Source organism: Pinus tabuliformis, chromosome X (genome assembly GCF_031772625.1).
Source record: "Pinus tabuliformis cultivar Carrire ecotype Pingquan chromosome X, CPIR1, whole genome shotgun sequence".
Lineage (NCBI taxonomy): Eukaryota > Viridiplantae > Streptophyta > Pinopsida > Pinales > Pinaceae > Pinus > Pinus tabuliformis.
Window position 1 is genome coordinate 357,243,570 of NC_142308.1, and position 72,089 is coordinate 357,315,658.

Genomic DNA, 72,089 nt, shown 5'->3' on the forward strand with positions numbered 1-72,089 from the left:
TTGTATTTGTTTTACCTGCAAATCTTCAAGAATTTTCCTGAGCCACACAATTTCTTTCGTTGCTTCAGCTGCTGCCACATATTCTGCTTCTGTTGTGGAATCTGCTGGTACTGATTGTTTGCGTGATCTCCAGGAGACAGCTCCTGATCCAAGACTCATAGCATATCCTGAAGTAGATACCCCAGTTTCTTTGTCTCCATCGAAGTCTGAATCAGAGTATCCAATCAAGTTGAAGTCGTCCACCTATGTATACTTGATTCCAAGGTCTTGAGTTCCCTTCAAGTACCTTAGAACTCTTTTTGCACCAGACCAATGTCCCTCACAAGGCTTTTGCATAAACCTGGAGAGGATTCCAACAGCAAATGAAATGTCTGGTCTGGTAGTAGTGAGGTAGATGAGACTTCCTACAAGCTGTCTATTCTTTGTTGCATCCTCAAATTCCTTTCCTTCAATAGATGTGAGCTTCAAGTTTTGCTCCATTGGAGTACAAAGGGGATTGCACTCTGTCATGCCAAATCTGTTTAACAAATCTCCAATGTATTTCTTTTGAGAAAGAAATATGGACTTTGGATGTTGGGTTACTTCAATGCCAAGATAGTAATGAACATAGCCCAAATCAGTCATTTCAAAAAAAAATCCTAATTCTTTCTTTATGGATGCAATATAGCTTTCATTGTTCCCTGTCATTAAAAGATCATCTACATATACCACAAGATATACAACTGCTTTGCCAACTTTCTTGACAAATAAAGTTGCATCATCAAGATCAAAATGTTTGAAGTTGAGTTTTAGAAGATGCTCAGTTAGTTTTTCATACCAGGCTCGTGGTGCTTGTTTGAGGCCATACAAGGACTTCACAAGTTTGCATACTTTGTGTTCATGTCCTTTCACAGAAAATCCTTCAGGCTGGGACATAAAAACATTCTCTTTTAGATCTCCATTCAAGAATGCATTTTTTACATCCATTTGATGGACTTTCCAACCGTTCTGAGAAGCTAGTGCAAAGAGTGTCCGGATGGTGGCCCATTTTGCTGTGGGAGCAAAAGTTTCCTCATAATCGACCCATTCCTTCTGTGCATAACCTTTTGCCACAAGCCTAGCTTTGTGCTTGTCAAGTGAGCCATCAGCTTTGTACTTGTTCTTGTAGACCCACTTGCAGCCAATGGGTTTGGTTCCAAATGGAGGATCAACCAGCTTCCAAGTGCCATTCTTTATGAGGGCATCATACTCCTTCTGCATCGCTTCTTTCCATTCATCATGAGAAGCAGCTTCTTTGAAGGAAGTTGGTTCAAAATATGTAGACAAGTTCAATTCACAATCATAAGTAACATCCATATCAACAGGTGAATTAGAGTTATCTACATCACCTCCATCTTGTCGGTTTGTATTTCTGGTTCGTGTTTTTCCAATTTCATCAGGATGAACACTTTCAAGTGTCTTTGTCAGCCACTTTGGGGGACCTTTCTGAGATGGTCCAGGCTGCTCTGTTGAATTTTCTGCAAAGTATACTGCTCCATCAACATTGTCAGTGAACTCTTCAAAAAAATCTTTCCTATGAGTCATATGACAGGTTGCTCCTGAATCAAGCAACCAGTCATTTTTCGAAGAAGCAAGTGAAGCATTAAACAAATCTTCATTTACTCCAATGTTACATTGTGCCTCAATATAGTGAGCGGATTCAGGTGCTTTACCTTTGTCTGTGTCATCAGTTTTACCTTTCTGCTGATTTCTTCTCTGCTCAATCTTGTCCCATGGTAGCTTGCATGTAGAAGCATCATGTGATCCATTTCGTTTGCAGCGAATGCAATGCAGATCTGTCTTTTCTGCTTGAGGATGTCTGCCCCCCCTGCCTCTGAAGTATCTTCCTCTTCCTCTTCGTCCACCTCTTCCTCTTGTAGAATATTGAGCAGGATGCTTTTCTTTATGAGCAAGGCAAACAGTCTCTTCAGAAAATTCAGGGACTGTTTTCTTTCCAAAGGCTTTCTCTCTTTCAGCAAACTTTTTCACAAGAGAGTCAAAGGTTATATCTTTAAGATTTCCATTTGCTTGTAAAGACTCAAGATAATTGGAGTAGGTAGGATAGAGTGCTTTGAGAAAGGCAATAAGAGAGATATCCAGCTCAACCTTAGTGGATTTAATATCATGCATTATAGACTTTATTTCAGATGCAAGAGCAAGAGGATCATTATTTTTCAGTTCAAGAGTGAAGAGTTTAATCATGAACTGAACAACTTCAAGTGCAGAATGTGTATCATAGAGTTCTTTCAGCTTTTGTAAAGCTTCAAAGGCAGTGGAATAGGATGAAATATGACGACTTACTTCTTCATTTACAGATGTTGCGATCAATGCATAGGCTTTGTTGTTCTTGTTTTCCCAAATGGCAAGTTCTTTATCTGATGTAGGCTGCACAGGGTCTTTGTCTTCTTCTCTGACACACACTCCTTTCCACAACTCATTGTAGATGAGGGTGTGTTTTACCATTCGAGACCATTCTGAATAGTTCTCCTTGCCAGTGAGAACTATTCCTACCATAGAAATGATTGAATGCATTCTGTAAAAAAAATATCTCTGCTAAAAAAATTATGTTGATAAAAGACTTCTAGGTTAGTGGAGGTAAAACCAAAATGTACAGTTGTTATTTGTCGGTGAAATGATATCGTGATATGAATCACAAACCAGAAATATCATCATTCTGCCTTATAAAATCTCAAGTAATCCTCTCTCTTGTCCCTAAATATCATAATGCTGACTTATGAAAAAATCGAACTTCATTTACTGCTGCAATAAGATCACTTTGACTTCAAACATTCCAAATAATAAAAATCTAGAACTTCATTCCCATTTGTTGTTGCAATAATATCACTTTGACTTACAAAAATCTCAAACCATAATCGGAAACCATAATTTGAGGCTCCTTATTACTACACCGGATAGAGGTGCAGCGGTTAGAGCGTGCAACAATAGGAGCAGTTCTTACAATAAAACTGAGCGAATAATAAAACTGAGGTCTCTTCTTAAAAACTGAGCGATACCACAGTTCTTACAATAAAAACACAGCGATACCACAGTTCTTACAATAAAAAACAATACCACAGTTCTTACAATAAAACGCAGTCATCTTCAATATCTCCCATTACTCGCCATGGTTCAGGTGTTTCTGCAATGCACCGTGTGGGCAGTACAGGGAATACTTCAAATTCGTCCCGTCCTCGAAGAGAAAAGCGGTTAACTTATGTGTTAAATGATGCAAATGATTCCAGACAGCAGAGACGACAGAATCCGATTTTTATAGGAGAGCAACGTACTCAAGGTGTATTCGGATGGGCATATAAATCTCTTCGCACCCTTATCAAGAATAGAGCGAAAAATTGATACCATCCGAGAGCAAGCTAAAGGACTTAGGGAATCGATTAACGACCCGGAAGCGCTAGAAGAGAAGCGTGAGGTATTAACTGTGATATCGATGGAGACACAATTTATATGCGTATGGGAGAGCGCATGGAGGACTGATGAAGGGTGCGACTGTAATCCGCTACCAATGGAAAATCCAGGCCAGCGCTTGGATAGAAGGAATCACTGCACAAGTTCGTGCTACACGGCATCTATGCCCTCAATATTCAATATCAAAAACGCATCAACGCTCAGGGGTATTGAATATCAAGAACGCACATTCAGCAGCGCAGAGGCACGCAGTCTCAAGTGTAACTGAAACGCACATTCAACAGGGCAGAGGGCGCAGTGTCAGGACAGAGGGCTCAGTCTCAAGATAGAGGCAGGAGTTACAACTATTTCTGGGACCTGTGCTCTGATACCATGTCAGGCCAGGGTAACTCCAGGATGAGCGGGAGAAAAAACTGATAATTTTATTCATTAGCTAACTCATTTTTATATACATAAATACAACGGATCAGTTCATCGTCTAGATGACTATCCAGTTCACCCATCCGTTTCGGATTAGGTGTCAACATGAACCATCGACTAGGGTTCCATTAGCGGCATTGTCTATCCTACTAAGATGACATGAGTTTCAAAGTGATGAGACCAACTGCCAGTCCCAAGTTGCAGTTTTTTAGGGTTTATTTTAACAAAAAAATGAAATATATATGAATGAATAAATGAGGTTAGAGCTAAGACTCAAAGCACCAACTGCGATATGCAATTCATGTTGTGGATAAACTTGCACCTAAAATTTGGTTGATGAATATTATCGTGAATCTGCAAGATCTGTGAATTTCACTGTGGATCATTGTCAAACTAGAAAACAAACCTTGAGTGAGGACCCACTCAGATGTTCAAGTGATGCTAAGGAACTTCTTTCAAATCTCTAGTCTATTTTTTCCCAATAGAGACCCACCCACTATGGAACATGACTATTTTCTCAAGGGCTCCCACCAGGTCCAAAGGAACCAGGAATCTACCTAGCACTTTCCCAAGTTCATACTTCAGTTCGAACCGTGGTGACCCGTGTAAACCATAATTTCTAGCAGCATATTCAAAACCTCGAGGAAATAATTCTTTGAAAGCTTCACCAACTTGGAATGGTCCAGATGAAATCTTTCCACCAAGTTATGGACAATCAAGGGAAAGAGTGTTGACAAAAATGAGAGAACCACCTCTATCCGGATTGGGAATTTATCGAATTTATGCATGTGAAAACAAGGAAATATTGAAGAATGAATGCCTACTTTGGTGGGTTTGGATCCCATGGGGATTCTCAATGTTAAACCTCCCACCAAAACCTTCACAGATGGGCAGAGTTTCATTTGTACCAGAAAAATAATCTCATTGCGTCATCTGATTGAATCTTGTTGAAACACAATCTCGAGGCTTCACGGAAACGACTCTCGTAGATATCTATGATTATTTTTCACCACATATATACATGTTGGAATAGTTTTCGAGGACAACTTATCTAAGTGATCAGAGATTTGGTTGTCACACAGGCTGGAGGAAAACGACCATCTCAACAGTAACTTTGTATGCCAACACCACCAAATGTAAATTTGGACTTGGATTTCCTATCAATTTTTCCCATCGGAGCATCACATCATCACCTCGCACATTAATATATTGTTGTCCACACTTCTCCACTAAATATCATTTATCACACACGAATTGTCTCGGCCATCCTTTGTTCCTCACCTATGTACCAAAGTATGTGCTAGGGTCTCTGGTTCATTCAATTAAATTCAAAATTTAGACTTTGTTTAAATGGAATCCCTAAATATTATATGCTTGATCTATCCATCGGGATGAGTTTATGGTTCTACGTGTGGGTATGCATAATTGACATGTACATCCACATCAATTTGAATCTGTAACATCCACAATTTGACTACCAGGATGGGGCATCTGCCATGCAAGTTTTAAAGACCCTACAACCGGTGCATACCACTCACAATGGGATAAGGGAGAAGAAGTAACAAAATATTTCAAAGTTTCGAGCCCTCTTAGATATGATACAGACAAAGTGAGTTACTGTGAAAAGAAACACAATGGCTAGGAGTTCTCAATTGCAATATTTTTGCAAATTTTATGATTTGGAAAGGGATGGGTCTAAACTGACTACAATGGTTGGGAGAGGGGCCTGGTTGGTGCAGACATCGTGAGGCTGAGAGAACATGCAATCGAGATAATTTTGGCATCCACAATCTTATTCCCTTTAGCTTCCTCCATCGTAGTAAATAGCTGGCACGTTTTTACTAATTGCTTGTTCAACTTCCCATTGGATATTCATCACTCAAGTGGCCATATGTATGACACCTTGAACATTTGAATGGAAGACCATCGTAAGTTTGATTTCTAGTCAAATCTTCACATTGGATTGGCTTGTCCTATTCAATGAAACCACACCATATAAAATATTTCTTTACGTGGACAAGTGGAAGTAGACTTGTACATTTGGAGGAGCATGACATCGTCGAAAGACTGGCTATGTGGAAACCTACAATGGAAAGTTGGAGATGGGAGAAAAATCCACATTGGATTAGATGCCATTAAGGGATTTTATGTGAACCACTACCTTTCTCCACAAATCATTCAATATATGAACGAAAGCGGTATATGTTTCCTAACATATTTACAGATCACTAAGTTTCAAGGAACCATTGAACACATATGTCCCCACTCATGGGACTTGGGTCTATTGGCTAGTTTGGAGCTAGCATGGGAAACATACAGATATAATGTAGTTTCTTCAGGTATCTCAGTCACCAACAGGGCTGACTCTCTTACTTGGGGTGGCAAGAATGTCTATGGAAAGATAGCAGTCTGAGAATTTTATCGATACATCTTTGGGTCTCCTATGAGATCTCCCTTTGAGGTTTGGACTATTTCTATGTGGAAGTGGGAGACCCCTCTAAAGTACAAATTCTTCTCTTAGCTGACTCTACTCAATCGAATTATTACATGGGATAATTTGATGAAAAGAGATTTTCTTGGCCCTGATATATGTCAATTATGTGGAAATGTTGTTGAGGATTGGCTCCACTTATTTCTTGGATGCTCTTTTGCAAAAGAAGTTTGGAGGCACATTGTTGAGTTATTGGGGATAATAGTGGATTCTAATTGGCAATCTATTTAGACATGCCTCTGTTATTGGTCTAGTAGGCACAGATCCTTTAGGATAGTCCTACTATATGTGATTTGGGGAATTTGTATCTCTCGAAATGTTGTTATTTTCAAGGAAAGAGTCCCTCTTATTGCTTCCACATGTCCTAACATTATTGGGAATTTTTCAGAGATTGGTCCAAGAATGCCTCGACTCTCTAGGCAAGCTGCCTTCTACAAAGATCTAGGATATTCTTTCCCAATGTTTTTTTTTTTATGGGGAGGGGAAAGGTGGCAGGTGTGAGTGTGGGGCCCTCATCAAGCTAAGTCCTGAAATGGAATATCATTTTTACTGGCATGGGGGGGAGTATACAAACTTCAGGGCTGAAATTGTGGCTCTTTGGGGACTCCTAAAATGTGTGAAATTGCTAGAGATTAGATCTATCAAGATCGTTGGGGATTCAAAATCTATCATTGAGTGTGTGTTGGGACAAAATTCCCTCCAGAACACCCCCCTCTCCCTACACCATTCGATGGCACAAATCAAGTAGATCATTCATTATTTCGATGACCTCGTTTGTTCATGTACATAGGGAACAAAATGGGATGGTTGATGCCATGTCTAAACATGGACTGCTCCTATGTTTTGGCATGATGGCATAAACGTGTATTTCTCCTCTGTTTTGGCATGATGGCATTTGAACTGTTGATGGATGGATCTATATGTGCTTGAAGGTCCTTTGAATTTTGATCTGGGGTATATTTTGACCCTTGTGTACTTTTCTTTCTGTAGATGTTGTGATTTTTTCTTCTTTTTTGGTTTTATGGTTGAATCTGAAAATTTTGATTGCAGGGTATTGAGAATTTTATTAGATGTTTATTGTAAGGTTCATCACTGCATGCAAAATTTAAAAGACTGGTATTTTTCCATTTGTTGTATCAAACACTTTTATTAATAAAGATGTTATGGTTTTTTTTTTTTTGTTGAAGAGAAAAAAGGGGGTTAAAAATGATAAGGAGTGGATTTGTGAGGATTGTTTACCAGACTCCTCCTCAATTGTTTCTTCCTTTAATGGTTATCAATAATTTTTAGCTGAATCCTTTGGATATTGATAGTGTGTTTTTTTAATGGCTACCATTATGATATTTATTTAAACTTGATACTGAATTGCATCACATTGGACTCATTCCCCAACACAACAAGATTTTCTCAACTAAACATAATCTTGTGACATAAATATAATGTTACTAGAAATATACTATTTCCATGGGAGTGCAACTCCTGCGACACTTAATTCTTAATCCAATTCATTTCAAATATCTTAAACCCCAATATGTTGGTGATTTTTATTACATAAATGACTATATTAAAAGGTTAGTTGTTTTCCCTCAATTGTAACATATATATAGGTTTTTGGTACCATAAAAACCAAATGACCCTTGTAAATAGGCTTGCTTCCATCCCATCACCTAGTAATTTCTGCGTGCTGTGATTTGTTGATTTTCGTCCATTCTAAAAGAAGTTGAAGTTGATTGATGAATTTTTTAGCAAGAAAAGTGAAAACCAACAAACCACCTACGGTTCATTATTTCTAGGAGACCACAGCTTCGCTACAAATATCCACTAAATCAATATTCCCACATGAATGCTCAAGCGCAATATACATTATGTTATTTGAATTTTGAACGTGTATCCGATTTCCAATAGAAGCATGGCGTGATTCAGAATAAATATTTTGAGGAATTTTGCTTTCAATCAATAATATAGAAATCCAATTTTTCTTTATACTTTTCAATTTCCTAGTTGCAAGTGGGGACTCCTGAAAATATTATCATGTCGGAAATTATACCGTCACACACATGACTATACATGTACTAGGGGTATAGGTTTTTCAATGAGAAACACATTGAGTGGACGTGAAACACCCTTCCCGACTAAGTTCAATCTAAGTATGCGTTCAGTAGCTTCCTCAAAAAGTGGTGACAGACACAGAGTTGGGGTCAAAAAATATTATGAATAGATCATAGGGGTATTGAAAAGCTTCTTGGATTATTCGATTTGACAAGATGGCACAGGACGTAACTGTACCAACCATTTTTGGGCTCCTAGTTTTTCTAGTGATATTATATGGGTGTGAATTGTGGGCTAGCAGCATCCCTGTCTCAAAATGGAAGCAAATTGAGAAAATCTAAAAACATTTGATCATGAGAAAGTTTAAAATAAAAAGCTTGGTTTCTTACGAGATAATGTAGAGTGAAACAAGGGAAACTTCCATTGAAGAAATTGCTTATATGGTGAGTCTCATAAGGTATCTTCAAAGAATTGAGAAAATGGGAGAAGGTAGATAGCCTAAAGTTATCCTCAATGAATGAATGAGTGAAAGAAAGAAATCATGGATGACCCGGTAGCCACCCCAGGACTCACTCCCCCCAAAAATTGCGCAAAGGCTGCAGACCTTGCTGGCTCCGCTAGATGAGAAAATTACGCAGACAGGCTAGACAAACACCCAGTGCTCGTCCCTGTCTCCATTAGAAAATTGAGCATTTTTTCTAGCCACTCCTCCCAACAGTCGACTGACTACTCACCAAGAAAATTGCACAGTTTTCATGAGCAAGCCCTCTGCTACCTAGTAATTCACTCAGCTCAGATCCTACGCAGAGGTGATCAGCAAGCCAGCCTCCCAGCATCAACGCAATTTTTCCCGCCAACAGCTTACGACAGCGGACTGATAGTTCCCCTAAGAAATTGCACAGTTTTTGTTGCCAAGCTCCAACCGCTGACTACCAGATCCCTCTAGTAATTGCGTAGTTTTTGCTGCCAGTGACGCAGTAGCTGACTGTAGTTTCCTCCAGAAATTGCGCAGTTTTTGCTGCCAGTGTCCCAGCAGCCAGCTGCCAGTTCCCTCTAGGAATTGTGCAGTTTCATCTGCCAAGTTCCCACTGCCTACTTGTTCCGAAAATTGCGCAGATTTGGCCTGCCCAGCCTTCCTGCAACCTAGAATGTTCCTCTCAAAAACTGCACAGTTTTGTCCTCCAGCTTAGCCAAACCCTGCAGACAGTCAATGTTGATTCGGATTGCCCATCTTCATCATCTAGTGACTCTTGCATTGCTTTCATCAGTAGTGCCCGGAGCCTTCATCCTACTTCGCAACCTTGTTATCTCTCCTGGTCACCTGCATCTGAAATGATCATGTATCATGGTAGACTACGAGGTTTTTGGATTTGATGTCATCTCGTCATGAGTGACTACAGGTATAGGTACACAAACAAACATGGCGCGACAATGAATGGGATGAATGAAGGGAGTGCATGCAAAAGGACAAGTTTACCAATGGACGAACAAACGATTCATGCGAAGAGATGTGCTCTCGAATGGATGATCATGCAAAGATGTGTTCGCGGACGGAAAAACGAGCAAACATGTAAGATGTGCTCACGAACGGACGAACGAACGAATGAACATGCACCTTTTGCAAACAAACAAACCTGTCAAGCCTTCTAACATACAGGCAAGGAGCAACGTGCAAAATCAATATCAAGCAAACCAACGACCATCGAAGACTTTGCGCACTTTTCCATGCGGAGGTGAAGCTATGGCACACCATAAGGACATCCATCACCCAGAAACACTGCAGCTCGACATGCACACCAGCAACATCATGAATGTACCAACATTGTCATGTTGAGTCATGTCATGAGCCATGTCGTCCACATCTCTACTATGGGCCGTACTGTCAATCAATGTAATGTAACGTGGAAGTCCAAGAGACCCATTTGTTATACAAAGAGTCATGTAAAGTCAAAAATTCATGGAAGTCAAATAGTCATGAGGGTAGTCAAACAACCACAAGGGTCAGTTTCACCCTTCGCTATAAATACCCCCTCTCATTTGTACATGCGGAGGACTTTGCACCTCAACTCCTCCCACATAGCTTGAGAATCTGTAATCTTTTCTTTGGGGAGTAAATAGTGGCTCCAACACCCCGCACATGGGGTTAGTGATGTATGGTGCAATGATGTGTCTTGGAACTTTTGCTTAATACAGAAGCTTGCAAACAGACGAGCACGTTTTCACACATGTTTTGTAACTGTTTTAAGACTAATCTTGAACACTTGTAATGCATGTTGCTTTAACCTGTGTTTAACACTTGAACTCATTCACTTGTTGTAATACAAATATGTTAATGAAAATGTGTTGTATATGTTGTTAACATTGTCTCGCCCGTGTTGAATACCCTCCCGGACATCACACAGACCTTTCACATAAACTTGCTATAATGACCATCACACTCACACGGACTCATCCGCTGTGTGTTGTACATGTTATTTTTCCTTGTGTGTTGTGACTTTCGCATCCATGTGGACTGCTCCTACAGAAGTTGTGCATATCCTGTTGTGTTGTTTGTTCCTAACAGAGCTGGGACTTCCTCCCATCTGACTTGCAACTCACTCTCACCCTCTCCCATCTACGGTGAAAGAACCATTGACACAAGTAGCACTAGCAATCACCAGGCACACGAACCTCGCTACTCAAAGACAAAGCAGACCACTCTCACGGCTGACAAGCAAGCGCTGAGGCAAGCATTTAAGATAATGGAAACCGGGCCATCATACCGGATGGGACTCCTACACAAAACAGTGTGAGGTTTAGTTGGGACTTCATACCGGGGAGATCCCCTGGTGTTGGCAGGTCCAGCACCGTCAACAATAATTTATCTTCCGTTCTAGGGATGAATCACGATACCGAATTACCTGGTTGGTTCGGACCAACGGACACCACTTGACCATTTTCCATATGTTGGAATGCCTCATGCCCTATACTGAACCCACGACCTCCATGAGACTAAAAATCCTTATGATGGGAGAATCTCTTGCTGCAACTGGCAATAAGATGCTCAGTATCATGGCAATGAAGACATCGATAAGCCACACCCCAGTAGTCGATGTGCAGCTTGAATGAATGACTACACTGAATCTTAAGTTCAACAATCAGCCCTATGCCCATATCAACCTTTATCAAAACCTAAGCCATGCGCTTGTTGAGCTGCATGAAGCATCCTTCGTCCCAGTAACAAAAATTCCTTATGCGGTTACCTATGTCCCTGATAGTAGACATGCTCCATAAATCGAGCCAGAACCTTGACAATTTTTCCCACACCAAATTCCTCCTGGGGACCTCGTTGAGGGGGTCAAACCCCACCTTCCATTTTTGTAGTGTGAGAATTCCCCTCCCCTTAACCCATGGCACCTTGATAATGTTGCCCACATCCTCATGGCTCATGAAGTGAAAAACTATCCACCCGTTGAATAAAATGCTCACCTTCGGCTTGTATTTGAGTGCCAGCATTGACCTTTCCTCCACCCATTTCTTAACTACTTACCATGGTCTTGTGACACAACCTCTATACACTATCTCAAAAAGAGCCTACTCCCAACACTAAAGGTGGCTCACCTTGTATCGCATTTATCGAAATCTTCACAGGCTTATGTTTCTACCCCCATATGCCAGTTTTTATTGTGAAATAGAGTATATATAGGACCAAATAAACTTTTTAATCATAAAAGTATTTTTTTTTCATGATATGGAAATAATTTTTTTAAATGATATATAATATATGCATAATCGACATCAATTGTACATAGAGACATTTTATCATGAAATTTTTTTTTATTATTAATGCATATTTAAGTATATGTCAATATTAATTAGTATTAAAATATCTTCAAATAGTTTATTTAAATCTCAGGTTGAAATATTTTTTAAAAGTATAAGAATTAAACATCAAACTTATAAATAACATAGATCTTCAAATAGTGTATTTAAATATTTCAGCGTATTCATTTTTATTATAGCGGACATTATTTTCTATTTAAAACATCATTTTTATTGCAAAGAGGACAGACTTACCGACAAACTTACACATCCCCTCATACTCAGCTATAAAATGAGCCGACTCAAAAATGCACTTGAAAAAAACTAGTATTTACACCAATTGCTAGTATTTAAACGGTGGGTTGTTTGGGTTAACGCGAAAAGATTTCCCTCCATTTGAATACAAAACGGGGTGAGGTGCAAAGACCGCGTATTTGAAATCAAAAGCAATCAATTGATCACCAGGAATGCCTAACACGGAGAGGAGCAACAGCAACAGCAATCTTGCGGCCTCCGCACAGCGGGTTGCGCAACAGACAGCGACATGCTATGAATTTAATGAACGCGTGTCAAAAACAGACGTTACGTTTGAGGAGTGGGCTTCTTTTCTGGGTGACTTATACCGTAAATTCAAAAGATTTGTTGACATTCGATCTCATCCCACCCTATTTAGCGAAGTGAACGATCTGATATTTTGGGCGGCGGTGATTTATGGCCCCAACCGCCTGAAGCCTGTTCTGAGTGAGTTGGGTATTTTTTTGAACATCTACCTAGATGAAAATGGTGCACATAGTATCATGCAATTGAACACACAGACCTCCGAAGGACCATTGCCTGAGAGTGACCCCGTATTCAATTTCTTTCCGTATCGTCATGGTAGCTTGGAAGACATTACACAACGAGTGGGATTGATGCCATCCATTCCACTGGAGGTTGCGTCGACAATGGACGATAGTATCTGCTCTATCTGCCACAACGAGTTTGCACAAGAAGGCGAAGGCGCCCCTTCCTCCGATTCTTCAGTACCGCTAGCGTTGAATTTGCCATGCAGCCATGCTTTCCATTCGGTGTGCATAACCACGTGGCTGGTTCTCAATCCCACTTGTCCTCTTTGTCGCCAGAGACCATTTTGGGACCTGTAGCTTTTTCTATTTTGTTCATCCCAATGATGCTTGTTTGAAGATATGCATTTCCATTGGCCACTTATTTTTTTAACCATTTTCTTTTCTTGAAAATTTCTCTTTAGAGCTCTTTCTCTTGATGACTCAACTTGTGTATTTTTCAATTTTCTTCGAGATTTCAAATCCACCTGTAACCACACTAAGTTTAAATGAAGAAAGGTATTTACCCTAATGTGAGTGAGAGACATATTAGCAATTTTTTGTTAGTCAATGGGGTAGCTTTGGACTCTTAACTAATGAAAGAGGGTGATAAATGTCAAGTCTTTGCACCGACCACCTCCCTTAGGAATTTAAGGGAAGGTGTCTAACTATAGGTGTTTTACGCTATTTATGGTTTTGTCTTTGGTTTCTCTGGGCCATTTTGTTTTTATGAAAATCATGAAGTTGAGATTGTTATTCTAGGTTCACTTCACTTATCTACCTTTTTCAGGATGATTATAGGACGATAGAGACTTGGGGGTTCACTCAAACCTTGGGGTCACTTGATTTTTAAATGTGTGTAGTGCATAGAGTGGGTGTGAGATTTGATGTTAGTTTGTCATTGATTTAGAGAGAGGGCTTTTGTGACAATTTTCATATAGATACTTAGGAATTTCGTAGTTATTTATCTTTGATTTAGGATTTGCTCTTGATTCTATGATGTGGGGATACCCACTAGGGAAGTGCCTCTCATCCTATCAAGGTAAAATTTAGAGGCTAAAGAAGTTTCCAAGGGCTACTTTGAGCATAGTCTATTATTAAGCATCTACCTTAAAAATATAAAAGGATAATAATTATAGTTCACCTTAATGGGGAAACCTTTGTTTACAATGAACCTTAGACTGGGTCCACTTGGTATGTACATAGGAGACAAAGGGTAAAATTATAATGAAATGGAACAATGAAGGGTTCTAATTAACATGACAATATAAGAAAAAATCATAATATCTCAACATGTATATATTAATAAGGGGTTTTAGGGTTAACATGTGGTTTTTAGGGTTAACATGTGGTTTTTAGGGTTAACATGTGGGTTAACATGTTATCATTAACTCTTGACCAATTGTATGTGTTTTTTTATGAATAACTAACCTTCCCATGTCGCATCTTCTAATGGTAGGTTCTTCCACTTGCTGAGGTTCTTAGTAATTTTTTAATTTCTTAGATACTTAATTCGTCTTTTTATGATTGTTTCTAGTTCTAGTATGTTTCCCTTCTTCATTAATCTTTGGTAAAACAGTTTAGACTTCGATATTTCACTAATTACCTGCTTTAGGAAGGAAACATGGGAAAAAATGTACATGTGAAAATGGAGGAATCTCCAATTTGTAAGCCATACTTCCAATCCTCTATAACACCTAATAGGGGGCTTAATACCTAAGTGCTAATTTATTCTACTTGGTTTATTTCTTGAGGGACATCTATTTATATTGTTGTAGTATCACAAATACCCAATTCCCCACTTCAATATCTCTTTCATTGCAATGTTGATATGATTGTTTCATGCTATTGTGTTATAACAAAATCATCCTTCAATAGTTTAAGAACCTCCTATTGGCTCTCTATATGGTCCTCTACTACTTGATATCTATAACATTCCATAAATGGTTAAATTTTTCATGATGTATGGAAAGATGTGTTATAACACTATTCTACCAAGGACAAGCACTTGACACCTTGTGTTTGTTCATCATATGCAAAGAAATAAAAATAGCCTTGTAAACATTTATTATGAATATTACTTTTCCCATTAGATTGAGGATGGTAAGATGAGCCATCAAGAGATTGAGTACCCAAACAAGAAAACAATTTATTCCAAAACTTTTTAGAAAAAATTCAAACGTTGCCACTTACAATAATATTCCATATCCCATGTATGTTTTAGATTGTTTCTTGAATGCTTTTTCCATTGTACATTCTTTAACAGGATGAGAAAGAGAGAAAAAATTGGCATACATTATTACTCGATCTACCACTATCATAATTACATTCTTTCATTCAAGTTTGCATAAACCTATAATGGCATTTATTTAAACTTCTTCCCAATTATTTCTTGGTATGGCTAATGGTTGTAGGATCCCTAGGCTCATGATTCTGTCTAAATTATTTTGATCACATACTAGACATTAAACCATTTTTGGACCTTTAGCTTTTCTATTTTGTCCATAGATAAAGGCTTTCCAACGCCACTTATCCCCTCTGTGGATGAACAACATTTTCAAAATGCAAGCCTTTCTATTGGTCGGCAAATAATTTATAGATTAATTTTCTTTTTCATTTATTAACCATTTAAACGTTGTGAATTAACTTGAGTGGAAATTAAAACTAATATTTTTATATAAAGAGAGAAACGTTAGCGGTATTTTAATTGCATGTCAGACATCATTTAATATTCTGAAATCATTAATACCCACATGGTTCAATTGTGTGATATTATGTGCACCATTTTAATTGATTTTTTAAAATTTAATTTCTAATAAAAAATAATTATTTTATTTTAATTTAACTTTTAGTAAAAAATACTTCAAAGATGTGCATTTATAAATTAATATAGAAAAATTAAATAGTGATAAAATTTGGAACTTATGTGAATCTTTTTAGTTATAAAGTTGTTGAGGTTTTATTTCTCTACTTCAAGAGAAATACAATTATGTATGAATATGGATAGCAATATTAATAATTAATAGCCACTCTTAAAGGAATAAGGTTATGTAAGAATGTAGATAATAATATTTTGGTTGGAGAATAAGCATATTGAACTATTGTTCAAACTTATTATTTGGGTATTTTTCATATTTTTTTTTGCAAATTCAAGGCTTGTTGAACTTTATTATTTAATCAAAGCCTATGCTTTGGGATTTTTCCTAGCATGGATTTGATACCTTTTAAAAAAAAATCCCAAATCTATTTTTTGTGTTCATATTTTCATTTCTTTAGCTTCGAACCCACCCATAATGTTTTTATACATATACCTCGGTGCTTAAGAAGTTGGTGCATATACACTTTTGAGTATGCCCACACACTACGAATGTGTTCATGCTCTTAATAGTGTGCACATGTTAGCATTGCATGCATGATTTTAAGCAAAACACCCACATAAACTAGGAACATGCTTTTGTTGCTAAGGGCGAACTCATTTTTTCATGTATTGATTAACAACAAATTGTGATTTTTTTTTATAGACAACAGTGAATTATTGTTTTTAACACGACAGATTTAGGATCTTGTAACCACCATGGCGACGCTAGTTTTCAAAGAAGATTGCATTGGTTCTAGGTAGGTTTACTCAGTTATCTAAATCAAGCACTCTTTAAAGTCGAAGGCGCCTCTTCCTTTGATTCTTCAGTACCAGCACCACTACCGTTGAAGTTTCCATGCAACCATGCTTTCCATTCGGCATGTATAACCCCGTGGTTGGCTCTCAATCCCACTTGTCCTCTATATCGTCACAGACCATTTTTGGATCCATAGATTTTCTATTTTTTCGGTAGATAGAGGCTTGCCAATGACACTTATCCCCTATGTCGACAAACAACATTTTCAGAACGAAAGCCTTTCTACTGGTCGGCAGATAATTTGTAGATTAATTTTCTTTTTTCATTCATTAACAATTTAAACTCAATTGATTTCCATAGCGTGGATACAATTCCTTTTAGCATCAAGCCCACCCATAATTTATAGATTAATTTTCTTTTTTCATTCATTAACCATTTAAACTCAATTGACTTCCCTTCCCTAGCATGGATATAATTATTTTTAGCATCAAGCCCACCCAAATTGTGTTACATATTATATTCATACTAAATTCAACTTTCATCAAGCCTATTTTAAGTGTCTACATTTTCGTTGCTTTAGCTCCAAACCCACCTATAAATTTTTATTACATATATTTTGGTTCTTAAGAAGAAGTTGGTGCGCACACTAGGAATGTGTTCATGATATTAATATTGTACACATGTTATCATTGCATGCATGTTTTAAAGAGAAATGCATACATATTATGGATCAACTATGGATCACTTTCATCTCTATGATCTTCATAAACATTTGTAAATATTCCAACAACCCCGACATGTTTAGGTTTATTTCATGGAAAATTACTATTCACTACAGTGAACATTTTCTTGCTAGTCACCTTTGAATCCCCTTGACTAGTCCAATGGAAAAAATCTCCTATTACATTCTCCCACTTGAACTTAACGTGGATAATCACACCTTTCTCCCTAAACTCGGGTGCATCCATTTTGCCACATTTGCATACAACTTAGACAACAATCCAACTATGTACTCCATAATAATTAGACAACAATTTCCTAGGGAAACCCCTTAAGAGAAAAACCCCACATTTAAAATCTAACTTATTACATTTTTGAGAAATTAACAAGGTTATAATATGCCTTACCAACTATGCTATTATTATGTGTAATGTGTGGAAATTTCATTCTTCCTCATCCTACATCATGATACATCAGGCACTCCAAATTACATCAACTATCAAAGCCTTTACAGGCCAATATAAAGCTTCATCCTATGGAGTATATCAAGATTCAAACCATAAAATGTTCTTCATCATATATAATACCACGGGCTACCCGTTATCTTGTGTTCATAAACTACTAAAACCCACTCATTAAGATTAATATTTTCATTCAAATGGCCTCTTTTTATCCTCATAAATCATTAGAACTTAGTCTAAGTAAGAAACTTTACACATACCGAGATTAGCATGCACCCCATATAGGAAAAGTTCAAAGGTGTGCATTTTCGCGTCGAGAGGCCCGCATTCTACAACCGAGTATGAGGGGATGTGTAAGTATTTCAAATCTACAATAAAATAAAAATAAATAAAAAATTAATGTTATCCCAAAACAAAAATAAAAATAACCATATACATTAAAAAAAGCTATAATATAATTTAAAATATTTTAATATTTCCTTTAATCAAATATTTTTAAAATAAATTTTTAAAAGGAAAAATCATATCCTATGGTTATATCAAAATCTTTAAAGACATAAATTTAAAAATATTATTTTGGTTCCTCTGAACCATTTTGTTTTTATGAAAATCATGAAGCTGAGATTGTTATCCTAGGTTCACTTCACTTATCTACATTTTTCAGGATAATTATAGGATGATAGAGACTTGGGGGTTCACTCAAACCTTGGGGTCACTCGATTTTTAAATGTGTGTAGTGCATAGAGTGGGTGTGAGATTTGATGTTAGTTTGTCATTGATTTAGAGAGAGGGCTTTTGTGACAATTTTCATATATGTACTTAGAAATTTCGTATTTATTTATCTTTGATTTAGGATTTGCTCTTGATTTTATGATGTGGGGATACCCACTAGGGAAGTGCCTCTCATCCTATCAAGGTAAAACTTAGAGGCTAAAGAAGTTTCCAAGGCCTACTTTGAGCATAGGCTATTATTAAGCATCTACCTTAAAAATATAAAAGGATAATAATTATAGTTCACCTTAATGGGGAAACCTTTGTTTAAAATGAACCTGAGACTAGGTCTACTTGGTATGTATATAGGAGACAAAGGGTAAAATTATAATGAAATGGGACAATGAAGGGTTCTAATTAACATGACAATATAAGAAAAAATAATAATATCTCAACATGTATATATTAATAAGGGGTTTTAGGGTTAATATGGGGCTTGTCCAGTGTTTAACATGCCCCTCCCCTTCATAAATGTTATCATCAACTCTTGACCAATTGTATGTGTTTTTTTATGAATAACTAACCTTCCCATGTCGCATCTTCTAATGGTAGGTTCTTCCACTTGTTGAGGTTCTTAGTAATTTTTTAATTTCTTAGATACTTAATCCGTCTTTCTATGATTGTTTCTAGTTCTAGTATGATTTTCCCTTCTTCATTAATCTTTGGTAAAACAGATTAGACTTTGATCTTTGATTAATTACCTGCTTTAGGAAGGAAACATGGGAAAAATATGTACATGTGAAAATGGAGGAAACTCCAATTTGTAAGCCATACTTCCAATCCTCTATAACATCTAATAGGGGGCTTAATACCTAAGTGCTAATTTATTCTACTTGTTTTATTTCTTGAGGGACATCTATTTATATTTTTGTAGTATCACAAATACCCAATTCCCCACTTCAAATTCCCTTTCATTGCAATGTTGATATGATTGTTTCATGCTATTTTGTGTTATAACAAAATCATCCTTCAATAGTTTAAGAACCTCCTGTTGGCTCTCCATATGGTCTTCCACTACTTGAGCCTTTATAGTCCCTTTTAAGGGCAATGTGATCAATGGAAGATGATATCTATAACATTCCATAAATGGTTAAATTTTTCATGATGTATGGCAAGATGTGTTATAACATTATTCTACCAAGGACAAGCACTTGACACCTTGTGTTTGTTCATCATATGCAAAGAAATAAAAATAGCCTTCTAAACATTTATTATGAATATTACTTTTCCCATTAGATTGAGGATGGTAAGATGAGCCATCAAGAGATTGAGCACTCAAACAAGAAAACAATTTATTCCAAAATTTTGTAGACAAAATTCAAACGTTGCCACTGACAATAATATTCCATATCCCATGTATGTTTTAGATTGTTTCCTGAATTCTTTTACCATTGTACATTCTTTAAGAGGATGAGAAAGAGAGAAAAAATTGGCATACATTATTACTCGATCTACCACAATCATATTTACATTCTTTCATTCAAGTTTGCATAAACCTATAATGGCATTTATTTAAACTTCTACCCAATTATTTATTGGTATGGCTAATGGTTGTAGGATCCCTAGGATCATGATTGTCTCTAACTTATTTTGATCGCATACTAGACATTCAACCATTTTTGGACCTTTAGCTTTTCTATTTTGTCCATAGATAAAGGCTTGCCAATGCCACTTATCCCCTTTGTGGATGAACAACATTTTCAAAATGCAAGCCTTTGTATTGGTCGGCGAATAATTTATAGATTAATTTTCTTTTTCATTTATTAACCATTTAAACATTGTGAATTAACTTGAGGGGAAATTAAAACTAATATTTTTATATAAGGAGAGAAACGTTAGTGGTATTTTAAGTGCATGTCAAACATCATTTAAATTCTAAAATCATTAATACCCACATGATTCAATTGTGTGATATTATTTGCACCATTTTAATTGATTTTTTTAAATTTAATTTCTAATAAAAAAATTAATTTATTTTAATTTAACTTTTAGTAAAAAATATTTCAAAGATGTGCATTTATAAATTAACATAGAAAAATTAAATAGTGATAAAATTTGGAACTTATGTAATTTGTTTTAGTTATAAAGTTGTTGAGGTTTTATTTCTCTACTTTAAGAGAAATACGATTATGTATGAATATGGATAGCAATATTAATAATTAATAACCACTCTTAAATTAATAAGGTTATGTAAGAATGTAGATAATAAGCATATAGAACTATTTTTCAAACTTATTATTTGGGTATTTTTCATATTTTTTTCACAAATTCAAGGCTTGTTGAACTTTATTATTTAATCAAGGCCTATGCTTTAGGCTTTTTCCTAGCATGGATCTGATTCCTTTTAGAAAAAAAAAATCCCAAATCTTTTTTTCGTGTTCACATTTTCATTTCTTTAGCTTCGAACCCACCCATAATGTTTTAATACATATACCTTGGTGCTTAAGAAGTTGGTGCATATACACTTTTGAGTATGCCCACGCACTAGGAATGTGTTCATAATAGTGTGCACATGTTAGCATTGCATGCATGTTTTTAAGTAAAACACCCACATAGACTAAGAACATGTTTTTGTTGCTAAGGGTGAACTCATTTTTTCATGTATTGATTAACAACAAATTGTGATTTTTTTTATAGGCAACAGTGAATTATTGTTGTTAACACGACAAATTTAGGATCTTTTAACCACCATGGCGATGCTAGTATTCAACGAAGATCGCATTGGTTCTAGGTACCTTTATTCAGTTATCTAAATCAAGAAATCTTCAAAGGCGAAGGCGCCTTTTAAGTGTCTACATTTTCATTGCTTTAGCTCCAAACCCACCTATAAATTTTTATTACATATATTTTGGTTCTCAAGAAGAAGTTGGTGCGCACACATATTATGGATCAACTATGTATCACTTTCATCTCTATGATCTTCATAAACATTTGTAAATATTCCAACAAGCCCCACATGTTTAGGTCTTTTTCATGGAAAATTGATGTTCACTATAGCGAACATTTTCTTGCTAGTCACCTTTGAATCCCCTTGACTAGTCCAACGGAAAATATCTCCTATTACATTCTCCCACTTGAACTTAACGTGGATAATCACACCTTTCTCCCTAAACTCTGGTGCATCCATTTTGCCACATTTGCATACAACTTAGACAACAATCCAACTATGTACTCCATAATAATTAGAAAACAATTTCCTAGGGAAACCCCTTAAGAGAAAAACCCCACATTTAAATTCTAACTTATTACATTCTTGAGAAATTAACAAGGTTATAATATGCCTTACCAACTATGCTATTATTATGTGTAATGTGTGGAAAGTTCATTCTTCATTGTCCTACATCATGATACATCATGCACTCCAAATTACATCAACTATCAAAGCCTTTACAGGCCAATATAGAGCATCATTCAATGGAGTATATAAGATTCAAACCATAAAATGGTCTTCATCATATATAATACCACGGGCTACCCATTATCTTGTGTTCATAAACCACTAAAACCCACTCATTAAGATTAATAGTTTCATTCAAATGGCCTCTTTTAATCCTCATAAATCATTACAACTTAGTATAAGTAAGAAGCTTCACACATACCGAGATTACCATGCACCCCATATAGGAAAAGTTCAAAGGGGTGCATTTTTGTGCCGAATAGCGCATTCTACAAGAGAGTATGAGGGGATGTGTAAGTATTTCAAATATACAATAAAATAATAATAAAAAAATTAAAAAATTAATGTTATCCCAAAACAAAAATAAAAATAACCATATACATTAAAAAAAGCTATAATATAATTTAAAATATTTTAATATTTCCTGTAATCATATATTTTTAAAATAAATTTTTAAAAGGAAAAATCATATCCTATTGTTATATCAAAATCTTTAAAGACAAATTTAATATTATTTTGATGTAGTTTTATTATTAATTTTGTTATCATGGTATGTAAAAAGCATCATTAAATTTAATGCTAATATTAAAATATTGTTGTTGTTAGCTTTGGATTAATAATTTGAGGATTTGATCCCTCTAGCCACATGTTAATCCAGAGTTAAATAGATCTAGGTTGTTCTAAAGGAAATATTAGTTCATATAATCACCATAATTGAAAAAAAAACCAACATGATCCATATTGTTCTCAATATACATATTTTGTACTCTATCATACTCTTGACAATCTTACCATAAGTAATAACCTTTGGACAATATTCAAGATTCATATGTTCAATGTTATTCTACTAATATTTGTTTAATTTTCGTTGACAAATTGTATTCCATAATATTTATGTCTGTATTCTTTCTTCATTATCTATTTATTTAATATGTATTCATACACAAATAAGATGATATTAGAACTTAAAACTCTAAAAATATTTTACTTTTAAGAATATTTTAAAATACTCCATCAAAATTAAATTATTATCATCCACCTAATATACACGCTTATAATTAAATTAGAATTCTTAAAACTTATTAATTATAAATAATTATTAAAACCTCTAACTACTCATACATATATATAAAATCAATAATACTTTACATATATATAAAATCAATAATACTTTTGTTTAACATTTTCTCTAAGTTTTTTATTTTTTAACTTTTTATTTTGCACAATATATCTGGGGAATCATTGTTCTCTTTGTTGCATGAATACCTTAATTATAAAAATTTGTAAAATTTATACATTATTTTATTTACGATAGATTTAAGTTTTTAATTTATTTTAAGTAAAGTAAAAGTAATTTATTTTTAGTATATTGTAAATTTAACTAAATTTCATCTATTATTATTATTTTATGATTTTTCATTTAATTAATTTTAATTTGAATTTTTTTACATTTGTTTTATTTAAATAATACTAGAAAACACGGTTTTAATGAGTAATATATATTTCAAATATAAGTATATATTATCATGATTTTTATATAAAAATATGGCATTGAAGAAAAGTATTTACCCTAATGTGAGTGAGAGATATATTAGCAACTTTTTGTTAGCCAATGGGGTAGCTTTGGACTCTTAACTAATGACAGAGGGTGATAAATGTCGAGTCTTTGCACCAACCACCTCCCTTAGGAACTTATCGAAAGGTGTCTAACTATTGGTGTTTTACGCTATTTATGGTTTTGCCTTTGGTTCCTCTAGACCATTTTGTTTTTATGAAAATCATGAAGTTGAGATTGTTATCCTAGGTTTACTTCACTTATCTACTTTTTTAAGGATGATTATAGGACGATAGAGACTTGGCGGTTCACTCAAACCTTGGGGTCACTCGATTTTTAAATGTGTGTAGTGCATAGAGTGGGTGTGAGATTTGATGTTAGTTTGTCATTGATTTAGAGAGAGGGCTTTTGTGACAATTTTCATATAGATACTTAGGAATTTCGTAGTTATTCATCTTTGGTTTAGGATTTCCTCTTGATTCTATGATGTGGGGATACCCACTAGGGAAGTGCCTCTCATCCTATCAAGGTAAAACTTAGAGGCTAAAGAAGTTTCCAAGGCCTACTCTGAGCATAGTCTATTATTAAGCATCTACCTTAAAAAAGATAAAATTATGAACGTGAGACTAGGTCTTCTTGGTATATATATAGGAGACAAAGGGTAAAATTATAATGAAATGGGACAATGAAGGGTTCTAATTCACATGACAATATAAGAAAAAATAATAATATCTCAACATGTATATATTAATAAGGAGTTTTAGGGTTAACATGGGGCGTGTCTAGTCTTTAACATGCCCCTCCCCTTCATAAATGTTATCATCAACTCTTTACCAATTGCATGTGTTTTTTTATGAATAACTAACATTCCCATGTCACCTCTTCTAATGGTAGGTTCTTAGTAATTTTTTAATTCTTAGATACTTAATCCGTCTTTATATGATTGTTTCTACTTTCCCCCTCTTCATTAATATTTGGTAAAACAGTTTAGACTTTGATCTTTCACTGATTACTTGCTTTAGGAAGGAAACATGGGAAAAAAAATGTACATGTGAAAATGGAGGAAAGTCCAATTTGTAAGCCATACTTCCAATCCTCTATAACGCCTAAAAGGGGCCTTAATACCTAAGTGCTAATTTATTCTACTAGTTTTATTTCTTGAGGGACATCTATTTATATTGTTGTATTGTTGTAGTATCACAAATATCCAATTCCCTACTTCAAATTCCCTTTCATTGCACTGTTGATATGATTGTTTCATTCTATTTTGTGTTATTACAAAAACATCCTTCAATGGTTTAAGAACCTCTTGTTGGCTCTCCATATGATCTTCCACTACTTGAGCCTTTATAGTCCCTTTTAAGGGTGATGTGATCAGTGGAAGATGACATCTATAACATTCCATAAATGGTTAAATTTTTCATGAGTACGGAAATAGGTGTTATAACACTATTCTACCAAGGACAAGCACTTGACACCTTGTGTTTGTTCGTCACATGCAAAGAAATAAACATAGCCTTCTAAACATTTATTATGAATATTACTTTTCCCATTAAATTGAGGATGGTAAGATGAGCCATCAAGAAATTGAGTACCCAAATGAGAATACAATTTATTTCAAAATTTTGTAGAAAAAATTCAAACAATGTCACTTACAATAATATTCCATATCCCATGTATTTTTTAGATTGTTTCCTGAATGCTTTTACCATTGTACTTCCTTTAACAGGATGAGAAAGAGAGAAAAAATTGGCATACATTATTACTTGATCTACCACTATCATAATTACATTCTTTCATTCAAATTTTCATAAACCTATAATGGAATTTATTTAAACTTCTTCCCAATTATTTCTTGGTATGGCTAATGGTTGTAGGATCCCTAGGATCATGATTCTCTCTAACTTATTTTGATTGCATACTAGACATTCAACCATTTCAAGATCTTTAGCTTTTCTATTTTGTCCACAGATAAAGGCTTGCCAATGCCACTTATCCCCGTTGACGAACAACATTTTCATAATGCAAGCCTTTCTATTGGTCAGTGAATAATTTATAGATTAATTTTCTTTTTTCATTTATTAACCATTTAAAGATTGGGAATTAACTTGAGGGGAAATTAAAACTAATATTTTTATATAGAGAGAGACAAGTTAGTGGTATTTTAAGTGCATGTCAAACATCATTTAATATTCTGACATCATTAATACCCACAAGGTTCAATTGTGTGATATTATGTGCACCATTTTAATTGTTTTTTTTAATTCAATTCCTAATAAAAAATAATTCTTTTAATTTAACTTTTAGGAAAAAAAAATTATTTCAAACATGTGCATTTATAAATTAATATAGAAAAATTAAATAATGATAAAATTTGGAACTTATGTAATTTTTTTTTAGTTATAAAGTTGTTGAGGTTTTATTTCTCTACTTTAAGAGAAATATGATTTTGTATGAATATGGATAGCAATATTAATAATTAATATCCACTCTTAAAGGCATAAGGTTATGTAAGAATGTAGATAATAATATTTTGGTTGGAGAATAAGCATATGTAACTATTTTTCAAACTTATTATTTGGGTATTTTTCATATTTTTTCCCAAATTCAAGGCTTGTTGAGCTTTATTATTTAATCAAAGCCTATGCTTTGGGATTTTTCCTTAGCATGGACCTGATCCCTTTTAGAAAAAAATCACAAAGCTATTTTCCATGTTCACATTTTCATTCCTTTAGCATCGAACCCACCCATAATTTTTTTACTACATATACCTTGGTGCTTAAGAAGTTTGTGCATATACACTTTTGAGTATGCACACACACACTAGGAATGTGTTCATGCTCTTAATAGTGTGCACATGTTAGTATTACATGCATGCTTTTAAGCAAAACACCCACATAGACTAAGAACATGTTTGTGTTGCTAAGTGCGAACTCATTTTTCATGTATTGATTAAAAACAAATTGTGATTTTTTTTATAGACAATAGTGAATTATTGTTGTTATCGTGACATGTTTAAGATTTTTTAACCACCATGGCGATGCTAGTTTTCAAAAAAGATTGCATTGGTTCTAGGTAGGTTTATTCAGCTATCTAAATCAAGCACTCTTCAAGCAAATACTTCTTACTCTTCAAAATGCCTTTCCAGGTTTTCATCAAGTTTTTTCATTCATTACCTCTCTCATTATCCCATAATTTATAGAATATGGTTTTTTGTTCACCCCAACGATGCTTGTGTGAAGATATGCAATTATCTAGGCCACTTATTTTCTTAACCATTCTCTTTCCTTGAAAATTTCTCTTTAGAGCTCCTTCTCTTGATGACTCAACTTGTGTATTTTCTCTTTTATTGAAGACCTCAGATCCCGCCTTGAAAAACACTACCTTATTTAACTTTATTTGATTTCTTAGGAGGAGCTATAAAAATATGTAGTCTTGAGTGCCCAACATTTCGCATCAACTATCGATCACTTCCATCTCTATGATCTTCATAAACATATACAAATATTTCAACAAACCCTGCATACTTAGGTTCTTTTCATGGAAAATTATTATTCAGAATAGAAAACATTTTCTTACTAGTCACATTTGAATCCCCTTGTTGGAAACAATGTTAGTACTGAGAAGGGGGGAGGGGGTGATTCAGTATTAAGGCTAATTTAAACTTTTATCCCAATTTATATCTTCACATTCAAATGTGGCATCTATTATGTGAGCAACCATTAACAAATAATAAAAATAGCCATATGAATCAACACAAGCACATACATCATGAGTAGCAAACACATAAGACATAGAGGTTTAACACAGAAACCCTTCTGAGAGAAAAACCACCAAAGTTTGTTTGTTATTTGATGTAAAAATCATCTCTTACTCTATAACTAGGTGATCATTCGGCAGCAGAGGGGCAAGAATAGTTCAGGAGTACTAATAGAGAGACGGAGAGAAGCTACTAGAGGCAACGCAGTAGCTAAGAGGACTGACGTTGGGCTAATCTGGGCCCACCCAAAGCCATATGGGCCAACACAAAAGCAGAAGATGCCCTCCACATAGAAAGTCAGAACTGTTGGGAAACTGCCAGAACAGTCGGGAAGGTTAACGCAGTAGTCTAAAGAGACAACACAGAGCTGACACAGAGCCTGTAAGGCTGACACAAGGCCATAGAGGCCAATAGCTCCATTTGGCAGCAATTCGAATCCCCTTGAAGGGATTGTGCAGTCCTTACCGGGAAAGCAGAGATTCCGAGGAAATATCTCTCTGAGAGAGTTGATAGAGAGGTACGATTTCCGGTTCGTGAGCTTGTAGAGGCCGAGGGAGTGACGTAGAGCCTCAATGTAGTGCTTGAAGGGTGTAGTTTCTGGTGGGGTAGAAATTTGTCAGAAAAGAGCGAAGACACATATGAGGGGAATTTTCTCCTCAGATAGCTTTTCTCACCAAAAAGTTTGAATCCTTCACTTACTGGGAGATGACTAGTGTTGAGCAGTAACTAGAGGAGTCAGTTTGATAATTTGGGTGAGATGGCATCACATGGGCTCAAAGATTAGGATAGGTTGGAAGGAGCTTCCCACTTTGTCATATGTAAGACCAGAATCTTAGTTCTTCTAGAGGAATATGATCTTGAAGCCTATGTCAAGAGTGTTGTGACTCTTCCTACTAACAATGATCAAAATAAGAAGTACAAGGCCGAGCAGGTGAAGGCGAAGAGGTTCATACTCGATGGAGTTCGATATCATGTGGTCTGACACTTGCAGGGCAAAGATATAGCCCGAGAGATGGGGGAAGCTTTGTCTTCACTATATGAAGGCTCTTCCGAAAAACAGAAGATGTACTTAGAAAAAAAGTTGCAGCGGACATTGATGCAGAAGGGAGAAAGAGTTAACTCTTATCTTCAGCATCTTCAAGACACTAGAGACTAGCTTGCTATAGTGGGGACTACTCCTCAGTCTACCACGAAGGTAAGGATGACGTTGAATCGGATGAATGTCTTCATCCAAAGTTTATTGGGCAAGGAAAGACTACCTTCATGGGAGGAGATCTGGGCATCCCTTCAACAAGAGGAATTAAGGAGGGACCTGGTAAAGTTCAACCTCAATGGCAGCAGTGGGAGTGGCACGAAGACCAAGGAGGAGGAGGAGAACATAGCTCTAACATCAAAGGGACAACAGAAGCAGAAACAGAAGAAGGACATTTCAAAGGTGAAATGTTTCAGATGTGGCGAGATGGGCCACTTGGCACTGCAGTGTCCTTTGAAGCAAAAGGATAAGGATGAGAAACATGATCCTAAGGCCGCTCCAACAAAGATTAACGAACATGAGTTTTCCATGAGTTCCCATGCATCTTCAAGAGGGAAATGGGTAGATATTGAGCTGTAGTCGAGAGGACTACATGTGGGCAGTATCCTTGAGGATTCCACCTCTTGGATCAATTCCTTACTACGAGAGCCTAAGATTCAGCAGTAGCGAGATGGAATTAGTGTCAGATGATGCAGTGGATTGTTTGGAGAGACAAATTTAGTAGCCTGAGATCGAAGACTGATCAGCACAGAGCAAGGTTAGAAGCAGAGTAGATGGCACAGTGAAGAATTCAGTAGCAGTGTAGAATATTTATGGTGACAACCACTTGAAGCCTGTTTTTTGAGTGACCTTGGTATCTTCTTGAACATCTACGTCGATGAAATTGGTGCACTTAATATCATACAATTGAACACACGGACCTCAAAAGGACCATTGCCAGTGAATGACCCTATATTCCATTTTCTGCCTTATCATCATGGTAGCTTAGAAGACATTACATAAAGAGTGGGATTGATGGCATCGATTCCACTGGAGGTTGCGTCGACAATAGACGATCGCATCTACCCTATTTGCTACAATGAGTTTCATGAGTTTGCACACCAAGGCGAAGGCTCCTCTTCCTCTTCCTCTGATTCTTTACAACCACTACCGCTACCCATGAAGTTTCCATTCGACCATGCTTTCCATTCGGTGTGCATAACCCCCTGGTTGGATCTCAACCCTTCTTGTCCTCTTTGCCGCAACAAAGAATTTTCAAACCTTTATATTTTCTATTTTTTCTACAGATAAAGGCGAGGCTTGCCAACGCCACTTATCCCCTCTGTCAACGAACAACATTTTCGGAACGCAAGCCTTTCTACTGGTCGACAGATAATTTATAAATTAATTTTCTTCTTTCATCTATTAACAATTTAAAATCAATTTAAGGTTTTTAAGAGAAAGGTTGTGAATTTGTTTGAGGGGAAATTTAAAAACGTATCTTTATATATAAAGATAAAAGCTAGCAATATTTTAAGTGCATGTCAAACATCATTTAATATTTGCACATCATTAATATCAGTATGAATTCAAGACACTAGAGACTAGCTTGCTATAGTGGGGTCTACTCCTCAGTCTACCATGAAGGTAAGGACGATGTTGAATGGAGTCTCGGATGAATGGAAAGTCTTTGTCCAAAGTTTATTGGGCAAGGAAAGACTACCTTCATGGGAGGAGATGGGGGCATCCCTTCAACGAGAGGAATTAAGGAGGGACCTGGTAAAGTTCAACCTCAATGGCAGCAGTGGGAGTGGCACGAAGACCAAGGAGGAGGAGGAGAACATAGCTCTAACATCAAAGGGACAACAGAAGCAGAAACAGAAGAAGGACATTTCAAAGGTGAAATGTTTCAGATGTGGCGAGATGGGCCACTTGGCACTGCAGTGTCCTTTGAAGCAAAAGGATAAGGATGAGAAACATGATCCTAAGGCCGCTCCAACAAAGATTAACGAACATGAGTTTTCCATGAGTTTCCATGCATCTTCAAGAGGGAAATGGGTAGATATTGAGCTGTAGTCGAGAGGACTACATGTGGGCAGTATCCTTGAGGATTCCACCTCTTGGATCAATTCCTTACTACGAGAGCCTAAGATTCAGCAGTAGCGAGATGGAATTAGTGTCAGATGATGCAGTGGATTGTTTGGAGAGACAAATTTAGTAGCCTGAGATCGAAGACTGATCAGCACAGAGCAAGGTTAGAAGCAGAGTAGATGGCACAGTGAAGAATTCAGTAGCAGTGTAGAATATTTATGGTGACAACCACTTGAAGCCTGTTTTTTGAGTGACCTAGGTATCTTCTTGAACATCTACGTCGATGAAATTGGTGCACTTAATATCATACAATTGAACACACGGACCTCAAAAGGACCATTTCCAGTGAATGACCCTATATTCCATTTTCTGCCTTATCATCATGGTAGCTTAGAAGACATTACATAAAGAGTGGGATTGATGGCATCAATTCCACTGGAGGTTGCGTCGACAATAGACGATCGCATCTACCCTATTTGCTACAATGAGTTTCATGAGTTTGCACACCAAGGCGAAGGCTCCTCTTCCTCTTCCTCTGATTCTTTACAACCACTACCGCTACCCATGAAGTTTCTATTCGACCATGCTTTCCATTCGGTATGCATAACCCCCTGGTTGGATCTCAACCCTTCTTGTCCTCTTTGTTGCCACAAATCATTTTCAAACCTTTATATTTTCTATTTTGTCTGAAGATAAAGGCGAGGCTTGCCAACGCCACTTATCCCCTCTGTCAACGAACAACATTTTTGAAATGCAAGCCTTTCTACTGGTCGACAGATAATTTATAAATTAATTTTCTTCTTTCATCTATTAACAATTTAAAATCAATTTAAGGTTTTTAAGAGAAAGGTTGTGAATTTGTTTGAGGGGAAATTTAAAAACGTATCTTTATATATAAAGATAAAAGCTAGCAATATTTTAAGTGCATGTCAAACATCATTTAATATTTGCACATCATTAATATCAGTATGAATTTAAGTATTCCCACCACCTCTTACACGTGGGCTTTATTCTTGACTATGTATGTTTTGAATATCTTAGAAAAATATATTTAGGTAAATGAAATGGATCTCATACTTATATGAGAATTGTTAATAAGGTATGATGCCCTCTTGCAATAGTTGCATTATCATTTATTAGGTCATACATTCATTAACATTTCATTTACTAATCAAAAGATGATAAGAGTCATAACCAAAGTCAATCATAAACCATGCTTATAACCATCATATAACCAATAGAATAACAATGATAACATAGCCATTAAAACCATATAATAACAAGTACATATACACTAAAAGGAAAAGAGCTCTTATTAATATATGCAAAGGCCAACCAAGTCAAGGACTTCCCCGTACCACCTGACCATAGATTAGGCTTAACCAAATATTTTTTTCACCCAATCAACCCCTTACCATATTCCAAGCATGAATGTGGGACTCACAACAAAAATGACTATGGATTCCTCATGTTTTACCATATATCCTGTTAATATCAGTCAAGGATTTTTAGGCTAGAAACCATCATCTATAAAACCAGGCTTTACTGCAATCTCGCTAAGGGATCCCTAGGCCCAAATAAGAAACATACACTACCAGGCTTTACCACAATCCCACATATATTGGTTAAGCAATTACTAGGATTATACAAGCATGGATTCCTTTGGACCTCTCCACCTAAACTATGACGATTTTGTCTTTTTCCACCCTCTAGGTTTTACCCTATATCCTATCATTCACCAGTTGAGGATTCCTAAGCCCAACGAGGGTATACATGATCCGGATTTAAGCAGGAACGCAATAGATTACAGAGATAACCATAAATACAGAGATGCGATAACCATAAAAACAGAGATGCAGCGGAAATAATACTTCATTTCATTAACGGAGAATACTGAAATATGCTTACAAATAGAAATAACCCAGCTAGGGCGATGGTAGCTTATCTCTGAGAAGAGATGTGTCGGCTACATGCCTCTGAACTATTTCCAACTGTATTACAATGAGGCTCGAGGGCCTATTTATTGTTGAGAAACAATGGAAAACCCTTCACATTCCAAAACCTAACCCTAGAAGATGAAACGCCAAATTGTGGGCCCTGTTTTTGGGTAAGTTGGTACATCAACTTCCCGGGGTTGTAACTTTGGCATACGATCTCCGTTTTACGCGCATGATAGCCCGTTGGAAAGATCTCTATGAAGACTACAACGGAAAAGACGCTTTTTTGCCAAAAAAATCGCAAATTTCCCAAAAAACGTCGTTTAGGGCCTCAAAACGGCTCCGGAAGTTTAGGACCCGAAAAACTGCTAAAAATAGTAAACTGCGCTATAATTAAGGAAACTGAAAATGTTGAGAGGAACAATGGTGGGGGTCCAGGTGGACTTGGCAGGTGGCCACCAATATCCACCTGGATCATCCCTCCCCCCTTAGGAAGCAATGGTCCCCATTGCGTTGAGTTCCTCCCTGAGATGAGGAATCTTCTGCTGAGCTGGGTCTCTGGTGAGCTGTTCTGCAATCTCTGATGTGTCCAGAAATGGTGAGGAGCATGGTCGGAGACGGTCCACATTGAACACTCGGTGCAAGCGAAGGAATGGCGGAATGCTGTGCTTCAAAGCATCGTTTCCCGTAGCCTTGTTACTGGTGTAAGGACCATGTCGAAGTGGTCTGAGTTTCTGATGGGTTCTGGTAAGGCGCTCCCTCTGCAAATGTAACCAAACTTTGTCGCCCACCTGAAACTTGTGTGGTACCCCTCCGGGTAAGGAGAAGTTGTTCCTGTGTTCTGTCACAACTGTATCCCTCTATTGTTGCTGCTGTGTGGAGGAACTCTTCGCGGGGGTTATGGATGTAGCAACGATCTTCCCCTTACTTTGGGAGCAAACCAGACAGAAAATAAATTTCCTAGTCTGTGAGATGAGCTTGTTGCCTTTCTTAGCAGTGATCAAAGAGGTGGCGGTAGGTGGGGCTACCTCCGGTATCCTGTATAATGAATTATCCAAAGAAATGATGACGGCGCGAGGCCTTGACTCATACACAGCATGTCGCCTCCACAAGTATGGCTGGCCTAATAGTACATCACAAACATCCAGAGGTGTAACATCACACAATACCTCGTCTGTGAAGGGCTTGATGCTGTAGGGAAGGCGGCACTGCTGGCGAACTTTGAGATCTCATCCGTCGTGAAGCCAACTGATACTGTACGGCTGTGGGTGTGGTGTAGTTGGTAGGCCCAACCGCTTCACGACCTCTATTGAAATGAGGTTCTTTTGGCTGCCACTGTCGACAATGAATTGCAGCGGCGAACCCTTCACCCACATCTGTGAGTGGAAAAGACGTTCCCCCTCCTCTGAATCTTCGGGCTCATTTTTCTGGATCTTGGCAGTAACAACAGTGGCGCTGGGACCCGCATCAATGATCTGCTTCCCTTTGTCATTCCCCTTGTCAGGTTCTGACTCAGAGTCGGAACATGCATCTGATTCGGAAGCCTTCAACTCGGCCACCAGCGACTGCTTGGTCCGACACTCACTTGTGTTATGAGTGGGACTCTTGTGGAACTCACACCACTTTCCTGTGTCCTTCTTCGGCTTCATGGTGTTGTTATTTTCTTGCAGCTTAGAGGGGTTGTCTTGGGTCACCCGCCTTGGCTTTGTCCTTTGGGCTTCGGATTTGCAGATCCAAAGTCTCGCTTCTTCTGTTTGAACTTTTGCTCGATTTTGACAGCGTATCGGTATGCTGTGCCGAGTGAGGAGATGTTCAAGAACTCCATCTCTTCCTGGATGTATCTGTGTAGGCAGCCGCGGTATTTGAGTACCAAATGCAGCTCAGAATCTTTGATACCCAACTGTGTGCGAAGGGTATGAAAAATATTTGTGAACTCTGGTACATCTTGGTCTCGTCCCTGCCGCAGTGTGGTCCATTTGATGTATTTGTCCTCATAGCTTTTGACAGGGTAGTACTGCTCCTTGATGGCATCCCGGAAGTCATTCCAAGTGGGTGCGGCTGAAAACAGTGAGCCTGTACTTTCATACTTCTGCTCGCAGTATGTTTCCCACCAGTCCTTGACGTGGGGGGCTGCTTTGAGAAGAGCGAAAACAATCTTTTCTCGACTTGAAAATTCATGAACAGAAAAATACCCATCTAGCATATTTAACCATTTATCTACGGCATCTGCGTCTATTTGACCCTCAAAGATGGGGATTTCGAAATTAACTTGTACCTTAAATGGTGTGGCGTTTCCAGAGTAGCTGTTGGAAGCCGATGCGTCGCCTCTGGGTAGCGCTGAAGGATCTGCGCAAAGCTATCCATCATCGCGTTCCTTTGTCGCTCGAGGGCTTCTTCGAGCAAGATTCTGATAGGATCTCCTGCCCCCTCATCTTTCTTCTCATCCGCCATGGGAGGTGTTAGCGCTTGAAATTTCACCTCAAGCTGAGAAAGGTAAACCTCAAGGCAACATCAAACCATTTAGCCTCGTAGCTAGCCCTACGGGGCAAGAGAAGGCTCTCTCCGGTCTATCTCGGTAAAATCTTCAATAGATGAGATGACCAATAGGGTAACATTGATTTTAGGCTAGTAAACTGATCAAAAAGGTTGATTTGAGGTTTTTAGGGTTTTTGGTGGCAAATTGAGGGGATGGCAATTTTGGGTGCGGGGATTGGACACAGTTTCTGCAGGGAGTTCTTTGGGGCGAGGTAGGAGAGAGTATTGATGCCTTTGATTGAGTTAGATGGTCAGGAATGAAAGGTGAGGAGCTAAAGAGAGCAAAAAATAACTTTGAATTCTCTTTAGACAGAAGAAAACATTGAAATTAAACAAACTTAAAAGCAGAGCATGGCAGGCATGAATTCTTACTTTAACACTTCATTTGTTTAATGTGCAGAAATAAAAGAAAGGAAATGAGTCACATAACAAGCTTACAAGTACATTGAGAAACACACCATCAACACATGAGTCCACAAGAATCCCAAAGAGGACTGCAAAACCCTAGTCTTCCTTAGCCAAAAATTGCAGAGATACAGTGAATAATACAATGATAGCTTCTCCCTCAAGAGTCCAACCATGAAAATGAGCAAGAAAGTACATAATATAGATGATCTAACCTCTTTCCCTGCCTCCATGGGTCGAGCTCACTATTCTAGGAGCTGTTTCAACCACTTCTAAACTAAACACTACAAACTAGGCAGTCAAAACAACTTGCCTCTATAAGCTAGGAAACCAATTCATTCATTTAATATTTACCCTTTTCATGAATGAATCTTCTAGAAATGTTACATAAGAGTAAAAGTGTCTTAAAAGTACAATAATTACATCAAAGAGAATCATAATTCACCCCAAAAAGTCAAACTGGGTCAAACTGCGTTTTTCTGAGCTGTACAGTGCATTTTGGAAAAATCTGCCTGACGGGTCGCGCGCCCCTGCCTGACGGGTCGCGCGCCTTTGGAGCCATCTTTGGGGCACTCCCCGATGTCCAAATTGAGCAAGAGTAGGCTTGTTGGAAAGGTCTGTGAGTCTACTTTCCAACCCAACTGGAATTTTTGAATTTGGAGTTCATTTGCCCTGTCAAAAATCAAATCTCCCAAGACTGCTTTCTGCAATTCAAAAAAGTGGCAGAAAGTCATTTTTTGCTAGTTTTTTGACTTTCTGGAGGCCCAAAACTTCACCAAATCTCAAGTCCATCCATGAGCATGTGTAAATTTTCATGACAAATCTGGAAATGCTGAGTTTTTGCCAAATGGAGTTGCCATGATGAAGGGTCGCGCGGGGGGTGAGACCCGTTAATGGGAAAAACTTGCAAATTGCCAAAAAATGCCAAAATTCACCCAAAATTCTCAAAATTTCTTGGGATTTGTGCTGTGTCTAGGCTATTTAGTGCCTTGATCCTTGAGTGAAGCCTCAGCCAAGATACGGAGGGGATTTGGCCTCTTTCTCCATTTTAGTGCCTCGGTCAACCGCCTTGGATCCGGCGATTGTAATTTTGACATTTCTCTAAAAACATGACACATGTGCAAAAAGTGAAGGAGGTTTTTCTTCTTTGGCATATTGTGGACAAAAATCTCTCTCAGTTTTCCAAAATTCATCTTTGATTGCTCTGGAACATCATTTGAGTGCGACTTGTCCCGATGTGTGAAACAAGGAATTTTGTCGAAATGGAGCGAAATGAAGGGGATAAGAGGCTTCTAAATTCTTGGGGAAATTTTTGGGAGTGGGGAGGGATGTTAGGAAGCAGGGGAAAGTGGAATCTCAGAGATTGAGCGAGGGGAAGGGGTTCAAAAGGGCAAAACACAGGCCAAACCTAGAAAATTGCCAGGTTGTAGCTAGAAACTAGGGTTTGTGCAAAAATGAGGAATTTGGGGGATCTCAGTGATGGGAAGCATTTGATAAGGTACTTTAAGGATAGGGGAAGGTGTATGAACATCTGGATACAAGTTTTGCCGATGACTTGACCGTCCAAGAGAAATTAGCTTTCAAAACCCTAGGAGAGGGAAATGACCTTGCCTAGGCGCAACTGAAGCATGAATAAGTTGTGGAATGACCCTATGGAACTTGACATGATGATGACAACCCTCTGAATGATGATAGACTCAGCTAAATGGTGACATGAATTGGCATTTTGACAACTTTAAGCCCAAAAGCACAATGGAGACTTTTACTTGCAAATGAAGACCTTTAAAAATACAATCATGATCTTCTTGAACTGTAGCAAGCAATAATTTTTCATGATGGAGGGCCTACCTTGCAAAATTTAGCAATTTGTGGCTCCTTGGTGAATTTTCAGGCGGTTTTACAAAGAGGGCGCTGACGGGTCGCGCACCTCACCCAACGGGTCACGCGCCCCTGACGGGTCGCGCCCGTTATAATTTTGCACTGGCGGAGGGTGCCTGACGGGTCACGCGCCTCTGACTGGTCTGACGGGTCGCGTGACTGGTCTGACGGGTCGCGCGCCTGTCAAGCTCACAAATTTCACTCAAACTGTCTTGCAATCAGTTGCTCTATCACTTGGATGCATAATGAGGCTTGATAGAGGGAGATTAGGGCTTTTATAGCCTTGTTTGAATTAATTTCATGTCACAACCCACATGGTTTCCTTTTATCCTGAAATTGGTTGATTTGATGCTTTTCTTTGATAATTTTTGCAGGGACAGCATCTGAGGGATCTTGACAAGGGAGCCAGGGTTATATGCTGTCCTTTGAATCATTTTGAATTTTTTACAATTTTTACAAAATTTTGAGAAATGACCTTGGGTTTAAAAACAGGGTTTTTAAATCCAAGGTGAAAATTAGCTGCACAAGATAGAATCTTTCGAAGAAACATTTTGAAAATCATCCCTCTGGCTTGTTGGGCACCATTTGACTTTCAGAGACATGACTTTGTAAACCATCTTGACCAAAACCCTAGACCTAGGAATTTGACCTCAAGACAAGACAAGACAAGCTTGAAAGTGACTAAGGACTGAAATGACTTAAAACAAGCTGATCCAGCAGTGCCCAGAGGGGGACAAAGACACCAGCTCCTCCATCAGGGTTATGGCATGCCTAATGGAATGCAATAAGATGACACTGATGAGACACCTACTTATGCAAATGCAAAGAGCTTTGATCGCTGATGGAGGGCTACTAGACCGACTCTAACAGGAGGTCGTCGAGATTTGCGAGGCTGGTCTTGCAAAGGTTCGACCAATTCAAGCCCTAACTCCTTATATCCCGACCTCGTTGGGGACATGCAAAGAAAAACAGAGAAAAAGCAGACCACTCTGATACCACTGATCCGGATTTAAGCAGGAACGCAATAGATTACAGAGATAACCATAAATACAGAGATGCGATAACCATAAAAACAGAGATGCAGTGGAAATAATACTTCATTTCATTAACGGAGAATACTGAAATATGCTTACAAATAGAAATAACCCAGCTAGGGCGATGGTAGCTTATCTCTGAGAAGAGATGTGTCGGCTACATGCCTCTGAACTATTTCGAATTGTATTACAATGAGGCTCGAGGGCCTATTTATTGTTGAGAAACAATGGAAAACCCTTCACATTCCAAAACCTAACCCTAGAAGATGAAACACCAAATTGTGGGCCCCGTTTTTGGGTAAGTTGGTACATCAACTTCCCGGGGTCGTAACTTTGGCATACGATATCCGTTTTACGCGCGTGATAGCCCGTTGGAAAGATCTCTATGAGGACTACAACGAAAAAGACGATTTTTTACTAAAAAATCGCGGGAGCAAGATTTCCCAAAAAACGTCGTTTAGGGCCTCAAAACGGCTCCGGAAGTTTAGGACCCGAAAAACTGCTAAAAATAGTAAACTGCGCTATAATTAAGGAAACTGAAAATGTTGAGAGGAACAATGGTGAGGGTCCAAGTGGACTTGGCAGGTGGCCACCAATATCCACCTGGATCAATACACAACCAGGATTTACCACAATCCCACCTTCACCGGTCTAGGGATTCTTAGGCGTTGTGTTTTTTCCTGAGACCACCCCACTTAGTTTTGAAACCATCCAACAATCCAGCTCAACCAAGTAAAAGAACCCCATCACACCATGTTATCCAGAAATAGCAAGGCGAGGCTGAAAAACCATTGTCACACCTGGCAAAACCCATGTCAGTGACAACAAGGGAACCAAATACACACATGCATGTACCATGCAAGCCAAAACTAGCAAGGAAATCATACATGCAACTCCATAACAACAAGTAATCATGTTGTACCACTTGTTCCAACTCTTCCTTGCTTGATATTTTCTTCCCTTTGCTTTCCTATCCTTCTTTTGCTTTTCTTTCCTCAATGTTAAAGTGCTCCAAGAATTCTATAAATGTGTGAGAGAGAGAATGGAGAGAGAGAGATCGACCCAAAACTGTCAGAAGCCCTTAAACTGATCCTTAGAGACCTTTTTATCATTCATGCCTATATTTCTTCATCTTCCTCTATTTTTCCTTCATTTTTCTCCTCACATGCAACCTATGACCTTTGACCTTCTTTTTCTCCTATTTTTCATTATTTTCATAAATAAATGCCAATTATCACCTCTTTGTCTTTTGAAATCCTTTGACATTGCCTTTTTCCAATTTCGCCTTAGCCATAATAAACAAAATGAACACCCGCTAGGATGTTTTGCTCAACATCCAACTTAGAATACGTGTCCCGTGACCTTGGTCTTATTTTTCCTTTATTAACTTTAATACATGGATTTTTAACTCAAGGTTGTTACACTTATTTCTTAACCATTCTCTTTCCTTAAAATTTCTATTTATAGCTCCTTCTCTTCATGACTCAACTTGTGTATTTTCACTTTTATTTAAGGTCTCAGATACTACCTTGAACCACACTACCTTATTGAACTTTATTTCATTTCTTAGGAGGATCTATAAAAATATGTAGCCTTGAGTGCCCAACATTTCCTATCAATTATGGATCACTTCCATCTCTATGATCTTCATAAACATCTACAAATATTCCAACAACCCCAACATGCTTAGGTCAATTTCAAGGAAAATTACTATTCACCATAACAAACATTTTCTCGCTAGTCACATATGAATCCCCTTACCTAGTCCAATGGAAAAGATCACTTACTACATTCTCTTACTTGAACTTAACATGGCCAACCACACCTTGCTTCCTAAACTGTGGTGCATTCATTTTGCCACATTGGCATGCAACTTACACAACAATCCAACTATGTACTCTATAATAATTAGACAACGATTTCCTAGGGAAACCCCTGAAGAGAAAACCCCCACACTCAAAATCTAGTTTATTATATTCTTGAGAAATTAACAAGGTTATAATATGCCTTACCAACTATGTTATTATTATGTGTAATGTGTGGAAAGTTCATTCTTCCTTGGCCTACATTATGATACATCATGCACTCCAAAGTACATCAACTATCGAAGCCTTTACAGGACAATATAGAGCCACAGAAAATTTTAGGGGCTAATATTCGCAGATGGGCTAATTTTCCATGCTTTTTCCAAAACAATTATTTGCCAATTCTCATTTTTTCCTAAAAATGATTCGTCCATATTTTATAAGAAAAAACTATTTTACGTTAAAATTCACCAAAAATTTATAAAGACTATTTAAAATCATTAGATGTTTGAATAATTTTAGCAAAATATCACCAAGCATTTTATAGTTTCCATATTATGGATTAGTAAGGTTCGCTAAGTTTTCTAATCTTTAAGATAAATTTCAATCCTTAAAATTTTCCCTATGGGCATCATTCAATTGAGTATGTCAAGATTCAAACCACTAAATGGACTTCATCATATATAATACCATGGGATACCCATTATCTTGTGTTCATAAACCAATAAAATTTCCCCATTAAAATTAATATTTTCATTCAAATGGCCTCTTTTTATCCTCATAAATCATTACAACTTAGTATAAGTAAGCAAATTTGCACATACCAAGATTTGCATGCACCCCATACACGAAAAATTCAAAGGTGTGAATTTTTAATGGGAGATATTATTGGATGGAGGCACAATCTACAACCTAGTATGAGGGAGATGTGTATCTAGTTGACAAGTGTCATTTTTTAAAATATAAAAAATATATATTATCACTATAAAAAAAGGGTCAGCATTAATAAATGTAATGACCACAATGCAAGTGGTTGTGGGAAATGGGAATGATAATACACTATAAGAGGGAGTGGAAAGGGGAAAACTCAAACTTCGAAGAGAGTAGTAAAGGCCTAAAAATGAAACCTTTGTGCCTCCCTCACACTAAAACTTTGCAAGTCCTCATGCAATATTGGGTGAATAGCCAAAGATAAATCCAAAGAGGTTCCTCAAAATTGATTAAAACTATGTTTCCAACACCTTTCTAATTATCATAATACAAGGGTATATTTCACATACCTCATCTTACTTGTATCTTTAATTTAATTTATTACATTTATAATATTTGTAAACCTAATTTAAATTCTAGATATATGGGTTATGAGAAACTACACATAACAAGTGAAGAAACTAACCAAATCATAATAGAACAAAACCATTTTATAATGGGAACCCAAGGATGATAAAACCCACTCAAAATAATAATAGTAGTTCAACAAAATTACAACTTCTAGACAAGTTGGTCGCCATTGAAATTCCCATGGCTTAAACTTAGAACACCAGTACAATATACTCATAAGTCATTTGGTTCCCCAATTATACATCTCCATCATTGTCTCATATTATTTCAAATATCACTCCTATTTCTCTTATGGCCTTGGTGTCCCACCCAGTATTTAACTCTTCATAGTTTCCTCCAATTTCACGGCCTCACATGCTCATTATCCATGCTAATCCAAGAAACACTTTTCTTATTATACCTACTCAAGTTGATGTAATTGATATTCTCTTAAATGAAATGCAACCATGGGATTACAAACAAGTGTAATCAGTGGACCTTCAATTATGGGATAAAAAAAAAAAAAAAAACCTATTTAATACTCTCATCACTCTTTTTATCTTGCATGGATGTGAAGTTTGGGGATGAAGTATCTCTATAGAATATTGAAGAAGGATAAATCAAATCCAAAAGAACTGTAAAACTTATAATCTTAATATTAAAAGTGTACACCCTATTATCTCCCCCCGGGGAAGCTCAACCAGCAATGGTAGTGAAAATGAAGTATTATGTTCCAAGAGGTTCTAAGTTCAAATCTCTCAAGCTTACCCATGGACCGCGTGCTAGGGGCAGCGTCGTTCACCTAAAGGTTATAGTGGTAATGGTTGGAATCAACCCCGTGTCATGTAAGTGAAAGACTAACCTAGTTGTAAATTCCTCTAAAAAAAACAAAAATTGTATGCCATATCTTGTCCTCCTCGTAGAAGCAAGCCTATCCCCCATTGAGTGCATGGCCTAATATGATTGACCTAATTATTTGATACTAATGGCATATTGTCTTTTTCAAGATTTAATTCCAACTTTATAACCAAGACATCAAATTCCATTAAATCAATCATTTGATTCTATTGAATCAACAAAATTTTAATGTGATCATGCTACATGATACAATGGTGCTCCAATTCATTGATCCTAGAGTAGGCTCACAAAATATTCTTCTTATTAAAATGAATTGGCTCTTTGCAACTTCTCAAAATTATTTTGGATTCATTGATTATTCTTTTGTCCATGTTGGGATGAATTTCTATCCAATAGAGATTACCTCAATCCCTACTGAGGGAATCATTTTGATTTTGGCTTCTAAATAGAAACCTTCTTTGGGATCTATAGAGTAGGAAAGAACTTGAACAAGGTTAAGGACAAACTTGTATACATCGATGAAACTTCATTAAAAATTTCAGTGGTTTCTTAATCTAAGGATGAATTAAAAATAGAATTGAACTAAAAATAGATACAACTATTTAAATACAAGAAATAGTAAGAGTTACCATAAACTAGAGAAATCTCAAGATAAACCTCTCTCATTATGTGCAATTATCCACAAGATTGTTGAAGTAGCCTTCCCCAATTGTTGCCTAATGATTCTAGGTTTAAGAAGATACAAAATAAAGGATAGAAAATCAGAAGAGTTGAAAATTAAAGAAATCCCACAAATGAAAATAAGTGACAGAGAGAAGGGAAGAACCTAGTCTAATATTGTCATAATCCTTCACTTAAACTTTATCAAACAATTCGAGTCATGTGCCTACCCGAAAAGGACCGATTCTATATGAAAGGGAATGGAGAGTGAAGAATCATCGAATGGAGATGTGCATTATATAAGTTGGCATCGATTCCCCATAATCTAAAAAGTTACTCTTGGACAAAATATTTATAGATGTAGTTGAGCCCTAAGCTTGCATAGAAAATGTTGATGGGAGGTCCAAAAGAATTAATAAGTATATCGGTGTTGTTGTCCCCACCAAAACTAGGATGTGTTATTTCCCAATTCTAACACCTACAAACTCCATTATCCCATTGATGAAACACATAATATAAGGAGATCCTTCAATAATGACAACCAAAATTAATGAACATAGGCTTAAGGTACTACAAATGATAATTCAATCTTCCAAACTAAGGCAAATGGAATGATTTACAATCTATTCACTCATGAGAGAATAAATGCAATGTGAAACCAACATTCTAAACTTAGAGTTATGAGATATAACATGTAGTACTACCCCCATTTTTCAATAGTATTCCAATCTGAAGGTCTGAGGCTATGTTAGGCCAATTGTCTGCCACATAGTTGAGGTTTCTTTTGGCATTGAAATAGGATGAATGTGAATTGAAATTGGAATCCTTTTTATTTCAAATGATAATGTTTGTCAAGTTCTTTCCCTCCAACCTCACAAAGCATTCATCACTTTGATGATGGTCCTGGAATAACCAACAAGTTTCAACAATTTGATCATTTCGTCCTTTGTAATCAATATCCCTTACATGGTTAATAAGCCTTTGCTTAGTTATAGTAACTCGTCAAATCCCTATGCAAAAGTGGATATTATTTTTCTCCCAATATCAAGAATTACTCCCCACACTCTCACTACCCTTACATCTTTAAAGAAAATTTAAAATGTATATGATTAATATTATAAAAGTAGTGTTACATATTTTATTAGTTTATGGTAATGAAAATTGTAAAATTTATAGGTCTTTAAAAATATATATATAATTTATATAAGTTAATATTTTTAAAATATGTGTTACATTTTTTATTAGCTTTTGGTAATGAAAATTGTAAAATTTATAGCCTTTTAAAATATAGGAAATCATGTATGGGGTGTTAGGGATGCATGGGAAGATAGTAGACAACTAGAAATGGATGCATGGGAAGGTGTGTCCTATTCAATGAAACCATATCGTATAAAATAATGGTTTCCCTGGACAGGTGGAAGTAGACTCATACATTTGGAGGAGCATGACATCGTTGAAAGACTGGCTATGTGGAAACCTGCGATGGAAATTTGGAGATGGGAGAAAAATCCACATTGGATTGGATGTCATTAAGGTATTTTCTGGGAACCACTGCCTTTCTCCACAAATCATTCAATATTTGCACCAAAGGGGTATATGTTTCCTAGCATATTTACAGATCAATGAGTTTCAAGGAACTCTTGAACACATATGGCCCCACTCGTGGGACTTGGGTCTACTAGTTGGTTTGGAACTGGAATGGGAAACATATAGATATAATTTAGTTTATGCAGGTATGTCAATCACCAACACGGATGACTCTCTTACATGGGGTGGCAAGAATGTCAACAAAAATATAGAAGTTAAAGAATTTTACCTATACATCTTTGGTTCTCCTACGAGATCTCCCTTTGAGGATTGGACTAATTCTATGTGGAAGTGGGAGGCTCCTCTAAAGCTCAAGTTCTTCTCTTGGTTGACTTTGTTCAACCGAATTCTCACATGGGATAATGTGATGAAAAAAGGTTTTCTTCGTCCTGGTAGATGTCAATTATGCAGAAATGTTGTTGTTGATTGCCTCCACTTATTTCTTAGATGCTCTTTTTGAAAAGAAGTTTGGAGCTGCATTGCTAAGTTATTGGGGATAACAGTGGATTCCAATTGGCAGTCTATTTACACATGCCTCTATTATTGGTCTAGCAGGCACAGATCCTTTAGGACAATCATGCTATATGTGATTTGGGGCATTTGGATCTCTCCAAATGTTGTTATTTTTTACACAGGGGCTTCACTCAATGAACCTCTGACCTATCACGTGCGTTTGTGGCATATTAAACAATGCCTTTAATTTGAATATATATTGGAAAATACACCTAAAAATCACATTATTTAACCCCCTACCAATATGAGTCCAATACAACTTCCCAATTTAAAAAATCCCTACTTCCACTAGATATTGTAGGTATCCATTTTTTCATTAACATTTTTTATACCCCTTTATATTTGTTCATTAACTTTGAGCTCCATTTTTATACCTGCCAATATAAAAACTCTTTGCCCCCTATAGATCCCCCAATATATTATGCCATTTTTTCCTCAATATGTGTCCCCCAATATGAACCCACGTGGTATGGTATTGCTCCCCCAGTAAAGCCCCCATGATTTTTTAGGACAGAGTCCCTCGTATTGTTGCCACATGTCTTAACATTATTGGGCACTTTTCGGATATTGGTCCATGGATGCCTCGACTCTCCAGGCGAGTTACCTCCTACAGAGATCTAGTAGATTCTTTCCTAATGGTTTTTTTTATGGCGCGGAGAAAGGTGGCAATTGTGGGTGTGGGGCACTCATCAAACTCAGTCTTGAAATGGAATATCGTTTTCACTGGCATAAGGAGGAGGATACAAACTTCAAGGCTAAAATTGTGGCTCTTTGGGGGCTCCTAAAATGTGTGAAACAAATGGAGATTGGATCTATCAATATTGTTGGGATTCGAAATCTATCATTGAGTGGGCGTTGGGACAAAATTCCCTCTAGATCCCCTGCCCCCCCTACACCATTGATGGCACAGACCATGTAGATCATTGATTCTTTCGATGATATATCCTTTGTTCATGTATATAGGGAACAAAATGGGATGGTTGATGCCTTGTCTAAACGTGGACTGCTCCTTTGTTTTGGCATGATGGCATTTGAACTACTGATGGATGGATCTATATGTGCTCGAGGATCCTTCGAATTATGATTAAGGGTATATTTTGGCCTTTGTGTACCTGTCTGCATATAGATGTTGGGAGTTTTTCTATTTTTTTGGTTTTGTGCTTGAATCTAAAAATTATGACTACATGGTATTGAGAATTTTATTGGATGTTTATAGTAAGGTGAATGGTTGTATGGAAAATATAGAAGATTGGTATTTTTCCATCTGTTGTATCACACATTTTTATTAATAAAGATGTTATGCTTTTTTTTCTATTGAAGAAAAGAAAAAGGGGTTAAACATGATAAAAAGTGGAATTGTGAGGATTTTTTACCAATCTCAATTTTTGCTTCCTTTAATGCCCATCAAAAAGTTTTAGCTAAATCCTTTGGATATTGATAGTATGTTTAGTATGTTTTTTTGAATGACTACCATTATGCTATTTATTTGAACTTGATACTAAATTGCATCACATTGGATTCATTCCCTAGCACAACAAGCTTTTCTCAACTAAATATAATCTTGTGAAATAAATATAATGTTAATGGAAATATATTATTTCCGTGGGAATGGAGGGTTTGACCATATCATGTGGGAACAAATAAAACAAGCTCGTATTTCAATAGAAGGATAGCGGAATGACATACGATTCTAAAGCAAAAATATTCTAGAGACGAGCGGGAGTTGACAACAAAAAGTTGGAGGTGTAACTCAAAGTTTTCTTGAAGGATATCCAAATACATTTGGAGGCGACCAATTGGAGTTACAGTGTGTTAATGGTGGTCATTAATATGAGAAGCAACAACCATTGAGTTGAAACGAGACTGTAATTATGGGTGAGGATTAATGGGGATATGCTTGGCCACTGGGCTTATCAGTGTCCTCTGCGAGGGTTGACTCGACATCAACATAATTTCTTGATAATTTATCTGGCTGAGTCTCCTCATTTAGATGGTGATTATCTGAGCATCATAGAGTTCGTTGGGGAGGTTGTTGGAAATAATCTACACAAGGAGAAAATTGTATGAAGTTTTGCACAGTTCATGTTGATTACAAATGACATTGATATGTTGATAAGCAAACAACGGATGCAAATGGAAACGGGAGCATGAAAACAAGCAATGAAGGGTGGAGAACACGGTGCCTCGTCTGTTTCAACACTCTGTTTCCTTTCTTCCGGCTACTAGGTATGTTTCTGATATACTCGGATGGTTTATGTCTCATGTGGATGACTAAAATTGGCTATGTTTTACGCCCTTATGGTCAATGTCATTGAATGTCTAGTTTTATGAGTTTGATAGCTGGTCGTTGTCATTGAATGATTGGCTTTATGAATTTGATAGCATGTTTCTTTATAGCCTCCTACACTCTGTATTCTGTCACATTTTTATTTATCTTCGCCATTGCGCTTTATATTCTCTATAGTATTTATAAAACCCACTTCCACCATCTGAGACGAACATATGCCCATCAGGACTGAATCATTGCGTAACTCATGGGCGACCTTCTTCACTGAAGAAGGTTCTAGACTGCTCCTTAATACCTTTCCCTCCATACGAGACCATTGGCCATGTATCTGTTTCGTCTCTAGAGCTTGCAAATCATTTGGCTTCTGCGTCTATAATTTCTGGTTGACCTGCTTTGGGTGTTATTGCTGTTGTTGCAGCTAGATACCTGTTCTCTCCCCCATCTCCTGATCTGTGCCGGATCCTTCGTCTCTAGCCGCTTTGCTGGTTTCTTTTTTCCTGCACCGACTTTGTCATTTCCCCAGTGGGGTGCAGGTGGCATTTACTGCGGGGTCACATCCCACTAGCTACACCTGGTTGTCAGACATATCCACATGTGCCCCAGGATCCCCGTTTATCATCCTTTTAAATCTGGAATTATTCCCAATGTCAGATTTGGCCTTTTTTCTCGTTTTGGATAACCACCCAGCAGCATACTACTCTTTTGGAGGTATGTGAATTTATTCCCCACATGGTTTTATCTCCCTCGTGAACATTCCTTCCAGTCCCCGAGGAGGTCGTAGTTATTTATGGACCCTGCTCGCATCACCTCTCCGCTAACCTCCAGTACAATCACCTTTATTGTCGTCAGACAGTGCCTTGGGATCCATTTATTTGTTATTTCATGCTCTGGGGTTTATGTCAGGACAATTCTCTGACTCATCTGCCCACAAGGCCCTTATTCAGGCCACGATGGGTGCCGAGTCACTTCACCTACAAATTGTTGATGTTGATCGACGGTGTGGCCCATGTTCCCTGGATACTTGGCACAACATTTTGGGTGATGCACACTTGCGAGATGGCAACCATGCATCTCCTTTATCACAGGGTGGCGAACATGCTACATGGGGACGACATCCCAAACATAGGCAACGCTCTATTAAAACCACCTCCCCACCACCCGCATTATCTTTAGATAATGTTGTTCTGATTGATAGGATAACTAGTTTGCAGAAGCGCGCTCTCGTGGGCAGGTGGTATTTCTCTGATATTAGTGACCCAGACATGAGGGACTGGGTAGAGAAGAAATGGAAATCAATGCTTGGTTATATGTCGACTGTCGTGCGGCTCTTAAAAGGATGGTATAGTTTCCACTTTCTAAGTCAGGAGGACTTGGAAAAAATCAGATCGGTGCCATGGGTAAACGGGAAGAGTTTCCTGGCAGTTCATCGCTGGTATATTGGTTACAATTCACTACACAACACGCCACAAAACAAGCTCATCTGGGTTAAATTACCGGGTTTGCCAATTGAGCTTCGGACGAAACAGGTCCTCATGGATATTGGAAATGCAATTGGCAAATTTGTATATGTGGATCCTCGCTGCTTGGGAACTCCGGACCAACGGGTGGCTTGGATCTTGATTGAAAAGGAATATCGTGGCGGTTTTTTGGATCATATTGATTTGTTTTGGGGTAGACTCAGTTATCTCATAGATTGGATTTCTGGGGGGTTCCATTTCGATGTTCTCACTGTCACCACATCAGACATCTATTGGCTCAATGTCCACGTAGGCCGGGTGGTCTTCTTCATGGTAGGCCTTTCACTGTTTATCCGATGGGACGTCACAGTGGTTGTCGACCGGCACCAAAATTTCGCCATGGAAACTCTTCTTGACAGCACCTTGGTATTCCCCATGACTCCTATCCTCCCCGCTCTCATACTCTAGACTCTTCTTTAAATGGCTCGTCACCCATCCTGGTTCCCTCTTCCCCATTATCATCTTTGAAATCGGACTTCCCGACCCCATCCAGTCCCATTATTCACTCCTGTAAACCCTCCCCGCGATCCATCCACCCTTGCTCGGAGGTCCCGCCACCTTTCACGGCTCCATACCCAGCGCGCGACATGCCCTCAACCTCCCAAATCACGTACGTTCCATCTTCATCACCTTCCCTATTTGCTAATCGGGGTAAGGGACCTAGAACAAGTGTCACTCCTCCCAACTCGCCACTAGACTCCCCTTCAAACTCAATCGGAAGTGACTTGGATTTTCTGCTAACTAAGAAAATGCTGGACCTATGGTCTCTAACTATCCATAAACCAGTTGGCTCACCTACCCCCCACATCAGCCCTACTTCTGCTGGAAATATTACTATCAGACAGAAGCAAAACCGAGGGAGCAGGCATTTCAGAGGACGTACTAGACCAAACCCTCTCACCTCCCTTATGGACCATTTTTTGGTTGAAGTACCTATTGCTGACATTCCCCCCTCACAGGCCCTTAGAGCACGGATGCCTGAGCCGACGTCTCCATGACGTTCATTCTGTCCCTAAACATTCGGGGATTGGGGGCTACCCCAAAATATCAGGCCCTCAAGAGTCTTTTCTCCTCTCTACATCCATACATCATTCTTCTGCAAGAATCCATGCATTATGTTCCACAGGTGATACAATATTTCAGGAAAATGCTCCCGGAATGGCATATATCTGCTACTACGGCTATGGGTCTCTCAGGTGGTTTAGTGGCAATTTGGGACCCTAAATGGGCCAATTTTAAAGCATATAGTTGTTTTGCAGGCATCCTTCTGGAAGGAAAAATATGGGGTATGTGCGGCTGAATTCATATTTTAAACACCTATGCTCCTTACAGAGATAGGACCACTTTCTGGGACCGATTGTTTTCCTCTGGTATTATGGAGTTGGCCTCCCTTATCATTGTTGGTGATTTAAACTACACTATTGCATTGGAAGAAGTTTGGGGAAGTACCAGACGAATTGACCCCCTGGCGGGGATGTTTCATGATGCTCTACTTGCCCATAATTTTATTGACATCTACCCGATGGAGATGGCTCCCACTTGGGACAATGGGTGTGCTGGTGAGGCATATGTTGCCAAGAGACTAGACCGTTTCTTGATGCATGAATAGCTGTTTGCTCGCTTTGGAGATGTTAAGACGGAAATCATCAGCAATTTTTTATCTGATCACAAACCTATAACACTAGTTTGGAAGAAGTCGATGATATGCTTGGGCATGCCATTCAAATTCAACAGAGCCTGGTTAGTTGATCCCGAGTTTAACATTCTGGTGAAAGATGCTTGGAGCCGTGCCAGGGATTTTGGTTCCACCCCTATGGAACTCATTATGGACAAACTGGAGACTCTCCACGGGGTTGTGAAAAACTGGCAAAAGAAAAAACATTTGTCCATGAAAAAAGAGCTAAAAGACATACAAGATGAATTGTACCTCCTCCTCCCGCTGATGGCTACCAATAATCTTCTAGATGCTACTCGCTCACACATTTTGGAACTGGAATTAAAAAGAAAACACCTCTTAGATTTTGAAGAAGCTACTTGGCACCTCAAAAGCAGGGCAATCTGGATAAAAGAGAGTGACAGAAATACTAAATTCTTTCATCGTTATGCTAATCATAGCCGTAACACAAATACCATATGGGGGCTCAATGATGCTGAAGGGAACCACATCCAGTCACAGGAGGATATTTCCAAAGCTGCGACTGCACACTTCAAAGCGGCATATGAGCGCAATGAAAACATTGTCGCAGAAGACCTCATTTGGGGGATTGAGCATTACCCGACTATGTTTGACCAAGCTTCAAATGATGCATTGTTCAGTTGCATCACTGAGGAGGAATTACTTAGAGTCCTTAAATCTTTCAACTGTGATAAAAGCCCGGGACCAGATGGGTGGACTGTGGAGCTATTCATGCATTTTTTTTATCTCTTCAAACATGAACTTCTGCAAATGGTGGAGGAATCTAGGCTCACTAGGTTTGTTCACCATCACATAAAGTCTACTTATATTTTCCTTATTCCGAAGAAAAAACCAACTGTCTGTTTTGAAGACTACAGGCCTATTTCGCTATGCAATCTTATCTACAAAGTAATCTCAAAGACCATTGCTAAGCGTCTGAGAAATACTCTTTCGAGCCACATTTCTCTTGAGCAACATTGATTCCTACAAGGCAGACAGATACACGACGTTGTAGCCAATGCACAAGAAGTTATGCATTCGATCCATACAAAAAACATCAATGTTGCTATCCTGCAAGTTGATCTGAGGAAGGCTTTCGACTGCCTGGATTGGGGTTACCTCAGACTGATCCTTTTTAAAATTGGACTACATCACAAATGTGTAGAATGGATCATGGCGTGCGTCATTAATGTAGATTATTCTGTGATCATTAACGGTTTCCCCTCAAAATTCTTCCGGGCAGGATGCGGACTGAGACAGGGGTGCTCCTTGTCGCCACTGTTATTTATTCTGGCTATGGACGGCCTAAGCCTGCACATTTCTAAAGTTGTGGATCGCAACCATTTCTAGGCACTCAAGATGGGCCGCAACATCAACGTATCACATGGCTTCTTTGTCGACGATGTGCTCATCATGGGTATGTTGAATCGTTTTAGCTGGTTATGCCTCTTTCATATTTTCAGAAGATTTTCTAATGCTACTGGTCTGTATTTGAATGCTCAAAAATCTATTGTGTTTCATGGAAAATGTGCATTAGACATCATTGTATATATAAAAAACCTGTTTGGAATTGAAGCCAAATTAATGTGTCATGGAATGAAGTACTTGGGATACCATATCAAACCTTGTAAATATAGGAATGCCGACTAGTTTTGGCTTGTTGATAGATATTTCAAAAAGATTTCGGGGTGGGAATATAGATGTCTATCACTAGGTGGTTGTGTTATCCTCTCACAAGCTATCCTAAATCAACTTGGGGTATACTGGGCCCATCTTTACCATATCCCTGCAACCATCATTCACTCTCTCAACCAAGTTATGGAAAATTCATTTGGGGGGGCAGCCATGAGCATAAGAAATTTCACCTGTCTAAGATATCCAAGATCACTCTGCCTAAGGTCATGGGGGGATGGGGAATTCTTGACCTTCGTCGCTTTGGATGGGCTCTATTAATCAAGTCACTTTGGAGGGGTATTTTTGGATCGGGGACTTGGAGTCTCATCCTAAGACAAAAATACTTAAAGAATCATGATTTTATATACTGGTTCTGCCGAGGCTCCATTGGGGTTTCACATGGATCGACCATCTGGCACAGTTTCAAAAAAGTCACTAAGATCTTCCTACAACACCTTACTTGGAATATTGGTTCGGGCCACAACATTCTCATTGGCACTGATCACATCCTGGGTTCTGGCAATGTAAATTTGATCCTGAAGCAGCTTATAAACATTCTAAATAGAAGAGGCATATATTTAAGTCATTTCACTATGGAGGGGTCCATACCCAATTTGGAAGAGCACACAGGAACTGGGTCTATCTGAACAATGGGACCTGATATGGGACTGCATTATAGCCGAGATGAAACAACTCGAGATTTGTCGTGCTGGCAATCATGACAAGCTAATCTGGTCAAGGAAGATGAAAAATGAGAACATCAATGTTGTAGATATATACCTCTCACTCTGTACTGCGGATGCTAGACTGCAGGAGAAACATGTTTTATTTGCTTTTTGGAAAACAAATATACCAAACAAAATCATCCTTTTTACTTGGTTGGTCTTCCACAACAAAAATCTTACTTGGGAAAACTTACAAAAGAGGCAATGGCATGGACCTGGCATCTGTCCTATCTGCAAAGAGGAATCGGAAAGCAACAACCACATCTTTCTCCAATGTCATCATACAATTCAGGTTTGGAAAAAACTTTCTTCTTATATTGGTTTCCATATATTCAGCATATCTGCATTGAGGATTGTTTAAAATGGTGGAGCTCACAAATGGCGGACTGGAGAATCATACCACCTATCCTATTCTGGGAAATATGGAAATGGAGAAATTGCTATATTTTCCAAAATTGCTCCAGAAATTTCTATAAGGTTATTGAAAATGTACTAATCTGCTACACTCTACATACAACAAAGGACATTTGCTCAAAAGTATCAAAACACAAAAAGAATGAACTTCAGATAAAATACCCCATGGGTTTTTTTGATGGTGCTGCTCAACGGCACACATGCGGCTGCAGTTTTTCACTTGCCATCTCAGAGTCACAAATTTACAGAGCTTTCTGGCATGGAGGCAGAGGCACTAACACTAAGGCTGAAGCAATGGCCTTATGGGGCCTTCTATGGTTCTCAAAATTTCTGGATATCCCCCTCATTCATATCCATGGGGATTCAAAAGTCATAATTGATCAAATAATGGGCAAGGCAAACATCACAAACCCATTAATACAGGGATGGCTAAGGAAGATCGATCTATTATGGAAGCAACACAACAACTCCACTATCAGGCATGTTGGCAGGGATCAGAACAGGGATGCAGATGAACTATCAAAGAGGGGCTTAAATGGAAATATGGGAAAAATGCACTTAGAAATTATCATGGATCAGGTAACCACAGATATTGGAGACTTCCCACTACCAGGCTAAGTTTCTCCACTGCCCTCTTTTTTTTTGTAAAATTTTTGTAACCATACTAGCCTTTTTACTACTGTTTTTTGCTTTTAAACATCCCGGACGATGTTTCTCCACTCCCCTCCTTTTTTTTGTAAAATTTTTGTAACCATACTAGCCTTTTTACTACTGTTTTTTGTTTTTAAACATCCCGGACGATGAATAAGCTGTATTTTCACACTGTGCAACTGGCTGGAAGTCGCTGACGACAATGCTGATGGCATACTACATTTCATATTGGGATCCATCTTGACATACATCTTTGTCTTGCATATTTATTCTCGGGATATGTCTGTGGTCTATGGACTGTTAATTCTCTTTTATGTTATGTTGTTGGCACACTTGGCCGGCATCTAGATTTGGTATTTACAGGAAAAACTTTTATATGTAGAGCTTTCGAAGGATTTGTAATCTTCAAAATTTTGCATTATGAATATATAAACATGTTTTTTTCGTTTTGAAAAAACTCCTACGGCACTTAATTCTTAATCCAATTCATTTCAAATATCTTAAACCCCAATATGCTGGCGATTTTTATTACATAAACGACTAGATTAAAAGGTTAGTCGTTTTCCCTCAGTTGTAACATATATGTAGGTTTTTGATACCATAAAAACCAAATGACCCTCGTAAATAGGCTTGCTTCCATCCCATCTGTGATTTGTTGATTTGCGTCCATTCTGAAAAAAGTTAATTGGTGAAATTTTGAGCAAGAAAAGAGAACCAACAAACCACTTATGTTTCATTCTTTCTAGGAGACCACAGTTTCGCCACAAAAATCCACTAAATCAATATTCCCACACATAATACTCTAGCAGTATATATTATGTTATTTGAATTTTGAAATAGAAGCGTGGCATTATTCAGAATAAATATCTGGAGGAAGTTTGGTTTCAATCAATAATATAGTAATCCACATTTTATTTATACTTTTCTATTTCCTGGATGCAAGTGGGGACTCCTAAAAATACTATCATGCCGGAAATTATACCGTCACACGCATGACCATACATGTATTAGTGGTATAGCTTTCTCAATCTGACGTAGTTCGCAATCAAAAACACATTGAGTGGAGTTGCACCACCCGGCCGAGCTAAGTTCGAGCAAGTACGCGTTCAGTAGCTTCGCCAGAAAGCGGTCACGGACACAGAGTTGGGGTCGAAAATATTATATGTAGATCATAGTGGTATTGAAAATCTTCTTGGATTATAAGATTTCACACTACGCCACGGGACGTACGTATACCAACCATTACTTCGCCAGTACGTACGGAAAAGAAGCAGCCCCTAAGGATTTCTCTGTAGTGTTCAAAATAGAACAAGTCACAACCCTTCAAGAGGGCTCTAGCACGTCATATAAGTGTTAACCAAAAATTACAAGTCAAAAAAAATAAATTTTGATTTTTACAGGTTTTTAAAAAATTTAAATAATATTTTAAAAATCCTTATGAAGGTTTCTGAAAATTTAAATTACAAAAGGGCTACACCTTGGTGGACTGCCAGTTCGCGTTGTTCCTCGACAACCTGACCTAGATATTCTAGAGTCACAAGTATGCTACTACTTAAGTGGCAGGTAGTTCGCGTTGTTCCTCGACAACCTAACCTAGATATTCTAGAGTCTAGAGTATGTTACTACTTAGGTGGCAGGTGGTTCTTGAACGAATAAATAAAATGTAATGGAGCTTGCAAGTTGTTGCATTACCGTCCAACAGTCATAATGGTGGGCATCCAACCTTCTTCCTCTATTAATCAATGTAAAATATTTACATGAGAGTCATGATAAAAAGGCTTTGGTCGCTATGATTTTAGATCACCTTTTATTAATGTTCACACCTCACCTAGCTAGTTCATGGGCTAGCACATAACGGAATAGAGACCACCCCTGAAATGAAATGAAATGAAATGGCTTTTAATGACGTCCATGAGACCTCGCAATCTAAGGGACCATCCACTATCGCTTAAGCCATATTCAAATTTTTTTCTAGGTTGATTCTGTTGTTATGGATCTTGAGTAAGAAATTTCTTGTTTTGTGAAGCCTTGTCTCCAAAAAAATATCACTAAGACTATTCACCTTTAGGCTACTATCAAACTGACGACGGATAACCTCATACACTGCACACTCTTTGATAAAATGTGATTATGTTTCCACCACCCCTTTGTTGCAAAAAATGTAAGTTTGTTCTTCCTAATATTCTTTAAGGACTGCTCATCTACCAGTGTCACATCTTCGATGATGGGAGCTAGTCCTCAACTGAGCAATTAAAATTTTAAATATTCCTTCGTTTGAGGAACTCAAATACTCTTTATCATCATGTTTCCACATCGGATTAAATTCTTTGACATAATATGCTTTCTTTTTGCCTACATGCTTTCTCCACATGGCAGTCCTAAAATTTTCTAACACCCACCTCTTTATCTCCTCCTTAGCGCGAGGGCAATCATGTAGATTTATATCCCATTTCCCTAACCACTTTTGTTTTGTTTCATCCATGTCTTTTTCTGGCAGTTTGTCTTTTCTTCAACAACCAATTTGGGCCACCAATGCTTATCCATACTTTCAACCTTCTTCAAGTAACTCATCAAATGAATGATCGTTGACACCTCAATTGGAAACATACTAGCCTCAGCTAAAAGGATATCATATGGGAATGTTGATTTAACTTTGAGGCTACTTGTGATCAGGTGCTTTTGAATTCTTTTTATTTTTCGTCATTTGTGGCTTCACATGTTGCTCCCTCATATTTTGCAACCATAGAGTATAACTGGCACTACTAATATACGAAGGAGGGTTTTCTTAATCTTCCAATCCCATAGTTTTTCTTTTCTACACCTGTTCAAAAGGAGGTAAGAAGATTTCCACCCTCCTTGGATTCTCTTTGATCTACATGTCTCCTAGCTAAGCCTATAGTGAAAGTCAATTCCTAAATACTTGTACTCATCTACCACCTCCAAGGGGCTACCCTCAAAGAGAAAAGTACCCTAATGTTTCTTTCTTTTCAAAGAAAAAATCATGACTTTATTTTTTATGGTATTTACTTGCATTCCCACCTCTTGACAAAAGAGTTCCATAGATTTCAAGTGTTCTCTCAAACCTAGTTCCAATTTAGAGATAAGAATAAGGTCATCTGCATATAAAAGTAGTTTCACCTCATATCTTGCCAGTTGGATGCCTTCTCCTTTGGTATTGTTTATTCACTCTTCAAGCTTATCAATATATAAAGCAAATAATGTGTGAGAAAGAGGGCATCCCTGTTTAACTCCTATGTCACTATCAAAACATTTAGACATGTCTTCATTTGTTCTGATTCTAGCTCTAACACTCTCATAAAGCTTATGAACAACTTCCCTATATTCCTTTGGGACCTTTAGTTCTTCCATTGTGTGCCATAGTTTATCTCTAGGCACAGTATCAAAGGCTTTTTTGAAGTCAACAAAACAACAAAATGCTTCCCTACATTGGTTGTCCCAATATTTTTCAATGAAGTGTCTTAGAGTGATGTAATGATCAATGGTAGAATGTTTAGGCCTAAAGCCAGTCTATCCCTTTGCTCTTTTTCCCTTTTTTTCTGCCCGTTCGTTGATTTTGCGCTCTAGCGTGCTCCCATTTTTTTTTGCCAAGAGGGTTGATCATAATAGTATGGTAGTTAGAAGGGTTATTGATATCTCCGGTTTTGTGAAGAGGTATAACAACATTGGTTGTCCACTCAACCAGAAATCTATCTTGATTGACTCTGTTAAATATCTCCTTGATGTGTGGGGCTAGAAGCTTCATTCCCCATTTTAAAAATTCTACTTGTAAATTGTCAATGTCTTGCGCCTTGCCATTTGCCAGTTTCTTTATACTTTGTTCAATATTAGCAACCGAAAATAGCTCTATTGAGGAGATAACTATGGGAGGCTTACTTTTCTCATTTGTTTGCTCATACAAAAGTTTTGTGTAGTCCAACCACTAAGCACATGTGATATTGTTTTCTATTTTCTTTTTCTTTTGTTGTAGTTCCTTCCAGAAACCTTTGGGATTATGTTTTTCCAAAGAGATTAATTCCTTCCTTCTTGAAATCACATAACTTTCTTTCTTTGATTTTATCAATTGTTTATATATAATCTTGTTTTCTTTGCTTGACTTTTCTTTGAGAAAAATTTTCGCATCCTTGCATTGTTTATCATATGAAGGATTAGCTAGGAAGGTGTTTGCGATCCTCTTCATAGGCCTAGATCTCTTACATAAATTTAAAGATTTTTGTATTAAGGGGATCAGGATACTATTGCAAACATATTTTGTATCGCTTCCATTATCCTTGTAGCCCCTATTTTTGTTTTTTTCCAGCTGGAGGTGTTCTTTATGAGCAACCCTAAATAGCTCATGATTTTCTTGGTTTAAGATAATTCTCCCATGTTCTGAAAATTTCTTATGTGAATGATGTTCCCCCTTTCGATCTTATGTATTTATACAAAGCTTAATAAGAAGAGGCAAATGGTCAGAGTCTATCTCTATAGGGCCACACTCAATATTAAAGTTCAACAACTTGGAAATATACCTTTGAGAGCATATAACATAGTCTATTGTGTTTTGTCTGTTGTATGTTTACAAGTAATACTATTGGACATCGGCCATCTTTTCATGCCATTACATATAACGATGTCATTTAGGCTAAAAAGGCATAATAGTTCTGCTCCAAAGTGTGAAACCTTCCCTTTCCCATCTTACAATGTCCTCCAAGGGTGCTCTTCATTCTCTCTAAGTGATAGCAAATTATTATCCTCTCCCATTTCGTTGCCCAACTGAATAGATTGATTGTTTGTTGTTCTAGCATTAAAATCATCAATTAGGAATATTTCTCCCTTAGTAATAAAGTTTGAAATATCTTTTTTCAATGCTTCATATACGTATTCACTATCTAGGTTCCTCTTTTTGTAGAATTTTGAGTTTTTTGGAGCAAAATAACAAAGCAACTAACCATATTGTTGCATCCATCTCTGTTATTTCAACCATATACACTGTTTATTTGGGTCTTCTTTCTCCAATTTTGTAAACCTAGTCCATATTTCTTTTATTAGCACTGTTATTCCTCCATGTCCTTTACTTGATTTTTGTTTTTTCATTCCAAAAAGAGATTTTATTGTATCCTTTGAAGTCTAGAATTCTACATCCATTGTGTTCGTGTGTTTCCATAAGACAAATAAAGTCTTTACCCATAGTTATGGGCCCCAACCCTAGTCCCCTTCTCCATGGATAACCTCTGCAATTCTAGCTTACGGGCCCTGAATACCTATTTCTTCTGTGTTACTCTATCAGTGACTTGGACTTTCCCTTTTTTCAACCATGCCCACTTTAGTTAATAAAAACACTCATGTAAATTGTTGTAAATTATAACATCCATTTCCATAAACTAGAAAAATAAATACAAAAACATCCATCACCATAAATTTTATAAATGTACCCACAGAAATAAGAAATTTTTTTCATTAAAATATATTACAATATATTCTTTTTATTTTAACAATTCCAATAAAAAAAATTACCATTGAAATATATTATCCCATATTCTTTTTATTTTAACAATTCCATCCCTAGATCAACATGATATGGTTGGTTACATAATTGAAATGCAGGGGAATTAATTCTCTATTCACAAATTGTGCACTATCATAGAAAAAATCACATTAATTATGAATAGAAAAGAAAAGCAATGGGTAAACTCAGAAATGTGAATGAACAATGTTTTCAACATTAAAGAGGCATAAATTTATTCTAAAATTTATATGAATTTTTTACATCATATTCTATAGAACTTTAGAAATTAAAGTATTTGGTGTACATATTATTGAAATTTATATCAAGTAAATGTATTTTGTAACTCTTCAATTTTGATCCTTTTTTTATGTGCACTAGCTCAGCTTCACTATGATCAAAATCCTTTCAAATGCAAGACGTAATCTGGGATTTGAAAATGGGTAATCAAAACTCACCAAGGCTATTTATTCTAAATTTCTACATCAAATTTTATTCCTACCACATTGAAATTAAGGAAATTTTGCTACCCATTATAGGTTTTACTTCAGCCACAAAACAAACTAAAAGTATAAATTTTCATCAAAACCATTTATAGACCCTCAATAATGGCATATTTATTTGTGCGTTCCAGCTCATTTTTTCTAACATTAAACCCACATAAAAGACCAACTTTCCTACAAAATTTTCTTTTAGGTCCCTCAACCCAAAAAAACGCTTACCATTGCACAGTGCAATTTAATGAACTTGACTCTAGTTCGACCAAGAATGGATGCACAGTGCAATTTAATGAACTTGACTCTAGTTCGACCAAGAATGGAACAGAAGGATCGGGGATTTCACTTATAGATACATAGTGAAATTTAATGAACTTGACTCTGGTTGGACCAAGAATGGAACAAAAGGATGAAGGATTCCACTTGTAAATAAGCGGGGCAAAGCGGCTTTAAAATGGTTAAAAACAATGTAGGGCAATTTAGCAACGTAAGTCAATTTTTGAATATTAAGTAAGTCATTTGAGATATGTAATTTTAGAATTTTTGTTATTTGAAAGGTATTTTTGTAGATTAAAATCAATTCAAAATTCCATGTACCTTTACCATTGCAGGTTATAAATGAATGAAATAAATTACAATTTCATATATGTTTCAACATTTTAGTTAAACTCAAGATTTAGGTTCCCTGTGGCTCACAGAATTAATTCATTGAAAAATGGAAAAATTATAGAATATATTTTTGGTAATCACAACTATCTTTTTTTTTCAAGTGAAAAAACAACATTGATAGTAAATTTTGTGCAATAACCACCTTATTTATGGAAAAATCCCTGGTCACCCGAGGATTTCAAGGGAAGGGAATATTTTTTTTCAGAAAGAAAAAGCTTCATGATTTATATTAAGAGCATATAAAAGTCCAGATACAAGCGAAGGCATAAGGCCTTTGATGCAAATTATACAGAAACCTGTTACTGTCCGGCATCAGCACTGCATGGAGCTCTGAGATAAACAAAAATATTGAGTGCATGGCACTACAGAATCTTCAGAAGGAACCATCAAAATCAAGATTTTAAGAGTCTGAATTTAACCAAAAATGCCCCGAAGGAAAAAGACATAAAATGCCAAGACAGAAATTAATCCACAGAAGGCAGATATGCCAAGATTTTTATCAAAATGAAGTCAAGAGGCAGACTGGAATTCTGGAAAATATGATCGTTCCTCCACTTCCAAAGGAACCAGCAGGTGATGATAAAAAGAGAACGCCAAGAGGGATGTTGCGCACTCCACCAGAGGAAGGCATCCTGAACAGAAGAAAAAACTCTGTGAGAAAATCCATAGATTAAAGACAGCACGTACCAGATTGAGGAGGAAGCGCCACATTGGAAGAACATATGAAGATTGGAATCAGCATCATTGCGGCACATCTGACATTGGCTCGGCCCCTGCCAGCCTTTTCTTTGCAAGACCTCCCAAGAGAGATTTCTGTTTGAGAAAAGAAGCCAGGAGAAAAGAATCATCTTTAGCGGGCAAGAGGCTTTCCAAAAAATGGGAGGAAAGAGGGGCGAGGGATGCGGGCGGTCAATAGAGAGGGCTGCATATAAGTCTTTAACAGAAGTTAGAAGGGCAGGCTTCTCTAGGAACCAGATGAGTTCATCAGCAGAGCCCGATTGCAATCTTCCTTTGCTGGAGAAGCTGTTGACAGCCGAATCCCATTAGGGACGAAGAGAAGGGGGGATGGATAGATCATCTGCGCTCTTCCAAACTGGGGCTTGAGAAATCCAAGACTGAATTAGCTTATTCCATGTGAAGAGGCCTTTTGAAAGGAAGAAGAGGACCAAATCTGGAGAGATCAACGATTCCAAATTATGCGGCGTTGGGTCGAGGCCGATGAAGACACTAGAACCGGAGGAGAGAGACCAAGGGAATATTGTTATGCCTTATTTTAAGGATTCTCTGTGTTAGAAGAATTTTGGTATATTTTTGAATCAAATATATACAGAATTTAACAATAATTTGTTAGAATCTTAAATTTGATTTTTCAATTCTTCATGTATAAAACTTTTCTACTAGTTTAATTAAATCTATTTAAACATTAAAAAGAAATTTAAATAACAAAACATTTAAATATTAAAAAGAAATTTAGATAACAAAATCCAATGTCTGAATTAAAAATGGTTTTTACCAAGTTCCAACCCAAAACTCCATAAATAGAAAATCCCCACTATAGTGCTTTGTGTCACATTTTTGCGAGACCCTCTGATTTAAAAAATGGCCACAAACATGTTGAAGAGCGTGAGATAATGATAAAGTTGGAGAAAATGGTGTAGTGATGTCGCATTGCATAATACATTGAATAATATGTTCAAAATGAATGGCCTTCTCTAGTTCGAGACATTTGTTTATGTTGTTGAACTTTGAGAACTTATTGTGTATAATTTTACCAATGTGTACTTAAATCTATTTTGTAATTTTGTTCCTAGTTGTAAATATATTTCCCAATAGCTACCCAATACTCATGTAGATAACTCAATTTCAGTGTGGGTCTAGTTTCGATAGGAACGAAATGCAACGGTAAAAGAGGCCATCCTTCAATGTTTCTAGTTTTAAAACAAACAAAACAAATGAGAGAATAAAAAATATGTCCAATGGGAAGAAATACCTATGAATCCGTGATCGTTAGAACTTGGAATTCTGATGTCCTTTTATGGGTTATTCTTAGCCTTATTCCAATCAAGATAACATATATATTTTGGTAGTTTTTAGTGATCATACGACAAGTAGATTGGTTCAAAATCATAGTTTCTGCTTTTAAGGGGTTGGCCTCGAATCAATATGTTTTATTTTTTTCACTTGGAATGGAAACCCCTTTTACTAGAGTTTCAGAAGGTTAACACAAACAACCCAACCAATAAGTGGATATTTGTAAATGAGAAGCAATATTTGGAGATATTAAAGCGCATTCAAGCTAGGAAAAGGAAACAATTGGAGGAAAAAAGACTCATCATGATCTTACCAAAAGTAACAAAAAACAACATTGGGGCAACAACTATAAGGGGCCTCTCAATAGTGAAACAAATCGACCAACAAGGTAACAAAGGCAAAAAGGAGGCACTCTCTTCCCAGGAAACATACAAGGAAAAAAAATCAGAATTGAAACTTATTCATTAAACAAAGGGAAAACTAAGGATGGACATCAAAGCAACAAAGACTTATACAGTCCCACAAACTCACCTCTAGTATGGTCTCCATAACTATATGTAAATGAGTTCATGCCTATGTAAAAGAAGATTGAAATTTTAGAGGCAAAGGTACATCAAGAAGACAACCAGATAAAAGAAACCACAAAAGCTAAGGGGAGGATTGAAGGAGAGAACAAGTTGTTAAAAGAACAAGTAAGAAGCTTACAAAACAAAATGGAGAAAGCGCACCAAGAGCTAATCAACTTAAAGCAAGAAATGGAACAGACAAAAGAAACAAAACAAAATCAATTAGAGCCAATGGGAGTGGCTAACAAAATTCTGATAGAAAAGTTTGGACAGTCTGGACCTCAACAAAAAAACAATGGTAACAAGTATTATAAAAACAAGGATATGTCCAAAGTTAAATGATCTGGTTGCCATGAATATGGACACATCAAGAGGAATTGTCCCAAGAACTCTAAAAATATTAATAGCAATAAGAAGAAGGACGGAAATGAAGCATTAACAATTGAAGATGAAGAAGCTCCAAAGAAACCCAAAGTCGTGGACAACAAGAATCTTTAAAAATAGTATTAATGATGTTAATTTTAGACAACAATGGTATGTTATATTCTTTAGAACAATTTTACTTTAATTTCTTTGCTAGCCCAATATCAATATCCAGTTTAGCAATCACATAAACATGTAAGTAAAATGCTGATAGAACATAAACATAAACAGTGGAAGACAAGCCAAGGCAAGAGGACACAAGATGTGGCACCAACCAGGGACAAACCCCAATGTAGGGAAACCCTTGATCAATTCTTCTTTTAGTCTTCAATAGTTCCGCAGAGAGTACAATTTACAAATCTGATAATTTATAACAGCAACAAAAGAGCCCTAACCAGAAAAGTCAACGTTGGTCAATAGGGAAAATTTAACCCTCAAAAATTTGGTCAACTTCAGTCAACTTCGACCTCCAAATAGCAAGATGAAACAGTCCTCAAAACAACTGAATTGTGCCTAGTCAAAGTCTGGTCAAATAGTCAACCTACGGTCAGCGCTAAACACAGATAATGTTGGTCAAACAGTCAACGAATTGCCTCGATTTCTGTGCCCAAAAATGCGGCTTGCCCAATCATAGATAACCCTCACAAAAACACAATCAAACAGGTCAACCCAACCCAAAACAACCTTCTGGAAATTTCGTCAAACCTGGTCAATGTCCAAAAACATAAATTTAGTTGTCCTTTCCTTCGCATGTGTAGACAGATAAGTTTCCCAAAAATTCGTACCCAATCAGATGAGGAGAGAAAGAGAGGTGTGAAGATGAGTGTATCCAAATGAGGATGAGGCATCATGTATTTATAGGCTAACATTGAAGATGAATAGACTAATTGTTGGGCTTCTGAACCTACATGAGTTTGTTGGTTAACCTTGATAATTTGTCCATAATATAAATAAATTCATATCTTCATTTGTACATGTCATAATCAGATGATCTTTAGATCAATCCTACACCTCTCGGAGAGAGGAATCCAAGAAAAATATCAGTTGTCATAAATAAGATGACCCATGTGAATTTTGGCCCTAGATGCCAATTTTAACACTCCCTCTCAACTAGGGAGAACTCCACCTGCTAATCCATCTGCCAATTTGTACTATCTCAGCCATCAATGCACTGCTCTGCATTGCTGAACTATGAAGAAGAAGAAGTGATCGAGAATGAAACATTCCATTCTCTACTGACCCGAAGTCAGTCCCAATCAAAAGAGAGTGTCTCATACCACTCTTATTGACCCAAAGTCAGTTCCAATTGATCCCAGATCAATATCGGTCATCCTAGCATAGGGAGTACGGTAGTACATGATGTGTCCATCGATAGTACTATGGTTGGTCTGGATTTAAACAGGAACACAACAAATTACATATATAACCACAAATACAAAGATGCAGTAGAAATAACACTTCATTTCATTAATATCAAATACTGAAATATGATTACAAACAAAATGGAAATAAGGCTAGCTCGAGCGATGGTAGCTTATCTCTAAGAAGAGATGTGGTGTCTACATGCCTCTGAATTGCATTACAATGTGGCTCAAGGACCTTTTTATTATTCAACAATAAGAACAAACCCTAAACAACCAAAACCCTAACCCGAGGAGATGTAACACCAAGAGTTTATGGGCCTCTTTGGGGTGAGTTGGATAGCCAACTTCCCAGGGTCGCAACTTGGTCATATTATCTCTGTTTGACACACATGATAATCCGTTGGAAAGTTCTCTCTGAGGACTACAACACAAAAGACGATTTTAGACAACAAATCGCTGGCGGTAGATTGCCAAAAAAAACGTTGTTTAGGGCCTCAAAATGGCTTCGGAAGTTTAGGACCCGAAAAAATGCTAAAAATAGTAAACTATGCTACAATTAAGGAAACTAAAAAACTGAAAGAAACAATGGTGGGGGTCCAAGTGGAATTGGCGGGTGGCCACCAATATGCACTTGGATCATTCCTACCCCCTTAAGAAGCAACGGTCCCCATTACGTTGAGTTCCTCCATGAGATGAGGAAACTTTTGTTGAACTTGGTCCCTGGTGAGCCACTTGCCCTGGTGAAGGAGTTGGCCTGCTTTGACAACTCGATATAGTTGGATCTTCTGTTGGCGAGTGTTCTTGATCTGCGTGTCCATGATCCGATCAGTTGTGGCTTGCTCCATGCAATCTGGATTTAACTCTGTAAGTGTGAATTGTTCTGCAATGTCTGATGTGTCCAACTATGGTGGGAAGTATGGTCGAAGGCGGTCCACATTGAAAATTGGGTGCATATCGAAGAATGGGAGAATGTCGAGCTCAAATGCATTGTCACACACAGCCTTGGTAATGGTGTAAGGCGTTCCTTCTGCAAATGCAACCAGACTTTGTCGCCCACCCGAAACTTGTGTGGCACCCGATGTTGATCATGTCACTGCTTGTACTTTCCATTTGATTTCTCCAAAATGTCATAGACCTGCTAGTGGATATGTTGGATGTGCTCAATGAAGTTGTTTGCCTTATCGACTTCAAACTGGACATGAGCCGAATCTACCTGAGTAGTTGCAAATGGTATGGCCACATCAATGGAACATAGTGGCTCGAATCTCAAGCCCACCTGAAAAGGGTTGTGGCTCGTCAAGCTATGGAGAGCTTGGTTATAGTTGTGCTAGATGTAAGGATGGTTCTCATCCCATGTGCATGGATGCTTTGAGTTGTACATGCACAGAATATGTATAATCATCCTGTTGACGACCTCTGTTTGGCCATCATTTTAGGGATGGAAAGTTGTGGACTTAGTGAGCTTGGTGTCCAGCATCGACCAGAAACTGGACCAAAATGTACTGAGGAACATGCTGTCCCGATATGATATGAAGACTGTGGGATCCCAAAGTGTACCCACACTCGTGCAAAGAAGAGTTTAGTAGTGGCTTCTGCTATGATATTCTTCTTGTAGGCTGCCAGAATGGCCATCTTCGAGAATCTGTCGATGACCAGAAAAACACAATCGTTGCCATGCTTAATAGAAGGAAGGCCCGACATGTAATCCATGGAGATGGATTCCCAAGGTCGACTAGGGGTAGGCAACAGAGTATAGAGGACTTGCTTCTTGATGGTCGGTTTGGCAATGGCGTAGACAACGCAGGATCTGATGTACTTCCCGACATCCTGTCGAAAATTCAGCCAGTAGAAATACTTCTGCAGTACTGCCACTGTTTTCTTGACCCCGAAATGCCCAGCAGCCCGACTGTAGTGCGCTTCCCAAAGCATCTTGGTTCGCTCGCTTGAAGGAACACAAAGGTGTCTTAGGTGGCATAACAGGGCATCCTGGAAGTGAAAATCTGGAACTTGCTGACCCTCCAAGGGCATCTGCTATGTGTGGCCGAACTCTAGGTCGCTTTTGTAAAGAAGTGGCCAATCAGAAGTCTCATGCCCACAAGAATTGAGCACAATGGTTAACGCCATGATCAGTGGTTGGCTGAGGCAGCCTGCATCATTATTGGTGCTACCCTTCTTATACTTGATATTCAAATGGAACTGCTGCAGGTACGTGGACCAGTTTTGATGGCAATCATTTTGCAACTTCCCTTGCGTCTGTATGAACTGCAAGGGTCGATGCTCTGTGTGGATGACTGTTTCCTTCCCCCAAAATGTAATGCTTCCATTGTCGGCAAGCCTGCACAATGGAATACATCTCTCTGTCATAAGTGGGATACTTCCGAATTGTGTCAGATAGTGTCTCACTGTGATATGCCACTAGATGCCCCTGTTGAGTAAGGACTTCCCAAATAGCATAGTCAGAGGCATTTGTCTCGATCTCAAATGGTTGTTGCAAGTCTGGTAAAGTGAGCATTGGTGCAGAGCAGAGACGATGTTTCAACTCTGCAAATGCCTTATGTTGAGATTCAGACCAAAAGAATTTTTCTTTCGCTCCTCCCTTGGTGACTGACTCAAGGGCCAAGTGATATGAGAGAATCCCACCACGAACCTGCAATAGAAATTGGCAAGACCCAGAAAGCTACGGAGCTCTATCAGAGTGATTGGAGCTGGCCAATCCCGAATGACTTGGATGTTGGCTAGATCCACATGCGCCCCTCGTTTATCAATAATGTATCCCAGATACTAAACCTGGGTCATGCCAAAAGTGCATTTCTCCAAATTGGCACATAGCTTGTGTTGCCGCAGCGTTTGAAGAACCTGTCAGATGTGGTGGAGGTGCTCTTCCCAAATCTGGCTGAAGATCAGGATGTCATCCAAGTATACCACTACAAATGAGTTGGTGAATGGCCGCAAGATGTCATCCATTAGCCTCATGAAGGTTGCAGGAGCATTCGTCAACCCAAAAGGCATAGCCAACCATTCAAAAAGGCCCTCCTTAGCTTTGAAGGCAGTCTTCCACGCATCGAAGGGTTCAATTGGTACCTGATGATAGTCGAACTTCAGGTCAATCTTGCTGAAATATTTTGCCCCCTTCAGTTGGTCCAGAAGGTCATCAATCCGTGGGATCAGGTACCTATTCCGGACAATGATCTTGTTCAACGCCCAATAGTCAATACAGAGTCTCCAAGTCCCATCTTTCTTTTGTACCAACACGATTGGGCGATGAACTGAGAAGGATGTGACCTTTCTGCAGCAACTCTTGAATCTGCCTCTTGATTTCGTCGTTCTCCAAAACGGAATGTCGATAGATTGGTCCATTGGGCAGTGGTGCCCTTGGGGATAGATCGATGGAGTGCTTGACCTGACAGTGTAGAGGCACCCTTGTGGGGGAGGTGAAGATGTCCTCGTACTCCTCCACGACCTTGCCCATCTGTTGTTGTCGTGCGGAGGGGCCATGTCTGGAGGTCAGGGCCACCGTCTTCTTCTTTCCCCAAGGGCGTATCATCAGGAAAACAAATTTCCCCGTTTTGGAAATGAGCTTACTACATTGTTTTGCAGTAACCAAAGAGATGGCAGTAGGCGTTGCTACCTCCAGTATCATGTACAACTTATTTCCCAAAGTAACAATAACAACACGACGCCTTGACTTATACACAACATTTCGTTGCCATAACTATGGTTGGCCTAATAGTACATCACAAACATCAAGGGGAGCAACGTCACATAATACCTCATTCGTGAAGGGCTTGATGTTGTATGGAAGGCGGCACTGCTGGCTATCGCGAAGATCATGTCCTTGTTGAAGCCACCTGATGGTGTACGGTTGTGGATGTGCTGTAGTCGATAAGCCCAGCGGCTTCACGACCTCTGTCGAAATGAGGTTCTTTTGGCTCCTGTTGTCGACAATGAACTGTAGCGGGGAACCCTTTACCCACATCTGGGAGTGGAAGAGGCGCTCATCCTCCTCTGGATCTTTGTGGTGGCAACGGTGGCGTTGGGCTCCTCATTGATAATCTGCTTCCGAAGCCTTTAGCTCAGCCACTAGTGACTGCTTGGCCCGATACTCACTTGTGTTGTGACTGGAGCTCTTATGGAACTCACACCACTTTCCCGTGTCCTTCTTCGGCTTCGCAGTGTTGTTCTTTGCTTGCGGCTTTGGCGGGTTGTCCTGGGTCGCCTCACCTTGGCTTTGTCCTTTGTTCTGCGGTTTGGGGGCACCTTTCCCTTGCTTCGGATTCGCAGATCCAAAGTCTCGCTTCTTCTGTTTAAACTTTTGCTCGATCTTGACTGCATATCGGTATGCCGTGCTGAGTGAGTAGATGTTCAGGAATTCCATCTCGTCCTGGATGTACCTATGCAGGTAGCCGAAGTACTTGAGAACCAAATGCTTCTCAGAATCCTTGATACCCAACTTCATGCGAAGGGTATGAAAAACATTGGTAAACTTCGGCACATCTTGGTCCCTTCCCTATCGCAACGTTGTCCACTTTATGTATTTATCCTCATAACTCCTGACAAGGTAGTACTGCTCCTTGATGGCATCCTGGAATGAGTTCCAAGTGGGTGCGGCGAAAAACAGTGAGTTCGCACTTACATCCTTCTACTCAAGTAGGTTTCCCACCAGTCCTTGACGTGGGGGGCTGCTTTGAGAAGTGCAAAGGTGATCTTTTCCCGGTTGGAAAAATCATGCACAGAAAAATATCCTTCTAGCAAATTTAACCATTTATCTACAACATCGACATCTATTTGACTCTTAAATATGGGGATGTCAAAGTTAACTTGTACCTTAAAGGGTGTGGCGCTTCCAAAGTAGCTGTCAGAAGAATATGCGTTGCCCCTAGGTAGCCGCTGAAGGATCTGGGCAAAGTTTTCCATCATCGCATTCCATTGTCGCTCGAGGGCTTCCTCGAGCAAGATTTTGATACGATCTCCTTCCCCCTCATCTTTCTTTTCATCCTCCATGGGAGGCCGTCAGGATTTGTGAGGCTAGTCTTGCAAGGGTTCGACGAGTTCAAGCCCTAATTCCTTATATCCCAACCTCGTTGGAGACATGCAAAGAAAAACAGAGATAGATCAGACCACTCTAATACCACTGATCCAGATTTAAACAAGCTCGCAACAAATTACAGATATAACCATAAATACAAAGATGCAGTAGAAATAACACTTCATTTCATTAATATCAAACACTGAAATATGCTTACAAACAGAATGGAAATAAGACTAGCTCGAGTGATGGTAGCTTATCTCTGAGAAGAGATGTGACGACTACATGCCGCTGAATTGCGTTATAATGAGGCTCAATGACCTTTTTATTATTGAACAATAAGAACAAACCTAAACAACCAAAACCCTAACTTGAGGAGATGTAACACTAAGATTTTATGGGCCCTGTTGGGGTGAGTTGGACAACCAACTTCCCAGGGTCGCGACTTGGTCATATTATCTCCGTTTGACGCGCATATAGAGGACAATTTGTTAAGCCCTCTTCTATCCGCTTGGTTGCTTGCTTAGGACTGCAACGGAAAAGAGGATTTTAGATTAAAAAAACCGTTGGCTGTAGATTTCCAAAAACAACGTCGTTTAGGGCCTCAAAACGGCTCCAGAAATTTATGACCCGAAAAACTACTAAAAATAGTAAGTTGTGCTACAATTAAGGAAACTGAAAAACTGAAAGAAATAATGGTGGGGGTCCAAGTGGAATTGGCGAGTGGCACCAATATCCACTTGGATCAATAGTCCTTATCCTCATTTCCCTACTCATTGGCTAGATGAGAGGTACTTCCCATGAGTCCCAGACTGCATGGGTAGGATGTCTCAGCAAGAGAAGGATGAACCACTCGTCCTTCTTACATGATACCAAGGGGTATCATAGGGGAAGGTTGAACCACTCACCCTATGGTTTCTCACCGCTCCAAGAAGTACCCCAAGCCTCCCGGAGCTCCCAGAGCTCAATGTTTGTCACATACAGGACCCTCCTAAGAGGGTCTCTCCATGACTCCAAGTCATTCTCGGAAGGCCAAGAACTTGACCTTCCACAGGGGCTTTGTCAGAATATCAATGACCTTATCATTAGTGCCAATGTGATGGAGCCTTATTGCTCCTCGTTATACCATATCCCAAATAAAGTGGTACCTGATATCTAAATGCTTGGAGCGATCATGAAACACGAGATTCTCTGATAATCGGATCCCACTGGTTTTCACAGAGGATCAAGGTGGTATCCAACACATGTCCAAACAGCTCACTGAAAAGCTTCCTCAACCAGACAGCTTCATAGGAGGCCATACAAGCAGCTACGTATTCAGCCTCAGTGGTGCTCAAGGCAACCGATTTCTGCTTCCTGCTCATCCACGATATCGAAGCAGAACACAAAGAAAAACAGCATCCAGAAGTGCTCTTGCGATCCACAACACTGCCAGCCCAATTTTTGATTGGGGTAGCATTGGATGTGCTCTAGCCACGAAAATTGGTGGAGAGGCTAAGGCACATGAAATCTCCAAAACTCAGAAAGGGTTTGGGCAGATTCTAAACAGTTTGGGAGATATTAAAATAATTAATATTTTTAATGGAGTCCCTAAGTCTAAACTTAGCGAAAATATAATATTAATGTGTATTAATATAAAATTGTGTTATAATGGTCCAAAAGTCATGGATCAAGCCAGATCTAATCATAGCCATTGATTAGGGACTTAATCTTGACCGATGATTTGTCAACGAGAAAAGTATAAGAGGAATCTTGAGGGTCACTTGGAGAATGTACTGAGGGAGATCAGTCAGTTCAATTTCTGGAGCACGGTTAGCTGAGAAATTAAACCAGTGGTCTGGAGAACAGTCAGGAGGTAGCAAGTACGGAACAGAGCGACATGAGACTAGCACAGAGGCAGAAAATTCAGACGTAGGGCCAGAGGGAGCCATGCAGAGGCAATAGAGATTGCACAGAGCCAGCAGGGCCTGCGTCATCCACGTAGAGGCTGCAGGGGTGACGCAGAAGGCCAGAGAGTTTGCGCAGAGGCTCAACAAGCTGACGCGGAGGGTTTCAGGTCACACTGAGGTCATATGGGTTGACGTTGGGTTCAGAAGAAGTGCTGGAAAATTTGTCTATCTATTGGTAAGCT